This window comes from Quercus lobata, chromosome 9, assembly GCF_001633185.2.
Source record: "Quercus lobata isolate SW786 chromosome 9, ValleyOak3.0 Primary Assembly, whole genome shotgun sequence".
Lineage (NCBI taxonomy): Eukaryota > Viridiplantae > Streptophyta > Magnoliopsida > Fagales > Fagaceae > Quercus > Quercus lobata.
The window spans coordinates 39,228,511-39,300,599 of NC_044912.1; the positions used below are offsets into that span (position 1 = coordinate 39,228,511).

The 72,089-nt window shown below is 36.6% G+C and overlaps 3 protein-coding genes across 8 annotated transcripts; 2 read left to right on the plus strand and 1 right to left on the minus strand.

Moving 5' to 3' along the window:
* Nucleotides 1-24,809: 24,809 nt before the first annotated feature.
* On the plus strand, nt 24,810-46,722 carry LOC115959776 (putative E3 ubiquitin-protein ligase XBAT35). 3 transcript variants are annotated; one of them, XM_031078342.1, is made up of 9 exons: nt 24,810-25,214; nt 26,604-26,718; nt 27,016-27,096; nt 27,220-27,308; nt 27,414-27,505; nt 27,744-27,825; nt 29,363-29,465; nt 30,525-30,610; nt 32,678-33,451. In XM_031078342.1, the coding sequence occupies exons 1-9, from the start codon at nt 25,092-25,094 to the stop codon at nt 33,065-33,067; spliced, it is 1,161 nt and encodes a 386-aa protein (XP_030934202.1). In that variant the 5' UTR covers nt 24,810-25,091; the 3' UTR covers nt 33,068-33,451. The 3 variants fall into 3 exon arrangements, with proteins under 3 accessions (XP_030934202.1, XP_030934201.1, XP_030934200.1); XM_031078341.1 differs by lacking the exons at nt 27,016-27,096; nt 27,220-27,308; nt 27,414-27,505; ... (2 more) ...; nt 30,525-30,610; nt 32,678-33,451 and adding exons at nt 39,125-39,205; nt 39,305-39,393; nt 39,496-39,581; ... (2 more) ...; nt 43,410-43,495; nt 45,830-46,722 and having other exon boundaries at nt 24,843-25,214; XM_031078340.1 differs by lacking the exons at nt 24,810-25,214; nt 26,604-26,718; nt 27,016-27,096; ... (4 more) ...; nt 30,525-30,610; nt 32,678-33,451 and adding exons at nt 37,018-37,356; nt 38,710-38,824; nt 39,125-39,205; ... (4 more) ...; nt 43,410-43,495; nt 45,830-46,722.
* A 6,649-nt stretch (nt 46,723-53,371) lies between these two features.
* On the plus strand, nt 53,372-59,720 carry LOC115959783 (U-box domain-containing protein 3). Of its 4 annotated transcripts, none has more exons than XM_031078358.1 (6): nt 53,372-53,682; nt 55,178-55,398; nt 55,911-56,196; nt 56,718-56,834; nt 56,997-58,901; nt 59,225-59,720. In XM_031078358.1, the coding sequence occupies exons 3-6, from the start codon at nt 55,921-55,923 to the stop codon at nt 59,288-59,290; spliced, it is 2,364 nt and encodes a 787-aa protein (XP_030934218.1). In that variant the 5' UTR covers nt 53,372-53,682; nt 55,178-55,398; nt 55,911-55,920; the 3' UTR covers nt 59,291-59,720. The 4 variants fall into 4 exon arrangements, with proteins under 4 accessions (XP_030934218.1, XP_030934217.1, XP_030934215.1 ...); XM_031078356.1 differs by having other exon boundaries at nt 53,373-53,682; nt 55,916-56,196; XM_031078357.1 differs by lacking the exon at nt 55,178-55,398.
* Nucleotides 59,721-63,544: 3,824 nt separating this feature from the next.
* LOC115961717 lies at nt 63,545-64,099 on the minus strand. The gene has a single exon (XM_031080645.1). It carries the CDS (start codon nt 64,097-64,099, stop codon nt 63,545-63,547), a length of 555 nt encoding a protein of 184 aa, XP_030936505.1.
* Nucleotides 64,100-72,089: the final 7,990 nt, after the last annotated feature.

A 72,089-nucleotide genomic window follows, 5' to 3' on the forward strand; every position in this document is an offset into this window, starting at 1 on the left:
AGGTCTTTTACCCCAAATGGTTGGCAAACACGGTGGTGGTAAGGAAGAAAACAGGGAAGTGGAGAGTCTGTGTGGACTTCACGGACCTAAACAAGGCGTGCCCGAAGGACCCATTTCCCTTACCTCGAATTGACCGATTGGTGGATGCAACCGTGGGCCACCCTCGAATGAGTTTCCTGGACGCCTTCCAGGACTATCATCAGATACCCCTCGCGTTAGAAGATCAGGAGAAGACGGCTTTCATGACACCCATTTGAAATTATCACTATAAGGTGATGTCGTTCGGACTAAAGAACGCAGGGTCAACCTACCAAAGGATGATGACCAGGATGTTCGAGCCACAGCTGGGCAAAATCATTGAGGTTTACATAGACGATATGGTTGTAAAAAGTAAAATGGTGTCCGAGCACGTGAAAGACCTTGAGATCATCTTTACTATCTTAAGGGAGCACAAGTTGCGACTTAATGCTTCCAAATGTTCATTCGGGGTCGAGTCCGGGAAATTCTTAGGGTATATGGTAACCCACAGGGGAATAGAAGTAAGTCCCGACCAAATCAAAGCAATTAACAGCCTACAGGCTCCTCGGAATCCGAAAGAAGTGCAGAAACTCACTAGCATGATCACAGCATTAAACAGGTTCATATCACGATCAGTGGATCGATGTCGACCTTTCTACCTCTTGATAAATAAGTGGAAAGGGTTTGAATGGTCGGAGGATTGTGTTCGGGCCTTCCAGCAACTTAAAGAATACCTGTCACGACCACCCATCATGTCCAGCCCCGAGGCAGATGAGGTGTTGTTTGCCTACATTGTTATAGCTCCCCATGTTGTAAGCCTGGTACTGATACGGGATGATAATGGGGTGCAGCGACCGGTTTATTATGTGAGCAAATCATTACATGAGGCCGAGGTGCAATACCTACCTTTGGAAAAAGCAATTCTGGCGATAGTACACGCCACACGGAAGCTCCTTCACTACTTTCAGGCGCATACGGTCATTGTTCTAACCCAGCTTCCTCTTCGAGCGGTGCTTCGAAGCGCCGACTACACAAGAAGGATCGCCATGTGGAGTGCGCTTTTGGGGGCCTTTGATATTAAATATATGCCCAGATCCTCCATCAAAGGTCAGGTCCTCGCAGACCTGGTCGCAGAGTTTGCTAAGCCCTCTGTAGGAACAATAACCGAGAAGAAAGACATGGATGGAAAATCGGTTGGTACAATTTCAGCAGGGGAGACCTTGCATTCGAAGGTCTACGTGGATGGCACGGCCAATCAGAGAGGATCTGGAGTTGGGATAATTTTAATATTGCCGGACGGTGCTGCCATTGAAAAATCACTGAGACTCGGGTTCTCGGCTACGAACAACGAGGCCGAGTACGAAACCTTACTTCAAGGGATGACGATGGTTCAAAGATTGGGCGGAAGGGTAATAGAAGCATTCTCGGACTCTAAATTGGTCATCGGCCAAGTGATGGGTGAGCTGGAAGCTAGAGATGCTAGGATGTAAGAGTATCTAGGACAAGTCAAATGCCTACAGTCGAGTTTTGAATCCTTCAATCTGACACACGTTTCTAGAAGCATGAACACCCATGCAGACTCGCTGGCCACTCTCGCCACGTCCTCGATGCATAATCTGCCGCGAATGATCCTTGTCGAAGATCTAGTCCAAGCGAGTCCCATTAAAAGAGACCCGGCCCAAGTCCATCGATCAGAAAGAATCCCAGCTGGATGGATCCCATAAAAAACTTCCTCCAAAACGACATCCTACCGGAGGGAAAATTGGAGGCCGAGAAGATATGAAGGAATGCTCCTAGGTTCTGGCTATCGGAGGACCACAAACTGTACCGGTGCTCCTACTCTGGGCCATACCTACTCTGCATACATCCAGAAGAATCCGAGTCTTTACTTGAAGAGTTACACGAGGGGATTTGTGGAAGTCACACTGGAGGAAGGTCGCTGGCACACAGGGCACTCACCCAAGGATACTGGTGGCCGAACATGCAAAGAGAGGCCCAACAATACGCCAAAAAATGTGATCAGTGCCAGAGATTCGCCCCAAATATCCACCAGCCCAGAGGGGTCCTCAATACCCTCTCCAGCCCCTGGCCATTCGCACAATGGGGTCTTGATATTGTCGGTCCTTTCCCCAAAACTGCGGGGAACAAGAGATACATAATAGTTGGAACCGATTACTTCACCAAATGGGTGGAGGCTGAACCTTTGGCCAACATTAGAGATGTGGATGCCCAGAAATTCATCTGGAAGAACATCATTACCCGCTTTGGAACTCCACACACACTCATTTCGGACAACGGTCTCCAATTCGACAGTAAGAACTTTAGGGAGTATTGCCGCGAGTTTGGGATCATGAACCGATACTCCACTCCCGCCTACCCCCAAGGAAATGGGCAGGTCGAGGCCGTGAACAAGGTCATAGTGAATGGACTGAAGAAAAGACTGGATGAGGCAAAGGGGAGATGGGTAGAAGAGCTCTCACACGTCTTATGGACCTATCGGACAACGCTGCGATGGTCAACCGGTGAAACCCCCTTTTCGATGACTTATGGGGCTGAGGCCGTGTTCCTAATCGAGAAAACTTTCCCACACTAAGGTCTAACTCATTTACCCCAAAAAGTAACGACGAGTTATTGGGAAGAAGTTTAGACTTAGCCGAGGAAAGAAGGGAAAAAGCAACGATCCATATGGCCTATTATCATCAGAAGCTGAGACAAGGATATGATGCCAATGTTAAACTGCGACCTTTAGGTTCGGGTGATTTTGTGATGAGAAAGATTCTCGGCAGCGCAAAAAACCCCTCTTGGACAAGCTGGGGCCCAATTGGGAAGGACCGTATCGCATCACATCTGTGGCCGGGATAGGCGCTTATTATCTAGAAGATTTGGATGAAAAAACTGTATCTCGATCATGGAATGTAAATAACCTAAGAAGATACTGTTATTAATGAAAATGGCTTTGCCCATGTTTTGTTCCGTGATTATCCTGTGCCCACTGGTCTATTTCCAACTGTTCAAAATTTTAAACAGAACCTAAGTCCTACATGGTTCCTCGGACCACAGACTTAGGGGAAATTATCACTTATGACAACTGTTCAAAGTTTTAAACAGAACCTAAGTTCTGCATGGCTCCTCGGGCCACAGTCTTAGGGGAAATTATTACTTATGTAATTTATTCAAGTTTTAAACAGAACCTAAGTTCTGCATGGCTCCTCGGACCACAGACTTATGGGAAATTATCACTTATGGCAACTGTTCAAAGTTTTAAATAGAACCTAAGTTCTGCATGACTCCTAGAACCACAGACTTAGGGGAAATTATTACTTATGCAATTTATTCAAGTTTTAAACAGAACCTAAGTCCTGCATGGCTCCTCGGACCACAGACTTAGGGGAAATTATCACTTATGACAACCGTTCAAAGTTTTAAACAGAACCTAAGTTCTACATGGCTCCTCGGACCACAGACTTAGGGGAAATTATTACTTATGCAATTTATTCAAGTTTTAAACAGAACCTAAGTCCTGCATGACTTCTCGGACCACAGACTTAGGGGAAATTATCACTTATGGCAACCGTTCAAAGTTTTAAACAGAAACTAAGTTCTGCATGACTCCTCGGACCACAGACTTAGGGGAAATTATTACTTATGCAATTTATTCAAGTTTTAAACAGAACCTAAGTCCTGCATGGCTCCTCGAACCACAGACTTAGGGGAAATTATCACTTATGGCAACTGTTCAAAGTTTTGAACAGAACCTAAATCCTGCATGGCTCCCCGGACCACAGACTTAGGGGAAATTATCACTTAAGGGGAATCATTTCAAGGTGCGCGTGCAGTCTAGCATCATTGCAACCCTTATTCAAATTCACTGCACGGCATCCTTTTTTTTTCTCGACCGTTTATATTTATTTATATCATTGCAAACGTTAAATAAAGGGATGGTACCAGCATACATCTATAGAAAACAAAGAGAACACTCTATATTAATATTCCGAGGTCAATACAAAGAGAGGTCCTTACAAAAGAACACAAAAAACAGGACGACTCTCATTCAAAAAAAAAAAAAGGGGGAAGTACAAAAATTAAAAGCCTAAAAGCTAAGCCTTAGCAGGAGGATCCTTCTTCTGCTCTGACTGAGGAGGAGGAGCCTCGAAGATAGAGTCCATGGCAGGATCCTTCGCTTTGTCAAGCACAAGGATGGCATCAGGCACTGCCAAGTCCTGCTCAGAAGCTGCTTGGGCGCCCTCAGGATTCTCTCGGATCTCCTGAGGATAGAAGACGTTCTCAGGCAGTCTTAGCGCCGAATCCGCAGGAATTCCTGCAGCATCAAAGGCGTGAGCCCATGAGATGCTGCAGTAATCCCTGCACACCTCGGGGATTTCCTCGTATAGCCTGGCCTCCGTTTCTTGGATCCCAAGCTGATGAGAAGCTTTCTTTTCAGCCTCTGTAGCCTCCCAGATCAGCTGGGCCTCTTCTTTAACCCGCCGTATCTCATCCTCAGCTTTCTGCAGAGCGGCCTTAAGTTCCAGTACATTCTATTTCTCAGTAGCAAGACTGGTTTCAGTTACGTACAATTTCTGGCGCTGATCCTCTGCTTGGGTTTCAGCACTCTTTAGGCCAGCCTCCGCGCTCTTGCGCTGTTTCTCCGACTTTTTGAACTTCTCCGTCAGTTCAAAGATTTCTTACTTGAGGGATCCCACGGTCTTCTCCACCTCAGTCCGAGATTGAACCTCAGCTTCAGCCAAGCTGCGGTTGCTGCGGCAAAACTCCTCAGCCACAAACACCTGCTAGGTGATCTGCCAATAAAAGAAAACCGAAGTTAAAATAGAATGCAACAATGTTGATGGCTTAATAAAAGGGTGCAAGAATGGCTTACCATCGCAAGGTCCCTCTTAAGGGACAAAAAAAGCTCAGGCCGGGAGAACCGCCTGTAGGCCTCCATATCCCGAGGAAGGAACACTAGCTGCTCTAGGGCCTCAGCTATGTAGCCTACTCTGCCCCTGTTGTACTCTCGAACCGAGGTAGTATAGGGGATAGCAACCCCGTCTAGCTCCATCTTCGGACTCCATGCGCGGGGATTAACGCGCACCTCAGCCCGATTCTCCTCATCCCGGCTCTCCATGGAGTTAGCCCTTTTACTCCTCTGTCCCCGAGTGGCTTTTTGCTGCTTGGCCGGGCCCCCGGCCACTTCACCTTCCTCAGGAACGTCAACCTAGCCTTTTCTTTTTTAGGTCAGGGTTAACCTTGAGGCCAGGGTCGGAAGGAACCTGAGGGGCGGTTGGGGGAGGGTTCTGGGCTTGTGACTTAGCCGGCGCCTTCGAAGACTGACCCTTTCCTCGGCTGGACATTAGTTCTCGTAAAGATTTTCCCTTGCCAGCCATATTACCTACTCCCTCGTCTGAAGAGTCGTCCGAGCAAGTTATAATGATTGGAGCGCCAACCACGGAGTTTCGATCCTGCTCTCCTTTAGGGTCCGAGAGCTCAACTACTGAGGCTTTGTCAACCTCCTCTTCAAAATAAAACTCGTCTATTTCCTCCTCAAGGGAAAGACGAGATGATTCAGCCTCTTCCTCAGCTGGCACGGCGGCTTCAAGGTCATCTGGAGGCAGTTGCACGACCGGTGGAGGATCCCAAACACCAGGTAGCACGACTGGCTTAAGATCTACTCGGGCCAGAAACTTAGGCTTGGACACGTCAATCCTAGCCAACCGGGGGCTACCAGCTCTAATGGCATGGCCAATGGCTTGGAAAGCACGGGTTAGTGGTTGATAGCTCAGAACCAAATGACACGCACGCAGCTGCCCGTCCTTGTGGACGTAGATCTCTGACCTTAAAAGATAGTTTAGGGCCGGAACGTTCATGTGGCTCAGCTTGGGAGCAACCAAAGCTCTATCTGCAATACAGCTGAGAAGGAAATTAGAATTAAACTACAAAATTTATGACAAGCAAAAAAGAGAGTAAATCCGAGAAGCTAAGCCCCTTCCCTAAAAGGATTGGGCCTAAAGGCGCCGCACCTGGAATTCCTGCCCGAGTTGGACAATGAAAACCATCGCTCCATTCTCCTGAGGCAATGAGGAAGTCATCCTTCATAGTCTTATTGGATATAGGGAGACAGGAGATTAGCCTAACCACCTCGGATCGAGATTTAAGGTAATATCCTCCGTTCTCGACATAGTGGCACTCGTACATGTGTACCACATCATGCCAGGTCAGACCCAGACCTATTCGCTCGTTCAAGACATCTATGCAGCCTAATACCCTGAACATGTTTGGAGCGCACTGGTGTGGTGTCAACCTATGGTGGAACAAGTAGTCCTGGGTAATCCTACGCATGGGAAGTGTCATTCCCCCTTGTATAAAAGCAACCATGGAAATGACCAATTCACCCACGTCTCTATCTAACAGTACTCCTTCTAGGGGACGGTACCGCAGAACCACCCCCTGCGAGATATGGTATTTTGCCCTAAAAGCCTCCATGGCGGCCGGAGTGTCTACTAGGTTTTTGAATCTTCCCATCTAAGCTGAACTGGAGGAATGGAAATAAAGACCGAGGAGAAAAGTAAAATCCGAGGAGAAAATCGAAGCGACAAAGCGAACGGAACTTACGGATATCTTCACAAATGACCGGTAAAGTGATCAAAAATCTCCTCTAGGAAGGGCGCTTCGCAGAAACTATTAAAGAGATTTGAAGAACGGAGGTGCTCAAGGATTTCTGGGCACTGGAGTTCTCTAGAGCTCTCTGTTCTGATGTGCGGATAAAAAAGAAAAAAAGGAGCCTCTCAGGTGCCTTATATAGCAGGAGGGAGAGAGAAAAAATCCCTCCCGCTCACAAATTCAAGGAGCAATGCTAGCCGTTAGATCCACATCTCGCCGCTAGATGAAGGAGACATAAAGCTGTCTGGAGTAAATGGTCGCGCCTCGTAAATTGTGGCACGTCAAAAGTAACCGCCCACGCACGCGGACCAAGATTTCATCCGTTCCATCCTTTATGAATGTCAAAACCCTGCTTTTCTCCTCGGAGGGAGATCAAAACCGGAGTTTTGAGGGGCTATTGTGGGGACCGGCCCAGAATAACAAGTTGGCTGGGCCTTGGGCCCGTCCGAGGACCATTATGTTCGAGGAGACGTCACGGCCCATAATCCTTACCCAATCCAACTGGGGCGAAGAAAACACGTCCGAGGAGTAATTCCTCGTCGGACATTCCAAAATCCAGGTCAATGATGTCTCCCAGTTACTGTAGCCCTCACTCCAAACACGTAAGAAGAAAGAATGCTCAAAATATCCCAGCAAAGACTGTCACCACCACATTAAATGCACCACAACTACTCTCCTGGCCGCATTAATGGAGAGAAGACCCCTGAACAGTGTTACCTTGGTCATTGCAACTCACAAAGAACTAGTAAGGGCGTTTAATGGAACAAGTGCTCAAGTGGGGGTGTGAATGATCAACAAGTGTAGGGCCCAGATGATAAAAAGGGGCCTATATAATATGTAAGAGTCCTTCAGAAGGGGGGGATGAAAAAAGGGGGGAGAGAGAAGAGAAAAGCAAGGATTCATTGTATGAATGCATAGCCATGAATAAAACTTCCACTTTCACATCCGTTTTCTTGATTCACGTTTCTACATCTACCAAGAACATGCAACGAACCGTCTAAGCCAACTGGAACCGAGTTCTTCAACCCATACTCTACAAAATTCATTGTGTGGGACTTTTTGGGCCAGGGCCTGACCGTTCAGGATCGGGTAATCGGGTTAACTAAAATCGTGTCCCTACAATTATTATTTTTTATTTTTTATGAAAAAGTAATGTTGTTTTATTTATTAGTTTTTGTTGTATGTATGGGTATATATAATATAGGTTGTAATATATATGCCAAAAAGTGCATATTGGGCGAAAATGTGTATATTGAATGAAAAATGTGTCTATTGATCGGAAAAGTGTCTATTGGGCAGAAAAGTGCCTACTAAAAGGTGTCTATTGGACGGAAAAGTGCCTACTAAAAGGTGTCTATTGAAAGGTCATAACCCTTCATATTGGATATACAAAAAGGTGTCTATTGATCGAAAAGATGCCTATTGGCCAAAAATGTGTCTACCAAAAGGTGTCTATTGAAAGGTCATAACCTTTCATATTGGATATACAAAAAGGTGTCTATTGATCGAAAATATGCCTATTAGCCAAAAATGTATCTACCAAAAGGTGTCTATTGAAATGTCATAACTTTTCATATTAGATATACAAAAAGGTGCCTATTGATCGAAAAGATGCCTATCGGCTAAAAATGTGCCCACTAAAAGGTGTCTATTGAATGATCATAACCTTTCATATTGGATATACCAAAATGTGCCTATTGACCAACAAAGGTGCCTATTAAAAAATAAAAAGTTACAAATGTTCGATATTTTAAAATATATATGTGGGATTAATTTATGTAACCACAATAAGGAGCAATCATCAATCGTTTCAATCTTATATTATCTATATTTATATCATATATATATAGATATATATATATATAAATAGATAGATGTACATTTTTTTTTTCATTTTAAAAATATTTAGTACTTTCATGGTCGTCATTTTCATTTATATTTCAAATAATTTATCTCTTCAATATTGAAGTTGATGGTGTTATGAAATAGACCAACTCCTGAAACTCGTCCATATGGCTCGTCCTAAGGAAGAGTTGACTAGCTTAGATCATGTTCGTCCAAGGATAAGCTTGTCCGTCCGTGAAGTAGGTTGGACGAGCACCTTGCGTCCTAAACGTAATCCTTGTATACATACTCAAGACGACCTCTATTTTCCTGTCAAGCTACAAAACCGTTTCCTCAATAAGCGGTTATGGAAAACAGAGGCCAAATAAGATAACTTCCTTGACAATTATGGAAGTTACCTCCAAGTCTTCCAAACTCCACAACGGTAGAAGAAGTAACTGCCTCAGACAAGCATTATATAAGGGCTCTTCTACAGGAAGGTAAGGCATTCAGACATTTCCATACAAATTGGAATTCCAAAAATACTAACTTTACCATCGGAGGATTCTTGGCTGGTCTTCCCCAGTCTCCTCTAATTTTGTGTTCATCTTTTCAGGATATTCCAAGTAACATAGAGATCATCAACGCCCAAGACATTCAGCCTTACTGATTTCCTTGTGTTCATCAGTTGGCGTCGTCTGTGGGAAAGTTTTGTTAGATTTTATCTGAGTTCTACAATTCCTTTCTCTGACAAAAATGCTGCAATGGTTCGGACTAGATCAAGGGCTACTAGCCCAGGCCATCAAGAAAGTAGGGATGCTTCTAGTCATCCCCATCGCGATCGTTAATCTGCACCTGCCATGTAACCATCCTCTGTTTAACATGTGCAATCCATGGCAGCCGCTATGGTAGAGTTAACTCGTCAGAACCAAGCACTGACAAGGGAGATTAATCTTATGAGGCAACGGCATGAGGCATATGGGGAAGAACAAGACCAGAGCTAGGGAGATGGAAGAAATGCTGTGCTTGAAAGTCAATCAAGGGGCACCACATCAAGAAGGGTGCCACACTTGGAGAGAGAGATCGACCAGATGAGGAAGGTTATGGACGAAATGAGGGAGAACATGAGAAGAAAAAATCCTGTAGAGGACCTAGCTCATCGCACAGATTCCCCTTTCATGGCTTCCATTAATGGTCACCCCTTGCTTCCAAAATTCAAGATGCCTTCCTTGGATTCGTATGATGAAGCACGTAACCCACCATTTGATCACATTGCTACTTTTAAGACTACAATGCACCTTTAGGGGGTCCCAGATGAAATTATGTGTAGAGCCTTCCCTACCACCCTCAAAGGTCCAGCACGAGTGTGGTTTAGTAAAATACCCCTGAATTCAGTAAGTTCTTTTGAAGAATTGAGTAAGTTGTTCGTTAATAACTTCATTGGGGGATAGAGACACAAGCGTTATTTGTCCAGCCTGTTGACCATAGGACAAGGGGAGAATGAAAGTCTGCTGTCCTTTATCACTCGTTTCAAAAGGGAAGCCTTGATGGTGAAAGAGGTGGATGATAAGCTACTATTGGCAACCTTTCACAACGGGAATAATTCTGATTTATTTATCCACAAGCTTTATAAGAAGGAGCCTCAATCCATGGCTGAACTCGTCCATTCAGCCCAAAACTTTATGAATGCAGAAGATGCGATCATAGCCAAGAAGAGGAAGAGAGCTGAAAGAATGGAAGCAAACCCCATGCGCCACTCCAAGCAAGGCCCTCGTCCTAAAAAGGGATAGATGGAAGATAAAAAAGACTAGGATGGTAAGAGGGCTGGTCCTTCAGCACAGAGTCAACAATACACGCCACTGAACATACCGCTCGAACAAGTCCTTATGCAAATCAATGACGATCCTTCCTTGAAATGGTCGGAGAAAATAAAGGGAGATCCCAATAAATGTAATAGAAACAAGTATTGCCACTTCCATAGAGACCATGGGCACGACACAGGCAAATGTTACGATCTAAAACACCAGATTGAAAATCTTATAAGAGAAGGAAAGTTGAGAAATTTCCTTGGACGAGAGCATAAGGATGAGAAGTTGAAAGGGAAGGTAGAAGAGTCGTCGTGTCCCCCGCTTGGAGAGATAAGAGTTATTATAGGAGGAAGCTCAGCCGGTCAGTCGTCCATGTCCAGGAAGATGTATCTGAAAGTAGTGCAGAATGTTCAACTCTCTAGACGATCTCCAAGGATGATGACCACGGACGAGCAAGCAATCACATTCACGGATGCGAACGCTAAAAGAGTTCACCACCCCCATGATGATGCCATCGTTATTACTTTGCTTATTGCTGATTATACAACTAGAAAGGTGTTGGTGGACAATGGAAGTTCAGCAGATATTTTATATTACCCTCCCTTTCAGCAAATGAGGCTCAAACGAGACCAACTTTGTCCAGTAAACTCGCCCTTGGTAGGATTCGGTGGAATGAAAGTGCAGCTTGTAGGCACTGTCACTTTACCTATCGTGGTGGGGGCATACCCACAACAGGTAGCCAGGGACGTGAATTTCTTAGTGGTAGATTATTCATCCTCCTACAATGCCATAATTGGAAGACCAACTTTAAATAGTTGGAAAGTAGTTACGCCTACTTACCACCTGTCAGTCAAATTTCCAATGAAGTATAGGATAGGACAAGTGCAGGGAAATCAGCTGGCAACAAAAGAATGCTACCTGGCCATGTTGGCCATGGACGAGCAAGTTCAAACGATGAGTATTGAAGAAAAGAGAATGATGGCTAAACCCATTGAAGTATTGGAAGATATTTCTTTAGACGAGAAAAACCCTGAGAGGTACACCAGGGTTAGAGCAAATTTAGAAGAGAAGATTAAGAAAGATCTCGTCCATTTCCTAAGGAAAAGTATTGATGTGTTTGTTTGGAGTCATGAGTACATGCCGGGTATAGACCCTAGTATCATTACCCACTGTCTAAATGTGTATCCTTCCTCTAACCCTATACGACAGAAGAAAATGGTGTTTGCTCCTAAGAGAGACAATGCTATTAAAGAAGAGGTGCAGAAGTTGACTGTAGCAAAGTTCATTTGAGAAGTTTATTATCCAGACTAGTTGGTCAATGTAGTAATGGTTAAGAAGGCAAACAATAAGTAAAGAATATGTGTAGACTTTACCGATCTGAATAAGGCTTTCCCCAAGGACAGCTATCCATTGCCACGCATTGACCAATTGGTAGATTCCACTGCGGGTCACAAGCTGCTTAGCTTTATGGATGCTTTCTCCGGATACAATCAGATAAGGATGGATGACGCAGATCAAGAAAAGACATCCTTTGTTACAAGTCAAGGCTTATTCTGTTATAAGGTGATGCCCTTCGGTTTTAAGAATGCTGGGGCAACATATCAGAGGTTGGTTAACCACATGTTTCATCTGCAAATTGGGCGGAATGTAGAAGTCTACGTAGATGACATGCTGGTGAAAAGTCAGGACGAGGGACAGCATTTGGACGACCTGTAGGAAACGTTTAACACACTTAGGCAGTATAACATGAGGTTAAACCCTAGCAAATGTGTTTTCAGAGTGTCATCCAGGAAATTCCTGGGGTTTATGGTTTCACATAAGGGGATTGAAGCAAATCTAGACAAGATCCAGGCGATACTGAACATGAAACCTCCATGAAATATCAAAGAAGTCCAGTCTCTTACCGGACGAGTTGCTGCCCTCAACAGGTTTGTCTCTAAAGCTACTGATAAATGTTTGCCATTTTTTAACGTACTTAAAAAAGCATTTGAATGCACGGACGAGTGTCAAAAAGCCTTTCAAGACTTGAAAATCTACCTCACTACGGCTCCTTTACTAAGTCCATTTGTGCTGGGAGAGGAGTTGTATTTGTACTTAGCAGTTACCCTACATGTCGTTAGTTCAGCATTGATAAGGGAGGAAGGAAAAGTGTAAAAGCCCGTATACTATACAAGCAGAGCACTAAGGGGAGCGGAAGGACGATATCCGCTAATAGAGAAGCTGGCTTTTGCATTGATAACGGCTTTCAGGAAGCTAAGGCATTACTTCCAAGTTCATGTCATCAATGTCATGACCGATCATCCGCTCAAGAAAGCAATGAACAAGCTAGAAGCTACAGGACGACTGATCCAATGGGCTGTCAAGCTTAGTGAATTTGACATCAGATATCAACCAAGGCATGCAATAAAAGCTCAAACCCTCACAGATTTCATTGCAGAGTTCACTCCGAGTTATGAAGACTTAAGCGAGGTGGAGAATAGAAAGAAATGGATCATCCATGTGGATGGATCATCTACACAGCATGCAGGAGGAATAGGAGTTGTTTTACTATCCCCGGAGGGAGATAAATTGAAGTACAAGGTTCGTCTGCAGTATCAAACAACCAACAATGAAGCTGAGTATGAAGCCCTTCTTAAAAAGTTGGAGTTGGTTAAATCTGTGGAAGCAGAATCGATACTCGTCCTAGGAGACTCTCAGCTAGTCATAGGCCAAGTAAATGGGACATGTGAAGCCAAAGAAGAACGAATGAAGAAGTACCTTAATAAGGTGGTACGCCTTGTAAAGAAGTTTAAGGAAGCTCATTTCATTCAGATCTTGAGAGAAGAAAATATGGAAGCAGATACTTTAGCAAAAGAATCCTCAGCGAGCGAAGTAATGGACGAGTTTGATGAAATTCAATACCTACCCAGCATAGACTTTCCAGAGGTGCAGCAGATAGAGGGTGAAGAAAATTGGATGACTCCAATACTATCATACTTGAAGGACGAAAAGCTTCCAAAAGGAAAAGACGAGGCTAGGAAGCTCAGAGACAGATCAACCAGATACGTCCTCATGAACAAGGTACTATACAAAAGGGGTTTTTCACAACCTTATTTGAGGTGTTTAGCTCCGGATGAGGCCAACTATGTATTGAGGGAGGTTTATGAAGGAGCATGTGGCAACCATTCAAGAGCTAGATCACTTGTCCACAAAGTCGTCCGCGTAGGCTACTACTAGCCTAATATGCAAGCCGATGCCAAGGCATATGTCAAGATCTGCGATCTTTAGTAACATCCCCAGACAACCATCAGAATATCTCACACCGATGATGGCCCCATGGCCTTTCGCACAATGGGGGTTAGACATCTTGGGTCCCTTTCCACTTGGGATGAGGTAGATGAAATTTCTGGTGGTGGGTATTGATTATTTCACCAAATGGGTAGAAGCAGAAACCTTAGCAAGTATCACGCAACAAAATGTCAAGAGCTTCGTCTGGAAGAACATTGTGTGCAAGTTTGGGGTGCCCAGAGTATTAGTGTCTGACAACGAACGACAATTTGACAATGCACTTTTCAGGGACTTCTGTGAACACTTCGAAATTCAAAATCATTATTCCTTGCCCGCCCATCCCCAAGCAAACGGTCAGGCCGAAGTTACAAACTGATCCTTGTTGAAAATCATCAAGACTCGGCTTAAGAGGGCAAAGGGAGTATGGCCAGATGAGCTACCAGGTGTTCTATAGGCGTACAGGACGACGATGAGAACCCCTATAGGGGAAAATCCTTTCAATCTAACCTATGGAAGCAAAGCAGTCATAGTTGCAGAAGTGCACATGGCCAATCATAGGGTGACGATGTATCAGGATAAGGATAACGAGGAGCAACTCCGTTTAAATCTCGATCTAATAAACGAGGTAAGGACGAACGCAAAACATAGGACAGCAAGGTACAAAAACCTAATGGCTAAGCCATATGATGCAATGGTGAAGCCAAGGTGATTCAACATAAGAGACCTCGTCCTGAAAAAGGTTTCTTTGGCAACCAAGAACCCGACTCATGGGAAACTGGGACCTAATTGGGAAGGACCTTACAAAGTTATCAATTGCAAAAAGCAAGGATCCTACTACTTGGAAACTTTGGACGGGAGGAAGTTGGAACACCCTTGGCATGTTGAACACCTAAGAAGGTATTACCAATAAAGTCCCAGCCTAGACGAGCATTACCTAGGACGAGCAGCTAAAAGTTTGTTTCAAAGTCTGTTTAAATATAAACTGTGCATGTGTTAATTTCCTAAAATTATACTAGTCTTTAAAGTTGTGTGTCGTGAGCTATGGACAAGATTATGGAGTTGTATTTATTAATTCCCTAAAGGCATTAGCTTCTAAGCACATGCCTTACCTATAAACAATGTTTATGCTATATACATAATGTTGTGTGAATTTTTAGTATTTCTATTGTTTTTATTCAAAATAATCAACAAGAAGGCTAAAAGCCCAAGACAAGTAAAGTCTTTGGACGCGGAGATGTAACGTCTATAAGCTTCCCTAAAGGTAAAGCAAGGAAAAACAAGGTGTATTCGTCCAGATAATGGACGAAGTAAAGCCTTTAATAAATCAGTCCTACCCATGGACGAGGAAATGCATACATGAATATTTCATGTCAAGCAGGACGCCAACTATAACAATCCAATTATTTGGACGAGAAAAAAGTTAGACTTATGGATGGAATGTAAAACTAGCTACCAAGTCTAAAGGAAGAATAAAGCTGAGGAAAAAAGTATTGTCATCCCTAAAAGACGAGCTATACTTATAAAATAACTCGCAAAATTCAGAAGGATGAATAAATACAACTTCTATCATGGACGAGTCAAGAGTGAAACCAATTGTTAAAAAAAAAAAAAAAAAAAAAAAAAGTCCACACAATGATAGAAAGGAAACAAACATTCATAGTCCAAAAAAACCCTAGTTAGAATAAAAAACCCAAAAGGTAGTTGTTTAGAAGCCCGTCCTAAAAGCATGGACGAGATAAAATGTACTTGGGTTACAATAAAAAGATCCAAAACAATGGATCAAACCAAAAGAAAAAGAAATGCCAAGTATAATCTAAATACAGAGGTCTCGTCTTATGAAGAAGGGGCATTGGAATTTGGGTTGTCCTAAAGTGGCTGGGTAGTAGCGTCATCTTCCACATTGACGTCCTCAGAGCTAGTTTGAAGGAGAGAACTGGTAGCAGCAACCAGGTTGAGTTTAATAGAACTAAAGTCCACTTCAGGGAAGTTTTCCATAGCATCCATTCTAAAATCCTCAAACCCCGCTGTATAATTGGCGTCCAGAAGATCAGTGTATTGCTTGGACGCCTTGATCTCAGTCACTGCATCTTCTTTAGCCTTTGAAAGAAGAGTACTCAGCTCATTGTTCTTTTTCTGTAGATGATCAAGACGAGTATCTTTTTCCACTACATTAGTTTTTAACTCCTCAATTAAGTTTTGTAGCTCCGTTGTCTTCTCCTTAGCCTTGGCAGCTACCCCAGCCCACTTCTTAGATTCTTCTTTCACCTCCTGAATCCTCGTCTCTAACAAGATCCTCGTCTTGTCCAATCCTGTGGCCTGCCTGGATGCTGCAATAAATTTTGACATAGCCTAGAGAGAGAGAGAGAGAGAGAGAGAGAGAGAGAGAGAGAGAGAGAGAGAGAGAGAGAGATGAAAAATGGATGAATGAAAATGAAAGAGATGAAAATATATATAATTATATCTTTTAGCAAAGACGAGGAAAAAATGTGATTGCTTACCTTAAAAAGATCATGAACACCAGAATGTTCAAAATCCTTTAAGGACATGTCATAGCAAGTATTTATGTCCTCGTCTAAAACAGCTTTCTGAAAACGCTCCCAAGCTAGGTCTTCATTTTCAATAATATTTGAAGGGACCCGTTGAGAAGGCTGGGATGTGGCAGGCACAGTCGTCTTGGGCGGAGGAGACTTGGACGAAGTGGTCTTAATTAGAGTGGACGAGTCCACGTCATATATTTTGACGGGCAGTTGAGACGAGGGAAGGTTGGGCTTGACTGTTTGGGATGACCCATGCTTGGCCTTTTTGCCTCGTTGGCTGGGGAGATTTCCCAAATCCAGATTTTTAGACAAAGATCTCTTTTTGTCCCCAGCCAAAGGACAAGCTTGAGACTAAGTCTCAGGACGATTCTCTTCACCTACAACTTCTTTCTCCTTGTTTTCTTTCATTGTTGACATTCCTAAAGCAAAAAACAATAACAATAACTGATGAATTATAAATAGATCAAGAAGTATGACAGGATGTTCAAAATGACCACTGGATAGAAACTTACTTCTTCGCACTGTGACCTCGTGGGCAATAGCCTCGTCTGACGGTTCAGGACCTAGTCCCCACTTGGCAAGACGTCGTAGGGTAACCAAAGAATGAAAATCCCTATCAATGTAAAAACGAGCCCAACTGACGCGATCACAGTGAAATTTACTTAAGGGAGGTCGTTTAACACCTGTAAAGCAGATAATAAACAAAGGTTAAAAACAAATAAAAAATAAGATAAAAGAAAGAGAAAGGTGAAAAAGGGAAGGGACGTACCTTCAGGACGAAGGTTCCCTAAGTCCCCAAAATATGGGGCAAAAGGGTCCCTGCCAATGACCGCAGGGTTCCCTGCCCAAAAACCAGAGACAAAGATAAACTCTGTCTTCCAATTCCTGTCAGACGAGGCCAGAGACTTGATTAATCTACAATCTTTACCCCTAGCTGTGAATTAGTAAAAGCCAAGGAATTGATTTATCTCTGAAGGTTTATAACAAAAGAGGAACTCGTCCACAGTAAGACGACGGTCCCCTCCAAATACTTCCCTCCACAAAATTTGCATAGAGATAACTAATCTCCATACATTAGGGTTGAATTGAAATATACCTAAACCTAACCTAACCAATAACTCTCTAGCAAATGCGTTCAATGGTAACCTAAAACCCCCCAAGAAATAAGCCTCATAGACACCTACCCTAAAACGGGGATTGCAGCACCATTCTCCATGGATGGGCAACCTAGGGTTAAGCTCATCCGGGATCTGGTACCATGCCTTAAGATTGTTAAGCCTTTGCTCACTCGTTTTGGAATGAATACCTATTGCACAACTATAAACAGTCTCCTCTTTGTCCAAAGGACTAGACGGAGGGACACTGGACTAGATGCTAGCTTGGGAACCAGAGACTTTCCTAATTTGTTCTTGGATAACTTCTAAAGGAAGCCCAGGGACACCAGAGGTATACCCCTCGCCCGTAGAACTCTCCTCATTACTATGGCTATTGTTACTAGAACCATTATCACTGGTTGTATCATAATACTCGTCTATAGCTTTTTCTGTACTATTGTTAGACGAAGAAATAACAGTTTCAGACATTTTTTGGAAACCAAAAACCTAAAGATGAGAAGGAAAATTTTAGAAATGTAAAGGGCAGAGGAGGAATTCCACTATTTATAGACATCTAACCTGGGTATTCGAAACGACACAACCAACCAAGATATGACACGTGGCTTACCCCTTGAAAAAATAAATCGATGAAACAAGTCACCAATAAAATAACGACACGTGGCACATCTAACTGTAGACTTTAAATATGTACGTCCAGGGAAATGATGCCAAGCTACACATTCCCTTAGACGATCCATATAGGCGAAGAGGCAACTGATGGTGTTATGAAATAGACCAACTCCTGAAACTCGTCCATATGGCTTGTCCTAAGGAAGAGTTGACTAGCCTAGATCATGTTCGTCCAAGGATAAGCTCATCCGTCCGTGAAGTAGGTTGGACGAGCACCTTGCGTCCTGAATGTAATCCTTGAATACATACTCAAGACGACCTCTATTTTCTTGTCAAGCTACAAAACCGTTTCCCCAGTAAACGGTTGTGGAAAACAGAGGCCAAATAAGGTAACTTCCTTGACAGTTATAGAAGTTACCTCCGAGTCTTCCGAACTCCACAACGGTAGGAGAAGTAACTGCCTCAGACAAGCACTATATAAGGGCTCTTCTACAGGAAGGTAAGGCATTCAGACGTTTCCATACAAATTGGAATTCCGAAAATACTAACTTTACCATCAAAGGATTCTTGGCCGGTCTTCCTCGGTCTCCTCTAATTTTGTGTTCATCTTTTCAGGATATTCCAAGTAACACAGAGATCAGCAACGCCCGAGACATTTAGCCTTACTGATTTCCTTGTGTTCATCAGAAGTCATCTCATTAAAATTAAGGGTAAATTACAAATCTAATTCCTATCCTTTACACCATATCTCAATTTGGTCTCTAACCTTTTAATTGTGTCAATTTGATCCTTAACCTTTTAATGTCGTGTCAATTTAGTCCCTGCCGTTATCTTTTGGATGGAAATTACTAATGTGGCAAACGACACAAATAAAAAATTATTTTTTTTTGCCACATCAACAGACACTTGTATCTCCATGTCATTTAAAAAAAAAAATCAAATTAAATCTAAAACACGTGACAACCAAAATCCCTAACTCATCATTATCTCTTCTCCCTCTCTCTCTCGTTAGTTAGACTCACCACCCATCTCCATCTCTTCTCCCTCATCCTTAAGATCTGAAGTTACAAACAGCAATGAGGACGACGATGCTTCTATCTTCTGGTGGCACCAAGTCTCTCAATTTTGGCAAAAGCACAAACCTATAGACAACCACAACCTCAAGGCACAACAAGAATATGCATTGACTGGTGCTCCCTCTTAACACTAACTTTAGCCGTAGCATTGGATTTGGTTATTAGGGCCTTTAAAAGCAGATTGTTTAAAGCTGAAACAGCCCAAGCCTTTCTCAAGGTATTGCTGATGGTATTCCTTTGCTCAGTAGAGTTTCTTGGTAGGTAGTATCTCAATTACAATCTTCCTGTTCAAGAGCTTTTGTTGTCGTTCCAAAGACTCTTGCTGCATTTTCTTGCTTAGGTGTATAGAAGTATATACCATATCTATACTGTGTCCCCACATCATTTCCCGACACACCAAGGAGTTTATTGTTAGCATCTGTAAAGTGATAAGGCCGTGAAACAAATGTGTGTGCAACAAGGTCAAATCAACAAAGCATCTGTTTTGAATATGGAAGTAGTGTGACTTTTTAGACTTATCATATGGGCATGAAAAATTGAGAGACCATAAAAGTAATAATCTTAGAGATTTTGGATGGTGAGTCTGGTGACTAAGAAGAGAGAGGGGGAGAAGAGACAGAGATGAGTTAGAGATTTTGGATTTTAGGGATTTTGATTGTCAAGTGTTTCAATATTTCAGATTTAACTTGGTCTATTTTTTTCATGATGTGGCGGTACAGGTGTCTATTGATGTGACAAAAAAAATAATTTTTTATTTGGGTCGTTTACCACATCAGCAATTTCCATTTAAGATTAACTGTAGGGACTAAATTAACACGGTATTGAAAGGTTAGGGACCAAATTGACACAATTGAAAATTTAGGGATCAAATTGAGATATGGTATAAAAGGTAGGGACTAACTTTGTAATTTACCCTAAAATTAATAAAACATTTGACTTATTTGGGACCCAAATTTTTTTTTTTTTTTTTTTTTTTACAAGATAGAATTCTACTCTAGCCTAATCTAAGTGTATATGTGTGTGAAACTCCTTCCTGGAGACTTGAACCCCGGCCTTTGCTCTCCACACCCCACAAACAATTATATTTGTGGAGTGACCATTACACCAACAGTGTACGGTGGTATTTGGGACCCAACTTATCTCACTCTCACTCCACAGGGTTTTTTCTAACCCGAAAATGAGATGGGGCGAGTACTTATGACATGATCCGCCCCGTTGCCATCTGTTGTAAAATTGTGAATATGTAATCACAAATATCCACTTTGATTAAAAAAAAAAAAAGGAGTTTGATGAATATTGGGAAGTTTCCTGTCAAAAACATCCGAAACAGAGTCAGACAGAACATTCCTTTTCTGCTAAGTTTCCGAGACACAAGCCAAAACCCTCTTATTTGAATTCAGAGAATTACAATTTTGCACTGTATTTTCACTCTTTTCCTCTCTTTGGCTTCAGAATATCTCTATCATTTCTTGTTATTATGGGCCAAATTCTTGAACCCAACGACCCCGAGCCGAGTTGCTCCATGAACTGGTCAGAACTGGAAATGTGGAAGCCATTAAAGCTCTTTGCAGAGAAGGTGCTAGCCTTGAGGTAAACCTCACAATGCTCCTCGACCCCCCCTTTTTTTTTTTGGTTTAATTGTTTATGTTTCCAAAAACATCAACTTTACATCTTATTCTTGATTTTTGATATTTTTGGGACATCCTGGCGTAATGGATTTTCGTTATTTATTGCTTATTGGGATTTATGTGTATAAAAAAGGTTTATAACCAACCATTTGTGTGCAAGAATAAATCGGTTATCATAAAAATTATCAACTCATGACAAGCTTTCATATTGATATTGGGTCTATTCTGTGTAGTTATTAATATGAGAAATGCTCACAACATTTTTATAACAAATCTTAAGTGGCAGGTTGTTATTTACTAATATTGATAGCTAAAAAAGTCATTTGAGTGGTTGGTTCAAATTAGAACCAATAATTACTTATTACTTAAGATTTGTTATGTAAATGTTGTTTACATAGCACTTCTCAATTAATATTGATACAGTAAAAGCTTAATTGTGTGTTTGGGTTCCACGTTTGCTGCGTTGCGTTTTTGTTCTCTTTTTTCTTTTTCTTTTTTTTCTTTTTTTTTTTTCACGCGTTTTGAAGTAATGCAGTTACTGTTCATTGAACAGTAACCGCAAATGTTGACTTTCACAGTGAACAGTGTATACATGCACGGTTCATTGAACAGTAACCGCAAATGTTGACTTTCACAGTGAACAGTGTATACGTGCACTGTTCATGAACCCACAAATTACACTTTTCAGCAACTTTTTCATTAAAAATGGGTCCCACGGTACTATTTACATATTTAAAAATTATTTTGCTACGGTGTTTTCAGTTTTCAGTTTCAGCAAAATAAATTCTATCCAAACAGACCCTAAGTCTAGTTATTGTCAAGAGCCCCCCAGATCAGTGGCATTGCATGGTCTCCTTTCATGACAATTAAATTATAAAATAAATAGATAAAGAAAAGCTTAAGCCTAGTTATTGGAAATGGACTGGAATATGATGAATATCAATCACATAACCTTGATACCAAATTGCACTATAATTTGTAGTAAACTTCTTCTATGGAAAATATGGTCTTTTAAGGACTCATATTCACCCGCGTCCAACACGTAGTAATAAAATAAGAAATGTGATGAGAGAATGAAATATGTACTTAGGGAGAACCATTTTCTCCCTCTCACATATCGATCAAAATATGATTCCAATGGTCCACTTCACGACTGTCATGCCTTGACTACTGTTGTCACATTCCATGACTGAAGCAATGATAGCACCACATGACCATTCTGGATCTTGGGATCTCTTTGTTGAGATAGTTTGAGAGATTGAAAAGGTGCTTAATGAAAAGGCCACTCCTGTTGATTTGAATCATTTGATAGACTACATTTTATTTTTTGGATAAATTGATAGGCTACTCACCTATCAAAAATTAAAAGACCTATCAAAAATAAATTGATAGGCTACTTTGCTTTCAGCTTCCCATTATTTAGACCTCTTCCTCCATTCTTAAGAACATAAGTTGAGACGATATCAAGTGCGTTTCCTCTATGTCAATCACGAAGAAGTGATGTCTTAATTTTGTCTTCTCAAACTGAATACTTCTTATGTCAAATCTAATGCTTGATAATTTGGTGCAAGGCTGTATACAATTGCTCTCCTGTGTGTTTTCATTGAGACAGTTCTTTTTTGTTACAGTGGATTGACAGAGAAGGAAAGACCCCCCTCATCGTGGCGTGCATGAATCATGAATTGTTTGATATTGCCAAAACTCTAATTGAATTGGGTGCCAATGTCAATGCTTATCGTCCCGGTATGCTTGTGAAAGTACTTACATTGTCCAATGGGTTATTGGTTATTATGTTACAAATGATAGTTGCTATTTGGCTATGGGTCATATTTTGTAAGTCAGTTATCTTATTGCATAACACATACAAGGCTGATTATGTTTAATTTGATTAAACTTTGATACATAAATCAATAATGATTTATTTATAATAATACTACTAATAACTGAAAAAGGTAATAATACCCCTAGGTTTTTTTGTAATTGAAAAATGTAGTAATCCCAATTATAATAGATGCAAATTATTAACCTTTACCAAAAAAAAAAAAAAAAAATAGAAGAGCTTTTGAGCACGCACTCACGCTAAGAGGCTAGTATTAATAATTTACTAAATTTAAGGATATGGATGGGAAGTTATAGTAATAGTTTTTTAATAAGAGTGTTTTTTTTTTCCCCTTTAAATTCAAAATAAATAAGAAGATATTTGGTAAAAAAAAAAAAAAAAAGAAGCAAACAAACGTGAGATCTTGAAGCAAGGAAAGCAAATTCTATTAAAAAAAAATTGAAAACATTTAACCAAGAGAGTGGTCTTATTTATCACCCAAAAAAATGTGGTCCTATTTTATTAGCAATGTTTTATTAGGAGTTAAAATGAGTAGTTTTATCAAATTATCCTTTAGTTTTGTCTCGACTTAAATATAGGAAAATAGGGGTATTTTAGGAAAAAAAATTCAGTTCAAACAAAGGAAACCTATTAAATAGTAGTATAGATAACAAAGTAGAAGACACTTGGCATTACATGGAAGGTATGGTAGTCAATTGGATTGCTAGAAATAACCCATCGCTCCTTAGCTTTGTGAGGTAGTTATGGGCCAGAAATTAATTACAATCCATACCTTCAAATTTGGTATTCATCTCCTACGTGACAACACAATTGATTTTTATACATTTTAATATTCTGATTGGGCTTGTTATCCTCTTACTTGTCGCTCCATGATGGGTTATGGAGTTTTCTTTCTCGCCCAAGTATAGAGGCAGAGTATCGAGCTATGGTTACTGCCACTCTTGAAGTCACTTGGATCTCCTTTAAAATACGTGACCTTGGTATCCCTTTACGTACTCTGGCTACTCTCTTTTGTGACAACATCAGTGCCTTATACAAGTCGGTTAGTCTGGTTTTTCATGCACATACTAAGTTTACTCAAGGTGATCGTGTCACTAAGTTTGTTTGTACCTCTCATCAGCTTGATGATGTTTACTAAGCCACTTCCTTGTGATCGATTTCAAACTCCTGTCCAAGTTGGGACTTTTGTCTCCCTAATAAGTCAGCAATACACAAAAACAAAAGGGTAACAGAACAATAAATATGAAAATCACACAAAATCCTCCTACCGCTGCTCATAATTAGCTCCAAATTTGGCTCTTCTACGGATACTCATGGAAAATTATTGAATACTCTAAGAGTATAATAAATGTGTATTCTTCTCTCTCTTACATAAATTGTGTGTCTCACCATGAATTTAATGAATAGGACTTATAATTATGTGAGAGGGAAGAATATGCATTTATAGTATTTCGAGAATATTTAATAATTGCCCGTTACTCAATATCAACTACTGATTTGGCTCCAAGAGAAAATCACTCGGCTCATAATTACATATTTTGAATTATTTTGAAAATTCTCTTATATACATACACTAAACAAATATATATATATATATATATATATATATATATAAAAAAGAGGCATATGGGTACAAGTATATCTGTAATGCAATATAAGAACTAAGTGGACCTAGACTCCAATGGACCATACATGTTAACATAAGTATATCTTTCTTAGTTATAAGTTGTAATTTACATTATTCACTTCGTTACAAAAGAGAGAGGCTAAATTACAAATGGAACATTTTAACTTTGCCTAAAATTCAATTTAGTCATTTAACTCACTTTCATACAATTTAGTTATTTAACTTTCAACTTTGTTCAATTCATATCCCATTAGTCTCCATCAAATTTGAACAGTTAAAAACCTTTAAAACAATATAGTCTTGTATTGAACAAAGTTGAGAGTTAATGGTGCAATTTTGACGAAGAGTAATCGAGTAACTAAATTGAATAAAATTGAAAATTAAACAAAATTGGATTTTAAGCAAAGTTAAAAAGTGTAATTTGTGATATATACGCAACTTTCCATTTGAAAAAAAATATATATATATTTTTTTTTTGGTTTCCCACAGTGTATCCTCAAAGCTTTCAACCAGAGATTAATCACTGTTCGTGCCGGGTCGGCCCACGAAGGGGTAAAGCACTGGCCCAGGGATTCTTTTCAAAGTGCAGGTAGCATGACTCGAACTAGGGAGCACACCTAGTCGAACCAAGTACAAGCACTCTGAGACCAAGCGCCAAACCGCTTGGCCAACTCCACTTGGTTAAAAAAAAATATAATATTAAGAATATTGAAAACTTCCTTTGGAAAAAGGAATATGTTAAGGAGTTATAAACTTTTTTACAATTTGCATTACAATGTGGTGAGTGCGGAGTAGTTATTGGTAAGAACCATAAAGCATTGATCAAAAAGCAAAGTCACTGAACATTCCTTCAATACGAAGTTACTGAAACACAGCTTTTTTTTTTTTTTTTTGGATGTAGAACTGAAACACAGCTTAGTGCCGAGTGAGAGAGTGTGTGATTCAAAAGCAAAACCCTTTTATTAAAGAATCCATAGACTCTGTCTTTGGTCTTTTTTTTTTCTTCTGTCTTGAGAATCTTTGTGGGTTTGTTGACTCATAAATTCAAGACTCTGTCATTTTCCTTCTGTTTTTCTTAGTCTTGAATTATGGGCCAAAATCTTGAAGCCATGAACAAACCACGCCCTAGAGCAGAGTTGCTTTATGAACTGGTCAGCACTGGAAACATCGTAGCCATTAAAGCTCTTTGCGAAGAAGGTGTTAGCCTTGAGGTAAACCTCACAATGCTCCTCATCGTCTCCACTTAAAAAAAAAAAAAAAAAAAAAAAAAAAAAAAAAAAAAACAAAAAACTATTTAGACCTTCAAATTTACATACTATTCTTGATATTTTATATGTTTGGGACATCCTAGCAAAGGTAATGGGTTTTCACATTGTAATTGGGAATTAAGTGTACAAAAATAAAGGTCATTATAATTAACCAACATTTTGTGTTACAATAAATCAAGAATAAAAAAATTTATCAACTCAGGACAAGCTTTCATCTGGGTCTTTTTTTTCTTTTTTTTTTGGGTGGTAGTTATCAATATTGTTACACTAAAAGCTAAAGTATAGGTATTGTCAAGAGCCTTGTAGCTCAGTGGCATTGTATGGTCTCTTTTTACGAGGTGAACCAAGGTTCAAATCCTTCTCTATCCCAATTATTATATCAATTGAATTATAAAACGAAGAAGTAGCTAAATCCTAGTTATTAGAAATGGACTGGATATAATATAATGAATATCGATCACATAACTTCGATGCCAAATGCCAACGGTGGCTTGGTTGAGTGGGTAAGTTTCGTTCACTTCGTGCACCACACCTAGGTTCGAATCCCGCTGCCAAATCCCGCTGCCTGCAGGAGTCCGTTGGTGGGCATCCTTAGTGGGATAACTACACACACAGTGGTACAGGTGGGCTCCCGAGATCGGGCTACCTTGTCCGAGGCCATCTGGCACCCTGCCTGGGGGTGTAATATACCCATAAAGGCCCCCATTTTTCCATGCTCAAAAAAAAAAAAAAAAAAAAAAAAAAAAAAAAAAAAAAAACTTCGATGCCAAATTGTGCTATACTCCGTAGGAAGCTTCTTCTATTTTTTTTTTTTGAAAGGAGGAAGCTTCTTCTATTGAAAATATGGTCTTTCAAAGACTCATATTCACCCATGTCCAGCATTTATTTCTTAGGGAGTGCATTATCTACCCATAATGAAATAAGAAATGTGGTGAGAGAATTATTTATCAGCTTGGGGGTTACCATTTTTTTTCTTTCGCTTATCGACCAAATTATGATCCAGATGGTCCACTTCATGACTGAAGCAATGATAGCTCTGCGTGACAAATCTGGAACTCAGGATTTCTGTGTTGTGATAATCTGAGAGATTGAAAAGGTGCTTAATGAAAAGGTCACTCCTGTCAATTTGATAGGCAACGTTGCTTTGACCTTTTCATTATTTAGTTATCTTCCTCCATTCATAAGACACTAAGTTGAGACCGTATGCAGTGTATTTCCTCTATGTCAATTACAAAGAAGTGACATCATTCTCTTTGGTGTGAAGCTGTATACGATTGCTCTATGTGTGTGTGTTTACATGGAGACTTGAGTTTTTTTTTTTTTTGGTTACAGTGGGCTGATAGAGAAGGAAAGACCCCCCTCATTGTGGCGTGCATGAATCTCGAATTGTTTGATGTTGCCAAAACTCTGATTGAATTGGGTGCCAATATCAATGCTTACAGTCCTGGTATGCTTATGAAAGTACTTACATTATCCAATGGGTCATTGGTTATTATTTTATAAATGGTAGTTGCTATTTGGCTATGTCATTTTTAAAAGTCAGTTATCTCGTTGCATAACATATACAAGGCTATTCATGTTTAATTTGATTCATATTTGAATTATAAACCAGTAATGATTAATTTATATTAATGCTACCAATAACAGAGAAAGGTAATAAGTTAAGCTTGTATGGAAGTTTAGCCAATAATACTACTATGAACTTGTAAGTTGATTTCAATCTTCTTCATTATTTTTGTAATAGGGCGTCATGCGGGTACTCCATTACATCATGCAGCAAAAAGAGGCTTGGCACAGTCTGTTAAGTTACTTCTTTCCCATGGAGGTTTGTCATAAACTAGTAATATGGGTTATGTCTTTGTTGCTGTAATAAACCTATAAATTATCTACTAGTGTAACAATTATTTGTCGCAAATTGAAAGACCTAGTCTATTGATTCATGTTTTAGCAAATGCTCTGGTGAGGGACGATGATTCTCAAACTCCACTTGATGTTGCTAGAATAAACGGGCATGCCAGTGTTGTTCGTGAGATTGAGGTATGCTTGACAGATGTAGAAGTAAAAAATTACTCAAAATTTTTCTATCTCTATCTGTATGGTTTCATAAGGTTAAAGTTTTACTTTTTATTTGTTGCATTTTAGAAAAGTATTTGCTATTTCTCTGGCTGGCTGCGGGAATTTTATGGTCCAGGCTTTCTTGAAGCATTAGCGCCTCAACTGTTATCAAGAGAAATGTTTGTATAGCGTTCATTTTTTATTTATTGTTAATTCATTTCATGTTATGCTCTTTGCACAGAATCATTTTTCTTGTAAAAACAATGTTATGTCATTAATATTCCAGCACCACTGGAACTTTGCCAATGCAAATTATAGATTCAAAATCTACTCTTAATTTCAAAGGGAAATTTGAAGTGTTCTGTTATTATAAACAATGCATATACATATGCACTGATTAGAGTTCATTACTTGCAGTTGGGTTGTTGTTATACCTTGGGGTTCCAGTAATTCTACAACGCCTCGCAAAATGGAGCTCTTCATTTATCCTGATTTGCAGGTACAGCAGAACATAATTGGGGAGCTTTTAGGTAGTATTATGACCTAAATTTCATTGTTTGTTGAAATATATTGTCTTTTTTGTTGCCAAAACCTGTTATGAAATTGTATGATGATGAGAGAGACTACCACAATGTGGCTAGCATGATCCCAAGTATGGCTTAAAAAGTAGAAGTGTAGTATGATCCCAAGTATTGATAATTCTGACATTCCCTCCTCAAATTGGAGCATAGATGTCCCTTTTGCCTTTCTTGCATTCAAAGATAACTGTGAGCATGTGTCTTAGCCTTTCTTTCTAGGTATTCACTTGGTTACTTAGTTGCTCACCTGTTTGTACTTAAAAGGCATGAATTAAATTGTAAATGTTCTATGATAGAAGAAACTAAGAAAGGCTTCCTATCTTTTTGCCTTATTAGTCCCTTTTCTTTTTTAATCTCTTTATTCTATTTTTGTGTCATTTAGTGAGATTTTTGATGGAAAATATTTTTTTATTGGTAAGTAACACACACACACCTTGTGGGTCTTGAACGCATGATTTTACCCTCCTTATTATTGAGGGAGGAGGAAATGTCATTTGAGCTAGAGCTCACTGGCAAGTTTTGATGGAAAATCTTGTCTACCATACACATCTCCCTCATCCCTTTATTTATATTTATATTTTAAATAAGCAATATTCCTTAATTTCCTTTAAATTTAAATTAACTTTTTGGGTAAAGGAAAGGTGGGCTTTGATGGATGGTTTACTCAATTCAGCCTTTGTTCAGTTGCCCAGTCCTCCTCCTCAAGATAGATACCAATAACCATGACGGCGTCATGTATTCGTACTTATTGTCATTGAAAATGTTGCTATCTATCAGTTATGAGAGAAAAGTCCTGATTGAAGGAGCCAATACAACATGCTTATAGGTTCGTCTCATCTGTAAAAATTCATGTCCCAAAATGGTCCCTTTCCACTTCTTAATAGTTCCCTTTAAGTAGATAATGACGGTGTTATTTGAACTAGCATTATCCACCATCGTAGTGAAAACGCCATCAATATTCCTATAGCAGAGAAGGATGAAGCACAATGATAAGTACCCATTCTCATGCCATGTGGCAGTGCCAAAGAACCACATAAATAAGTGAGAAATTTATTGCTGCAGCAACAATAATCAATCAGCCACCAGCCATCAACAGGACTGCTGAGTGTGGCTATAGCAACTCAAACACTACAATTTGGATCCAAGTAAGATTTTTAGAAACCAAATGATGCATTTAAGAAGTAGTTTAAGATCCTTATAGAGGGGGAAATCCTCACTGGGAAAACCATGATGAGCTAGCAAAGCCCCTCTCTGGTGGAAAATCTCGAAAATTTGTTGAGCCATCATTACAACAACCTCAAATACTGGTTGACTAGAAGCTGAACTTGTAGATTATTTCCTTCTAAGAGTTGTGTAATATGTCTTTTGGTTTGTTCTTCAAATTATAGGAACTGTCTTACACTTTCATATGCTACTGTCATTTATTTGTTTCAAACTGTAATTTTGATCAATGAACAGAAAGCACGGCCTCGTACGGTTATTGCTCTTTGGAAGGCCAAAATTGAGGAACCCAAGTTTCAGCAAAAGGATCCAGCACTCATTATATTTGACCAGCCTACTAGTAATTTCTTGCCAATGAAACTATTATCTCTGGATCATTTATAATGGAAATATTTTTTACATAAATAATTAATTTATGTGGACCCTGAAGAATCTCTATTTGTCATGATTTTCTTGTGATATAAATGCTATTATCATGATGTCTTAGTCTGAAACTTTTTTGCTTTCTTTTATGGAGTGGGGGATACCTATCTTTTTAGTAGATATTTTGTAAACATAGAACTGAAGCAAATGGTGTTGTAGCCTCCTGACCTGGTTTGCTCTTATCATGCCTACCTGTACGGAGAAATGGAACTATTGAGTACTGATTTGGCTGTTTTTATCTTTGAAGTGATAATAATCATGTAAGTAGCATGTCACCTCTATAGTGCAGGTAGCAATATCTTAAACCTGGCATACCTTTAAAAGTGAATGTGTCTGACCATTTAGGGGCTGTTTGGTAGGATGTTTTGAACAATAGTTTTCAGTGTTTAAACAACATTACACGTATTTTCATATACTTTTTCACCGATACATATTTCCAAAAAATACAAATAACATTACTAGAACAACATTACAAAACGGCCCCTTATTTTGGCATTCTAATTGTCTCACTTTCATTTTTATTTTTTTACTTTAAATTATTATCATTAAAAATAAATAAGTTGTACTCGGTATCTGCACATGGACACATTTTTGTGCCTCAGAAAAGTGAGAAGCCGTATGGTTCCAAAGTTTTAATAAACAATTTTCATACATGTTTACACAAATGTTTAATGTTCTTTTAGACTCTTGCTTTTATAGCCTCCTTTTGTCATTAATTTAATTTAATGAGAAAGGGATATCATGATGGGCTTATTTAGCGACTCTAAATTGATAGAACTGCTCCAGTTAAATTTTTACTTTTTGAGTTTGTCCCTAAATGATCAATAGTTGAGACTGTGACAACTAAAATATGAACAGTCAGAGAGCATGTGCTACTGAGCACAGTTTATGCGTCTAGTTTTGAAACAGCATATACTTAATGTCTGTTCTCCTTTCTGAGCTTTTCTTGTCTATTGATCATATGTTTCTTTATCAGGAACTCGGAATACGCTTACATCTCCCCTTGAGGGTGATAAACAGCAACTTCAACAACTTTATAATGCATGCATGGGAATTCCTCAGGTAAATCATCATTAACTGTTCACAGATTGTAGTTCCACTAACTAGTACATGCATGTTGCCTGTATTTTCACATGTTGCACATGATAGTTACATAGGCTTTTGAATTCTGTTGGTATGGATGACTGCTTACAGAAATTGAAACCATGTGCCTCAGTCCTCACTCTCGATAAAATGTATTCATATTTTCATCAGCAACATGGTGCCTTATGAAGGATAATTTGACCTGTATACTACATGGAATATGGTTATTTCTTTTAAGGATTTTTTTTTTTTTTTTACCAAGACAAGCAAATATTTCATGATCATGTGGATTTTTAATTAACAAATAGGAATACATGATGGAGTAAGTTTAAACATCCTCTTCTAAAACATATTAATGACAGATTAATTTGAATGCAAATTGCTCTCAGTTTTAATTATGAGACAATCTACTTGCACATTAACAGTAGCTAGTTTTAGGTAAGGATATTGAATTGATCATAGATCAATCAATTGGGTGGGATGGAGGCTTGCCTAAGCTCATCCCAAATAAGCGTCTGCTCATCAAGCTCATCCCAGTCCAAGTTCAATTCTAAAGTTTACAGCTTCTGAGCTCAGCCCATTTTGTTTGGGCAAGCTTCTGGCTGAGTTTCGGCTGGCCTGTGATTAACACCACTAAAACTTAAGATAGATTTAATTCATGAAGTAATTTTAGCAAGGTATTTTGACCCCCATGACATATGGGTTTGTATTATGTGTCTTGACAAGGAAAAATCTTTTTTGTGATTAATTTATTTAAGGACCATTTATTGCATGTGTCCTAGAAGTCTTCCATAGACTCCAGTGTTAGACTCCATTATTTGAAAAAAGACTTCCGAAAAAAACTATAGTTCCATCTACTGTCAGCCTTGTATTATTGATCACATTGTTGTAAACATGTCCAATTTGACAGGGCCCAGTGATGGGGAACCATGTTTCAGTAATACTGGCGCTCCTCAATGAGCATTGTGGAACACATAAATGGTTGCCTTTGAATAGATACCATCATGAAATAAAAAAGGAAAAAAAGAAAAAAGAAGATAAAGACATTTAAGCACTCTTCTCATACTTTGACAAAGTAAGGACCTTCACTTGCATAGTAGAAATCAAGGAATGCTGTTAGCTTAAAGCATTACAATCAATATCGAGCACCTTGTCAAAATTTGGCAAAGAGAGAGTGGGATCTTTAATCACCTTTTTCTTGATGATTTCAAAGTTCTTGTCAACTTTATTTGCCTACTTGAATTCCTTTCAAGTATTTGGTGATAGAGGTAATGATGGTGCTGAATCCTTTGATGAACCACTGATAGGACGATACAAGACCATGAAAACTTTGAATGTCATAAAATGATTTTGGCGTAGGCCAGCTTGTGATTGATTCGGTTTTTGCTTGGTTCTATTTTTATCCCCTTGTTGGAAACGAAATGGTCCAAAAATACAAGGCCACGGTAGACAAGTGGCACTACTTCAAGTTGCTGAACAACTTTTGTTCCTTTAAAAGTTTGAATACTTATTGAAGTGGCACTAATTGTAGATGTTCCTTTAAAGAACATAGCAGTTACCAATACCATAGTGTGGCATTTGAGTCCTTTTGTTTGTATCTATAGAATCTATTATGCACAACTAGGATCATATTGAAGTTTGCATCTCAATTATCTTCCTGTAAGTAGAAATCTTGAATGCATTGTTTTACTTTCAATTATCAAATTCTCCCTTGGTTTAGAAGTTCTAAAAACTTCAGTATTTTCTTGATTTAGAACTGTGGAAGAGGTCCATGAGGGGAAATTAGGGTTTGGAAGAGCCTGAAAAGCTAGTCATCCTTGCAAATGCATGAAATAATGGATTAAATTTGAAAAGTTAGCTGGTATCTTGTGCTTTCTTAATGTATATTTCCAAAAGAGTTGTGAGGGATATTAAAGGAAAGCAGGCTTCAATTGGATCTTGGAAAGGATGGAGAAAAATAAAAGGAAATCAATGAATTGCTGAGTTTCGCTAAACATTTCATGAGATTACCACTTGTGTGTTATTACTAAACTCTTAATTTTTCAGGTTACGCCTCCCCCAGTGCCTACCCAAACCTCAACTCTAGAAGCTGCACCTCAAACTGATGAGAGTGGCACTTATAATGGGTGGGGTGTACCTGATTCTGGGCCAGTTGGCAATCCAACTCAGCATGCCCAAACCAGTGATAACGTGTCCCCATCTGCTCCACCTATTCCTGAGGATTTGGATGGAACTTCTGTAACAAATGATGTGAAAGGTGAGGGCAGTTCTTCCTCATGTGCGATATGTTTTGATGCTCCAATAGAGGGAGCTTGCCTCCCCTGTGGCCACATGGCGGGTTGCATGGCTTGTTTGAATGAGATCAAAGCCAAGAAAGGGGATTGCCCTGTATGCCGAGGCAAGATAAATTGTGTTGTCAGGCTTTATGCCGTCTGATAGGTGAATAGCTTATGATTGGAGCTGGCCTGCAGGTGGGATTGATTCAAGATTTTCACATATTCATCTTAATATATGTGGATTTATCATGAGCTTGTAGCATAAATTTAATGAGGCTATGTATATAAATATGTACGGGGCAACAGGGCCATTGTTGGGCAGTCTGCTTGGTTACAAAACAAGGCAGAGTTTTTTTTTTGGTGAGCTTGTAACATGCATTTAATGGGGCACTCTGGATATAAGTGTAAGCCACAAGACCCATGTTGCGAATGTACTGTATAGCTAGGGAGGAACTTCCCATACTACAAGAAGTGAACGTAGGCCGAAATTTTATTGCGCTAAAGTTAATTTATTAAATAAAGTTTTTCTACCTTAAAGAGGTCAGGGTGTGGACTGGTTCTACTTGCCCGGCCCTGCCACGCTTTGAAAATAGTCTATTTGGTACGTGTGTTTAAATAATAGTTTTCAATTTTTTTGAAAGTACGTGTGGGTAAAAAATTATATTGAAATACGTATAATGTTGTTTAAATATTGAAAACATGTGTTTAAACTTGCGTACCAAACGGGGCCATATGTTCATATTTTAGTTATAGCTAGTCGCAATGTGTGAAAATATATAACTATTATGTAATAGGCTATAATATATAAAAAGTAACAATTGCTACAAGTATTATCTATTTTTTTTAAATATTTCTATGAGTATTTTTAATTCTTTTATCTCTACAAATTATAAATATATCATATTATTATTTTTTGTATGTTTGATTAATATTTTTTTTTAAGGAGAACTATATTTTTCTAACTTCTGTTGTAGTGTATTATATTTGATATAAAACTAAATTTTATAAATTTCAAATTTATTATTCGAATTTCTCATCTCTTAAGGAATAAGGAAATTATCATAATAATATAAATTCATCAAAAAATTACAATGTTATCTTAACCAAAATTAAGATGAAATAAAAGGAATAAAAGATAGACTTTATAATAATTTATCACTCAAAAAATTGGTAGACATTTTCAAATTCACAGTCATGTAAATTATGTTTTGATATAAACTCAAATTCCTATTTAGGGGTGTGCATGGGTTGGGTTGGGATGGGTTAAGGGGATTTTTTAACCCCACCCATCATGGTGGGTCAAAAAAAATTCAACCCAACCCAACCCATCACATAAGTCCAACCTAACCCATATGGGTTGGGTTGGGTCAGGTTGAACCCATGGGTTGGAAAAATTTTATTATTATTATTTTTATTATTAAATTGAGCAGAAAAAAATATATCGCACTTGCCACGTGAGTTGATAAACAAAATATATATTAATAAATAAACTAATATTCCAACTTAGTTGTAAACAAAATATGTATAAGTATTCAATCGAATTGATAAACAAAATATAAATGAATTAGTATCCTAATTCACTTATAAACAAAATATACATGAGTTCCTTACTCAGTTATAAACAAAACATATCTAATTTTTTTTTAATTAATTATATAATATATTTAAATATATATTAAAAGAACTAATAGAATTTTATATTATATATGATAGTAGGAATCGAGGAAGTGCTATACAGCTAGTTTTTAAAAAAAAATTTATTAAATATATAATATATTTTAAACATATATTAAAATATGGGTGGGTCAAGTCGGATTTGGCGGATTTGTAATTTTATGATCCAAATCCAACCCGGCCCGCTATAAAAAAAAAAAAATAAAAAAATAAAAAAAAAAAAATTTGTAACCCAACCTGACCCACCAAGCCCTAAAAACCGACCCAACCCGTCAGGTCGGGTCGGGTTTGGCAGGTTGGCGGGTTGGCTGCACACCCTTATTCCTATTTTCCTAAAAATTAAGTATAAGCTTTATGCCAGCGAACTCTTTTCAATTAGTTTAGGTGCTAGGGTTTTTCAAATTGTTCTTCTATCATTGAGTTTTTTTCTTCTACTCTTTAAATTGTCCCTTGAGTTATTTTTTCTTTGATGTTGTTTGTTGTTTTTTCTTATGTTCACCATCATTAACACAATGTATTTTCTTTCTCTTTTTTTTTCATCACGATTAATGTTACTCTTATTACCTATAAAAAAGAAAAAAAAAAAAAAAAACTAAGTATTAACCCAAATCAAAATTCAAGCAAAGCTATATAAAAAGGGAGAGTGAAGACTTTGTATTGGGAAATTAAAAAAACACAATACCAAAACACATTTAAAAAAAAAAAAACCATAAAAAAACCATCAATCTTAAATAGAATTATAAGAAAGAAAAAAAAAATCTACAAGAGAGAGAGAGAGAGAGAGAGAGAGAGAACTTAAGATTTTTTGTGGGGAAAATATGAATTGAATGGAAGAAATGATATTGAAATTATACAAAATAAAATAGGAAGAAGAATAGTCAAAATATAAGAAAGAGAAAATGATGAAGAAAGTGTAACAATAAAGTGAGAGTAGTGGGAAGATAAAGAGGTAAAATAGAAAGTAATGAGAAAACAAAAAGGTAAGGAGGGAGGGGAAAGGTTGAAGGAAGTGTAATAGTAAATATGGACTAATAGGGAGAAGAGTTTTTTTTTTAGAATAGAGAGAATAAATGTTTAGAAAGAGAAAATAAGGTAGACAATAAACGGATCATGTGGACGCTGATGTGACTCAATAAGAGTGTAGCAACAATAAATGCTATACTTCAATTTTTAGATATACTAGTCATTAACCCATGCGATGCACAAGAATAGCTACTGAATGAGTTTCAAGAAAAAAAAAAAAAAAAACCATTATTTTTGAGTTGGAGCAGTAAGCAAAAATGTATGAAATTAAAAAAAAAAAATGATATTGAAAGAAATAACATAATTTTCTTTTTGAATCCCAAAATTTTATTAGTTAGGCAGAAGAAAGTAATGTTATTATTATTATTTATATTTTTTTGAAAAAGTAATGTTGTTTTATTTATTAGTTTGTGTTGTATGTATAGGTATATATAATATAGGTTGTAATATATATGCCAAAAAGTGCTTATTGGGCAAAAATGCGTATATTGAATGAAAAATTTGTCTGTTGATCGGAAAGGTGTCTATTGAGTGGAAAAGTGCTTACTAAAAGGTGTCTATTAAAATGTCATAACCCTTCATATTGGATATACAAAAAAGTGTTTATTGATCGAAAAGATGCCTATTGGCCAAAAATGTGCCTACTAAAAGGTGTCTATTGAAAAGTCATAACCATTTATATTGGATATACAAAAATGTGTCTATTGATCGAAAAGATGCCTATTAGCCAAAAATGTGTCTACCAAAAGGCGTCTATTGAAATGTCATAACTTTTCATATTAGATATACAAAAAAGTGGTTATTGATAAAAAAGATGCCTATTGGCTAAAAATGTGCCCACTAAAAGGTGTCTATTGAATGATTATAACCTTTCATATTGGATATATCAAAATGTGCCTATTGACTGAAAATGTGTCTATTGAATAAAAATGTGTCTATTGATCGAAAAAGGTGCCTATTAAAAAAATGAAAAGTTACAAATGTTCGATATTTTATAATATATATATATATATATATGGGATTAATTTATGTAACCACAATAAAGAGCAATCATCATTCATTTCAATCTTATATTATCTATATTTATATTATATTATATATATATATATATATATAGATAGATGTACATTTTTTATTATCATTTTAAAAATATTTAGTACTTTCATGGCCGTCATTTTCATTTATATTTCAAATAATTTATCTCTTCAATATTGAAGTCACCTCATTAAAATTAATAAAACATTTTCGACTTATTTGGGACCCAACTTATCTCACTCTCGCTCCACAGGGTTTTTTCTAACCCGAAAATGAGATGGGGCGAGTACTTATGACATGATCCGCCCCGTTGCCATCTGTTGTAAAATTGTGAATATGTTATCACAAATATCCACTTTGATTAAAAAAGCAAAAAAAGAAAAAAAGAAAAAAAGGAAGGAGTTTGATGAATATTGGAAGTTTCCTGTCAAAAACATCCGAAACAGAGTCAGACAAAACATTCCTTCCCTGCTAAGTTTCCGAGACACAAGCCATTACCCTTTTATTTGAATTCAGAGAATTACAATTTTGCACTCTGTTTCCACTCTTTTCCTTTTTCTTAGCTTCAGAATATCTCTATCATTTCTTGTTATTATGGGCCAAATTCTTGAACCCATGAGCCAACAACGACCCCAAGCCGAGTTGCTCCATGAACTGGTCAGAACTGGAGATGTGGAAGCCATTAAAGCTCTTTGCAGAGAAGGTGCTAGCCTTGAGGTAAACCTCACAATGCTCCTCGACCCCCCCCCCCCTTTTGTTTTTGGTTTAATTGTTTATGTTTCCAAAAACATCAACTTTACATCTTATTCTTGTTTTTTGATATTTTTGGGACATCCTAGCGTAATGGGTTTTCGTTGTTTATTGCTTATTGGGATTTATGTGTATAAAAAAGGTTTATAACCAACCATTTCTGTGCAAGAATAAATCGGTTATCATAAAAATTATCAACTCAGGGCAAGCTTTCATATTGATATTGGGTCTATTTTGTGTAGTTATTAACAAGAGAAATGCTATGTAAACAACATTTTCACAACACTTTCATATCATAACAAATTTGAAGTGACAGGTTGTTCCTTGCCGTTATTAGTGGCTAAAAAAGTCATTTGAGTGGTTGGTTCAAATTAGAACCAAAAACAACAACTTACTACTTAGGATTTGTTGTGAAAGTATTGTGAAAATGTTGTTTACATAGCACTTCTCAATCAATTTTGATACAGTAAAAGCTTAAGCCTAGTTATTGTCAAGAGCCCTGTAGCTCATAGGCATTGCCTGGTCTCCTTTTATGACAATTAAATTACAAAATAAATAGATAAAAAAAAGCTTAAGCCTAGTTATTGGAAATGGACTGGAATATGATGAATATCAATCACATAACCTTGATACCAAATTGCACTATAATTTGTAGTAAACTTCTTCTTTTGAAAATATGGTCTTTTAAAGACTCATATTCACTCACCTCCAACACGTATTTTGTAGGGAGTGCGTCATCTACCCGTAATAAAATAAGAAATGTGATGAGAGAATGATTTATGTACTTGGGGATAACCATTTTCTCTCTCTCACATATCGATCAAAATATGATTCCAATGGTCCACTTCACGACCGTCATGCCTTGACTACTGTTGTCACATTCCATGACCGAAGCAATGATAGCACCACATGACCATTCTGGATCTTGGGATCTCTTTGTTGAGATAGTCTGAGAGATTGAAAAGGTGCTTAATGAAAAGGCCACTCCTGTTGATTTGATAGACTACATTTTATTTTTTGGATAAATTGATAGGCTGCTCACCTATCAAAAATTAAAAGACCTATAAAAAATAAATTGATAGGCTACTTTGCTTTCAGCTTCCCATTATTTAGACCTCTTCCTCCATTCTTAAGAACATAAGTTGAGACGATATCAAGTGCATTTCCTCTGTCAATCACGAAGAAGTGATGTCTTAATTTTGTCTTCTCAAACTGAATACTTCTTATGTCAAATCTAATGCTTGATAATTTGGTGCAAGGCTGTATACAATTGCTTTCCCGTGTGTGTTTTCATCGAGACTGAGTTCTTTTTTGTTACAGTGGATTGACAGTGAAGGAAAGACCCCCCTCATCGTGGCGTGCATGAATCATGACTTATTTGATATTGCCAAAACTCTAATTGAATTGGGTGCCAATGTCAATGCTTATCGTCCTGGTATGCTTGTGAAAGTACTTACATTGTCCAATGGGTTATTGGTTATTATGTTACAAATGTTAGTTGCTATTTGGCTATGGGTTATGTTTTGTTAGTCAGTCATCTTGTTGCATAACACATACAAAGCTATTCATGTTTAATTTGATTAAACTTTGAGACATAAATCAGTAACGATTTATTTATAATAATACTACTAATAACTGAAAAGGGTAATAAGTTAAGCTTGTATTGCAGTTTAACCAGTAATACTACTATGAACATGCAAGTTGAATTCAATCTTCTTCATTATTTTTGTAATAGGGCGTCATGCGGGTACTCCTTTACATCATGCAGCGAAAAGAGGCTTGGAACAGTCTGTTAAGTTGCTTCTTTCCCATGGAGGTTTGTCATAAACTATTAATTTGGGTTATGTCTTTGTTGCTGTAATAAGAATTATTTTGTCACAAGTTGAAAGACCTAGTCTATTGATTTATGTTTCAGCAAATGCTCTGGTGAGGAATGATGATTGTCAAACTCCACTTGATGTAGCTAGAGTAAAGGGGCATACTAATGTTGTTCGTGCAATTGAGGTATGCTTGACAAATGTAGAAGTCAAAAATTACTCAAAAAGTTTCTATCTTATCTGTATTGTTTAATATGGATAATCATTTACTTTATTTTTTGCATTTTAGAATCATATTTGCTATTTCTCTGGCTGGCTGCGGGAATTTTATGGTCCTGGCATTCTTGAAGCATTAGTTCCTCTGACAAGAAAAATGTTCGTATAATGTTCAATTTCTTTATTGTTAATTAATTTCGTGTTATGCTCTTTGGATAGAATCATTTTTCTCGTAAAAAGAATGATCTGTCATTAACATTTCTGTACCATTGGGACAATTCGAATGCAAGATATAGATCCAAACTCTACTATTACTGTTCAAGGGAAATTTGAAGTGTTCTATTATTGGAAACAATGATATACAAATGTGCTGATTTGAGTTCATTACTTACAGTTGGGTTGTCGTTATACCTTGTGGTTCCAGTAATTCTACAATGCCTCGCAAAATGGAGCTTGTCATTTATCCTACTTTGCAGGTATAACAGTACATAATTGTTGAGCTTTTGTTAGTGTTAATTATGACCTGAATTTCTTTGGTTGTTGAAATATATTTGTCTTTTTGGTTGCCATAACCTGTTATGAAATTGTATGATGAGAAAAATGGAATGAGAGACTACCACAGAGTGTGGCTGACACCTCTATATACGTTACAGCTTAAAAAGTAGAAGTGCAGTGTGACTTTGCGTAATTGATGATTCTGTTGACATTCCCACTCACACTGGAGCATAGATGTTCTTTTTGCCTTGCTTGTTTTAAATTTTGAAAACTAATTCTTGATTAACACCTTAGCATGCAAATATAACCTTGGGTCAAAGAGTGTGTGAGAGTGTGCATGCTTGTACACGTTGTGTGCATGTGTATTAGCCTTTCTTTCTTGGCATTCACATGGTCACTTAAATTGTGTTTGTACTTAAAAAAGCATGAATTAAATAGAAAATGTTCTATAATAGAAGAATCTAAGAAGGCTTCTTATCGTTTTTCCTTTTTAGTCCCTTTTTTATTTATTTATAGATAATCAAAGTTTATTAATGAAGAGAAAGGAGGCAGTGTGTTCACGATGGGTTGTGTTCATAATGGTGAACCCACTGCACTTGTAACAAATACAAACAAATCAAAGAGAAAAACTAACAGACATAAGGAAATCAGAAATGGAAATACATTGTGTGAACCCCCAAATATGAGACCATTTAAGCAAAGTCCCAACTAGCATAGACCTCAAGAGATCAACAGGTCTCTCAATATCTTCAAAAATACGGGTGTTGCATTCTTGCCAAATTAATCACATAAGGCAGGCTTTGTTTTTGTGTCATTTAGGAAGAGTTTTGATGGAAGATAATTTTTTTATCGGTACACACACACCCTGTGGGTCTTGAACATACAACTTTACCAGTTTACCCTCCATCCCATTATTAAAAGAGGAGGAAGTGCCATTTTAGTTAGAGTTCATTGGCAAGTTTTGATGGTAAATCTTGTCTACCACAATCATCTCCCTCATCCTTTAGTTTTCTTTTCTTTTCTTTTTCTTTTTTTTTTTTTTTTTTTTTTTTTTTTTTTTTTTTTTTTTTTCAATTTTTAACATTTCTAAATTTTCTTTAAATTAAAGACATATTTCTTACAACACTTTTTGGGTAAAGGAATGGCAGGGCTTTGAGGGATGGTTATACAATTTAGTCTTTGTTCAGCTGCTTGGTACCTCTCTCCTCCTTAGGATGGATACCGATAGCAGGAGTTTTGAAGAAACTGAAAGTTCTATGCCTGATTTTAAGTTCTTTTTTAGAACTTTATTAGATTGGCTGTCAGCCATGAGGAACCTCTCTTTATTTTCTATTATTGACTTGTTAGATTTATGCAATTTTTGTAACTGATTGTTTATCCCAGTATATGCCCTGTATACTTGGGTGACTCATTTTTTGTATTAATATAATCTTATTACTTATCTTTTATTCATACATATTGTCATTGCAAATGTCAGTATCTATCAGTAATGAGAGAAAAGTGCTGATTTAAGGATCCAGATGGCAAGTGGGTTTGATACGGCAGGCTTGTAGGTTCATGTACTTTTACTGCATTTACCATGTGAATCCACATGTAGTGCTTTGGTTGAATGTATCTTAATTGCAGGGATTAAATCTAGACTTCTTAAGCTTTGTAGAGGTAGTGTAAGTGACAACACAAGTGGATTAATGTGACTGAATGATTGAGTACTACACACGCACAACAAAACATAAAAATATGAATAATAAGAAAAATTACTTAAGAGAAAATTAATTTTTTGTAAAGCTTATGAGCCTTCGCTCTTCAGATTCTGTGTCTGGATACTAGTGTAACATGTCTGTCCATAATTTGGTAATTCAAATTCACTATAAACTTAGTTGGATATGGTTTTCCCATTGAGGATATCCTCTCTATAAGAATTTTAAACCACTTCTTAAATTTACCATTTGGTTTCTACAAGTTTTAGTTGGATCCAAATTGTAGTGTTTGAGTTGTTACTGCCACACACAGCGGTCCTGTTGTTGGCTGGTGGCTGATTGATTATCGTTGCTGCAGCAATAACTTTCTCAGTTATACATGTGGTTCTTTGGCACCTCTGCGTTGACCACATGGCATGAGAAGTAGGATTGGGTACTTATCACTGTGCTTCATTCTTCTCTGCTATATGTTAGCAAACCCCCTTTCTAGTGTAAAATCTGCCAAAATTTGTTGAGCCACCAGTACAGCAACCTCAAATACAGGTTGCCCAGAAGCTGAACTTGTAGAGTATTTCCTTCTAAGAGTTGTGTAATATGACTCATAGTTTGTATGTATATAGAAACTGTCTTTCACTTTCATATGCTACTCCCATTTATTTGTTTTAAACTGTAATTTTGATCACTGAACAGGATGCACAGCCTCGTACAGTTATTGCTCTTTGGAAGGCCAAAATTGAGGAACCCAAATTTCAGCAAAAGGATCCAGCACTCACTATATTTGACGAGCCTACTAGTAATTTCTTGCCAATGAAACTATTATCTACAGATTATTTTTAATGGCAATATGTGTTAAATAAATAATTAAATTTGTGTGGACCCCAAAGAATCTCTATTTGTCATGAGTTTTCTCGGGATGTCAAGACCATTGTCACGATGTCTTAGTCTGAAACTTTGGTGGTGGGAGAGGGGGGGAAGGGAGATTATAACTTACATGATACCTAAAATCCCTGTTTCTTTTTGGTAGATATTTTGTATTGATTTTATAAGGATAATTTATTGTTTTGGCGTGTATTTTTCAAACAAGGTACCAACAAAATGAGCTAAAAGGTGGTCCCTTGTGCTCTCCAAATCCTCAAACATACTCCTTGTGTGTTTTTTAAGCCATTCCTATTACTTTATTACATATATGAATTATGCACAACTGCCATTATATTTGAGGATAGCTTAACATTTAGAACTGAAGCAAATCAGTGTTTTAGCTTTGTGACCTGGTTTGCTCTTAGCAAGCCTACCTCACCAAGAAATGGAACTTTTAAATATTGAATTGGCAGTTTTCTCCTTAAAGCAATAATAATCATGCAAGTAGCGTGTCACCTCTCTAGTGCAGTTATCAGTATCTTAAACCTGGCTTACCTTTCTAGGTGAATGTATCTAACCACTGATTTTGGCATTCTGATGGTCTCACTTTCTCTTTTGATTTTTTATTTTCAATTAATATCATTATAAATAAATAAGCTCTACTTGGTATGGGTACATAGACACATTTGTGCTCCTCAGAAAGTGAGAAGCGATAAGGATCCAAAGTTCATTTAGCAACTCTAAATCTATAGAATATCTCCAGTTGAATTTTTCCCTAAATGATCATTAGTTGAGACTGCAACAACTAAAATATGATTAGTCAAATAGCATGTTCTTCTGAACACAGTTTACTACTCTTGTTTTGTAACTGCATATACTTAATGTCTGTTCTCCTTTTTGAGATTTTCTTGTCTATTGTTCATATCTTTCTTATCAGGAACTCGTTATAAGCTTGCATCTGCCCTTGATTGTGATAAACAGCAACTTCAACGGCTTTATGGTGCATGCTTAGGAATTCCTCCGGTAAATTATCATAAACTGTTCACAGATTTTAGTTCCGCTCTCTGGTACATGAACATTACCTTTATTCACACTTTGAGCGTGATAGGTACATAAGTTTTTGAACTCTGTTGGTATGGGTACTGCCTACAGAAATTGAAACCATGTGACTCATCACTTGATAAAATGTATGCTTTTTTGTTCATCAGCAACATGGTGACTTGTGAAGTATAATTTGTCCTTTATACTACAAGAAATATGGTTATTTCTTTTGGGGCATTTTCTTTAAACCAAGACAAGCATATATTTCATGATCATGTGGATTTTGAATTAACAAAATAGGAATACATAATGGAATAGTTTTAACATCCCCTTCTACGACATATTAGTGACATTAATTTGAATGCTGGAAATTGCTACCAGTTTTAATTATGAGGCAATCTGCTTGTACATTAACAGTAGCTAGTTTTAGGTAAGGATGTTGAATTGATTATAGATCAGTCAATTCGGTGGTATGTAGGCTTTCTAAGCTCTTCCTAAATAAATGTTTGCTCATCAGGCTCATCCCTGCCCAAATTAAATTCTATAGTGTACAGCCTGAGCTCCATTTTGTTTGGGCAAGCTTGAGGCTGAGTTTGGGCTGGCCAGTAATTAATACCACTAAAATTTAAGATAGATTTAATTCATAAAGTAATTTTAGTGCAGTCTTTTGACCCCCAAGCCATGTGGGTTTGTATTATGTGTCTTCACAAGAAAAAATCCTCTTTGTGCTTTCCTCATTTAAGGGCCAATTTATTGCATGTGTCAGACTCCGTTGGTTGAAAAAAGACTTGTCCTCAAGTCCTACATCTTTTTATTCGAACAAAACTATAGTTCAATCAAACTTTCAGCCTTGTATTGATCACATTGTTCAACTGTCCAATTTGAAAGGACCCATTGATGGGGAGCCAAGTTTCAATAATATTGGCGGTCTCAACGAGCATTGTGGACCACATAAATGGTTGCCATTAAAAAGATACTATCTTGCAATATTGGAAAAAAAAAATGAGGTCCTTTGAGCACTCTTCCCATACCTTGGCAAAGTAAGGACCTTCTTGGTACAACTTCTACAAAATTTCGAAGCCCAAAACCTTCACTTGTATAGTAGAAAGCAAAGAATGCTGTTGGCTTAAAGCATCACAATCTATCTCAAACACCTTGTCAAAATTTGGCAAAGGGAGAATAGGAGCTTTAATCACCTTTTTCATGATGATTGCAAAGCTGTCTTCAACTTCATTTGTCCACTTGAAAATTCCTCCCTTCAAGTATTTCGTGATAGAAGTAATAATTGTGCTGAATCATCTGATGAGCCATTGATAGGACAATGCAAGACACCATCACGCACCTTTGGTGTAATGGTCACTCCACAATTACAAGTTCTTGTAGGGAGGGTTGTGGGGGGGGGGGGGGGGGGGGGCAAGGATTGGGGGTTCAATTCTCCAAGAGGGAGTTTTACACACCTATTCACTTTGATTAAGTTACAGTAGAATCTATTTTAGATTTAAAAAAAAAAAAAAAAAAAAGATAGGATGATGCAAGACCATGAGAACTTTGAATGTCATGAAATGACTTTGGTGTAGGCCAGCTTATGATTGCTTGGATCTATTTTTGACCCCTTGTTAGAAAATAGTCCAAAATTAGAAGGCTACAGTAAAGAAGTGGCACTACTTCAAGTTGCTGAGCAACCCTTTTTTTTAAATTTATTTTATTTTATTTATTAAATTTAAGTTTTGAATACTTCTTGAAGTAGCACTACTTATTGAGGATTATTCTTTAAAGACCATTGAAGTTACCATACTGTGGCATTTGAGTCCCTTTGTTTGTATCTATCAAAGCTGTTATGCACAGCTAAGATTATATTGAAGTTTGCATCTCAGATTCTCAATCATCTTCCTGTAAATACTAAGTAGAAATCTCAAACGCATTGTTTTACTTTCGTTTATCAAATTCACTTTTGGTTTAGGGGTTCTAAAACTTCAGGATTTTCTTGATTTAGAACTGTGGAAGAGATTCTCATTTTGGGGAAATTATGCTTTGGAAGAGCCAGAAAAGCTAGTCACCCTTGCAAATGTGTTAAATAATTTATTAAATTTGAAAATTTGTCTTGTATCTTGTGCTTTCTTAATGTTTATTTTGAAAAGAGTCGTCATTGATATAACATAGGAATGTAAATGGAAGCATAAAGATATTTGAGAAAGGAACCTAAGCTGTTCAATGATTTCATCTTCTTTTTCTTCATCCTTTCCAAGATCTAATTGAAGGCCAAACATTTCTTGAGATTACCACTTGTGTCTTATTATTAAGCTCTTCAATTTTCAGGTTATTCCTCCCCCGGTTAATACCCTAAACTCAACTCCAGAAGCTGCCTCTCAAACTGCTGCAGAAGCTGTTGAATTGGCTATGGCGATAAACGCCTCCATTCTGTCCGCTTCATTGGATAGACCCTCACTTCCTCCAAATACTCACCAGAGCTCTGAATCAATCAACACAAATGGTTGGGGAAATTCTGCTGAGAGTGGCAGTTATAATGGGTGGGGCCCTGCTGTAGGAACCACAAATTCAGGTGCAAGCAGCAGTCAAGGGATGGACACAAATCCAAAAGAAGACTACAATGGCTGGGGTGTACCTGATTCTAGGCCAGTTAGTGATCCAACTCAGCATGCTCAAGCCATTGGTAACACTTCTCCCATTGTTTCCAGTAACAATGGAATTGCTGCATCAGTTCCATCTGCTCCACCTATTCCTGAGGTTTTGGATGAAGGGCCAATCCATTATCCATCCATTGATTTCAGTCCAGTGGACTGGTCTGCTCCAGCCAGAGAGGATGGAACTTCTGTAACAAATGATGTGAAAGATGAGGACACTTCTTCCTCATGTGTGATATGTTTTGAAGCTCCAATAGAGGGAGCCTGCATCCCCTGTGGCCATATGGCTGGTTGCATGTCTTGTTTGAATGAGATCAAAGCCAAGAAAGGGGCTTGCCCTGTATGCCGAGCCAAGATAAATCAGGTCGTTAGGCTTTATGCCGTATGATAATAAGTGAATGGATCATGATGGAGCTGGCCAATTTTCATATTTTATCATAATATGTTGTTGATTTATGAGCTTGTAACATAAATTTAATCAGGCTATGGATATAATTGTACAGGGCAACAAGGCCATTGTTGGCATATTTTATTTATTATTTATTTTTTATTAATTAATTAAAATTTATTTTTAAGATAGTTAGATATGTAGCTCGAACCTCCTCTCTCCTTTGTCCCCAAGCAATTTGTGCATGGGAGGATTACCAGTGGTGAAACTGTCCCAGCAAAAAAAAAAAAAAAAAGTGGTGAAAACTGAAACCCATCCTTTCTTTTTGTTTTTTTTCTTTGTTTGGTAGGGGTTACTGCAATTAGAGAGTCCGTAGGAGCCATGTGACAGTAAAATGTGTTGCCTTTCTGAACTGGCATAAGTGGTGTCGGTGGCAATGTAATCTCTCACTTTGGACCTCTAGAATCAAGGGAAGTTCACCCCTATATCTGCTCAGACATGAGACAACTCTCTCTCTTTACGCGCACGCACAAAACTGTTTATAAAAACTACAAAAAACTGTATCTGTTTTCTTGTTTTCCAACCTCGGAAATATTACTGTGCTACAATTGCGAGAAATGGTATGCAGCTATCCAATGTTAGAATTATTCTTTGGCCACAAAATAGGAAATGAGGGTTACAATGTCCTTGCAAATGATTATTTGAAAATTGAACGTTGGTTGAAGATATAGAATTCCATTCCTCGAGAAAGTGAGTTTGACACAAGACAGATGAAGCAACTAGACATTTTCATATGGTGTCTGATTTTTGACTTCAAAATGAGGTAAGGGACCATCCTAAAGGCCAAATGTGTACTGGATTTTTGATGATGTGTGAGTGTGATCATAGCAAAAGAGCCCACAATTATAACATCAATGACCCTACGTTCCATTTACATGAAACCAGATGGTGAAACCACCACATGGCGTGCTTCAGAGAATCTCACTTTAATCTTCAAGTTGTCTTAACCTTGCTACTATACTTTGCATGAGTATAGTTTCTGTATCATGTCATATATAGTATTTTACTACTGTTCGTGACTTTTCTCAGCCTAAAAAGTCTAACTGAGCTTGGAGAGTGGGTTCCTGATTAGATTTCCAAGACTTTTTTAGCATTAACCTTGTCTCCAAAGTTTCATCCCCATGTGGGGAACAAATCCTAAATGAATCTGTCCTTTGAATGAGCAACATAGCGTACAAGGCAAATTTTGTTGTGAAATATGAAATTTATAAGATCAAGAAGAAAGGGGTATTGTTTACGTTGTAGGATAGGGTATTACTTGTTGACCTACGTCATAAAAGATTTGAGCTGTTTAAGGTTAAAGTTGCAAGCATGTGTTTATGAGAGTAATTTTTTTTTTTTTTTTTACTAACTATTTGACATTTTTTTGTTGTGGTTTGAGTAATATTACTTTCATTAAGATCTACTATTGACATCACAGTTATTATACATCAATCATAACATGCTATGTTAACAATTATAAAAAAAGTTGTGTCACTATATTTATTGTGACCGGAAATGCAATGAGAAGCAAACTAGTTAAAGGGTCACAGTTTTTTTTTTTTTTTTTTTTTTTTTTCACTGATATTTCGATTGCTAGGTCAATTGTGTCTAGATCTCAATCTTACCGACCTACACAATTGTGTCTATTACTCAGCCAAAAGAAAAAAAAAAAAAAAAAAAAAGGAAAAAGAAAACTTATGTCTAGATCTACTGCTCAATCTTATCCTTTGCTTTATTTTGCCGAAAAAGTTTGGAGCCTCATACCCCAGAAAAGAAAGCCCCTCTCCTCCCTCCCCTCCCAAAAAAAGTACAGCACTTTAATGATTCAGCTGCTTTACATAAATGAAAATTGTAGGTGTGCCTACATAGTGTGATATGGGTATCATGATGCAACTGGCCAGTGGGGACTAGCAAGATTTAAGCTGGCAATGGATCAGCATTACTAAAATTAGTAGAAAGAGTTGGTGGTAATTAAGTTGACGTAAGACAAGGAAATAATTTTGTGCTCAAATATTGTGTAGAGATTGTCATAAATAAAACTTCTATGACTTCATCTTTGCCAATTCTTAATACCCTCTCAAGTGTAGCTATCCAATGTGAAACATAAGCTCTATAAAAGGTGTAAAGTTTTGGGTGGTTCACTGGTTATATTAGAGAGAATATTGGACCAAGTACTATGCCTTTATTAGAGTTGGATCAATTATGTCATTATGGGGAAGACTATCCAAATTATCATAGTGATTTGGACTTTTGAGCTGAATGATTGGGACCTCAGTTTGCCACCTCAGCTAAATTATGGAGTTGACATAACATTTTTAGTTTCTCCCTACCAGCAAACACAAATTGTCTAGATTTTTGTCGAAGCTGTTTAACTGAACTGAAAGACTCAGCAAGGTCTGGTTCCTCCACCTTGGCTGAAATTGTTTTCAGAAGCATTTATTATCTGTTTATTTCGATGGTAAATGTTTCGAAGTTGTTAAGTAGGGCCTGAGAATCTTGATTATGTCAATGATTACTTGTGTAGTGAATACTCGTTGTTATCCTTGCAGCTTGCAATTTGTCAGAATCCATAATAATTCGGTCCACCAATATAGCGTGGTTTGGAAGCTGGACCCGTATAAGTCAACTAGTTAAAGATATTCGAAGAGATGTGGGAAGGGTTACCCATGCCATAGTATTTCATTAAGGAACATTACTACTGATCAAGTGATGAAAACTGTAAGAATTAGGATGGTCTGTAATTTTGACAATCAAGGGTCATAATGTGATAGTCCAGGCTCTAATGCAAACATATATGGTTTGGTTTTCTTATATGAGTAACCATAGTATACTACACATTTTATGTATAAATCTTATAAATCTTACAAACTAATGTATGACCAATCATTAAAAAAATTATTTAACATTTATTTATTGTACTATTAGAATTTAGATTCTACCAACCACATTTATTGTCATGACAAATTAAAAATCTTTTGTATTAATTAATAATAATTTAGTGTTTTTGTTCTTATATTGATAAACCAAGGGTGCAATTCAAATTTCAATGGTCTTGGGTTGTACTCAAAAGATACTGTAATTGGAAAAGCTTGAAATATTGCTCCTTTGGTAACTCATTTAGACAATTTTTTTGGACAAATTACACTGATACCCCTAGGTATAGCAAAACTAGACTTGCAATAACCGATTTTCCAAAATTGCACTACACCTCGTCAAAGGAACCTTGAGGGTGTTAGTGTAAAAAAACCTCCTTGAAAATTGACAAATAGCGAACTTTATTGGAGAAAAATTGTGGTTTCAAACTCTCAAACACTCTTTTTGGGATCACAAGATTAGTGGGTAGAAAACTAGAGTTTATCTATGAAGCACTAGAAGAAAAAGTACAAGGTTTTCTCTTTGAATAGCATAGTCTATGGCAATTTATTCTCATCATTAACATAATTTAAAGATGAGTGTTAATAAGTGCACAATTAGGTTTTAAAGAAGCAACACAAATTAGGTCATAACAAAAAGCAGGAAACAAACTTTGTTATTATCCCTCGAGCAAGGGACAAGCAAAGTCTTGAGTTCTTTTATTGTTTCATTTTTGCAAAACTCACTTTTGTTTGAGTGAGACTCCAATTCACTTGAGTAAAATTCATTTCTCTTGAGTGAAATTCTTCATAAATCAATTATTCGTTGATGGTATTCAAGGCAGCTCTAAAACAAAATTTTATGATAAAAAAAAAAAAAAAATCAAATCATGGTATTTAATTACACTCAATATCATGGAATGCAACACTAAAATTTTAACACATTTATTTTTTCTTTTTTGGTGAAAAGAAATAACTTGAACCATATCTCTCTCTCTCTCTCTCCATAAAAAAGAAAAACAAAAAAAGAAAAAGGAAAAATGAAAAGAAAAAGAAAAGAATTATATAGCACCTTCCATGCTAATTCTTATATTTCCTCAACAATTGCACAAGTTAATCAATTTCTTAAGATGAGCCTATCTGTTTGTTGGGCTGAGTAATGGTAAGTTGATAACTCATTGCTTTTCAAGTAATTGAAATAATAGCATGGCAATATGGATCCTTGTGAAAAGAAGATGCTATATATGAACGAATAGGAATTGAGAGTTGTTGGATAAATCTTGTTTGACCTCTCTTGATTATTATCAAGGTGGCACCCAACCAATACATGCGGTTAATTAGAGTTCATTGAGTGAAAGTTAAGTAGAAGAGTGACAAATATTATCATATTACTGTGACCATTGGTAATTGACCCTATGCACTGAATTGACCAAATCATCATGTGGTGGAATATTTTTCACTTGACTAGTAAACCAACAGTCCTTGGTAAAGACCAAGACTTTAGTTGCAACTTGCCCTGAAAAGGCTGAAATGCAAGTGATTTTCCTTCCAGGATGGCCTTGGAAACTTAGAATATACCCCCAAAGAAAACACTATTTTTGGCTTGTTTGCCTTATCTTTTTTCGAACATTGTTAAAAATGATGTTGGGGTGTTTGTCTTTTTCTTCTGAATTTGTTGAGAGTTAATGTTTTTGTAATCATAAGTGTCCAAAAAGTGGTTAGTTCTTGTCTTAGGGTGACTAACCTGTGGTCGAAATTAAATTTATTTTTTGTGATTAGAGTATATCCTATTATCTTTTGACTGATCATTTTTCCTTCTTTGCTTTAACATTGTTTAGGAGGGGTCAGCTGACTTTTTAAAGTTGGATCATTTTCTAGTTTGTTTTGCTATTCTTTAAACACTATCATCATATCTTCTTAAAATAACGCATGAATTGCAGTTTCTTTTAATTAATTGACTCATAGTTTTTTTTTTATTTTTTTTTTTTTGAGGATAATTAACTCATAGTTAAACCCGAAAACTTATGGAAGTGTATACCTTTCTTTTTTATTTTTTTATTTAGGGAGGCCCCGGAAAGTGTGGCAAAGCAATTTGTAGAAGATGAAATTTTAGAGAATGACCTGTTTATATACAATTGTTAATTAATCATTTGATTACTATTGGGTTTAGCTAATATCTAACAATCATTATGCAACATGAATTGGAATCTTTAGCAGAACTTAATGGATTATTAAAAGAGTGATGGGGTTATATCATATGGACCTGATTGTAGGTTGCAAAATTTTGCATATGGAGTAAATGTGAGATGGAATTCAGATATGTCAGGTTAGTCTCCAATAAAATTGAATCTAAAAAAATAAAAGGTTATATATATATATATATATATATATATAAAATTCAATCCATCTTTGCTTATGTTAATGACTCAATTGGTCCAGTACATGGGTATATATAAAATTCAATCCATCTTTGCTTATGTTAATGACTCAATTGGTCCAGTACATGGGTTAGGTACTATATCCTTTCATATTGGCTGAAGACTAAGTGACACCTATTCTCTATAGAGTCTAGACTAGACCCCAACCAGGTGAAAGAGATTGTTGCGTGTTATATATCAATATATCGTATGTATCTTTTCGTGGTAAGGAAAAATAATAACTTTTTTTTTTTTTAAGATAAAGAAATAGACCATTTATACAAATCCTAGGAAGGATGGATGGCAAGAGGGCATGTAGAATAATATAAATTATAAATTGGATATCTATGGAAAGGATATATATATATATATATATATATATATATATACATTCAAGGTGAGATGAGATGGGTTGGATCGAGTTAGCAAAACTTATCCACATCTCATCATCTTTTTCAGGCAAAGAAAACCAAATTGAAAGAATGGATCAAATAGGGTGAAGATTTTTTACCATCCCTGTAACAAGGGACAGAAGAGAGGCATCTCTGACAAAGGAAAAAAGAAAAAGAATAATAAAAGAAAAATCTCTTATTTATTTATTTATTATTTATGAGAAAAGAGAAATCTCTTAAAAAAGAAGAAGAAGAAGCATGAAATGCTAATTTAGGGAAAAAGTGAAAGGGTATTTTAGTTAGAGAGTAACAAATGGTATTTCCTTGTAATATTTTGAGAGTAAAATTTTCTCGGAAATTGAAAAATCTGTCAATACTTTTTCACTTCCTGAGAAATTTTTTTTTCAAAAATAGTTAATTATTGTGTGCCCTGCACACTTTAGCAAAATCCATATATATATATGAGAAATAGAAAGGATTTTGTTAACAGGTGCCGGCCAACACTTGTTAATGAATTAACTATGGTTCATTTATGATCTATCACAAATTCCACTGCATAGAAAATTGGCAAAATTTTTTACTTTTCAGTTGTGATTTATCACAAAATAATTTGACTTTCTCCATTTAAACTGATACACATTTAATACATATTCAGTTTTTTCCACATCCTTAAAAAAAAAAACTTGAATAATTTATTTTAAATTTTATTACATTAACGGGTGCCGTACAACACCCGTTAACAACACCCATAAAGAAATGTTAAAGAATGTCCCAAGTCCATTGGATTATGAATTATTTTTAGAAATATTTTATAAGAAAATAATAAAACAATTAATTTTGTTGACAATTTTTTATATTTTTCATAAAAATGATGTTAAAATTTTTCTAATACTGTATAGTTTAATAAGTTTATTAACAATTCATTCCCATAAAAATAATGTTAAAATTTTCATAATATAGTTTATTAATAATTGCACTAAAAACACTTGTTAACATGACCTATTAAAAAAAAAAAAAAACCGGACTTCTTATTACACATTTGCCTCGAATGTAATCAGAGGATCCCTAAATACCAAATCCCATTTTATGGTCTCCCCTTTCTCTTATGACAATTCCCACTATTCATTTTTAATGTATAATGTTCTTAATTAAATCTTCTCCCACAAAACCCAACAAATCTGTAACTACATTGGCCCCACCAAATACCTTTTTTTAAATTTTCCCCTAATTTTTTAATTTCAGTTCCCTTCTCTCTCTCTCTCTCTCTCATGCAGCTTTGTAAAGAAAGCTGGGCATGAGGGCTTGTACTTGTTATCAAAGATTCATCTTTTATCAGTCACAAAAATTAAAAGGTTTCTATGTTCAAGTTTCAAGCTCTGGGGTTCATCAAGATCTGTTTTTGCTTGAACCTGCAAGCTTAACCCACATGCACCAAGGTATGCTTCAATTCAAACCTTCCTGGTTTTTGTTTATAAAATGTTGGGTTTTATTTATTTATTTATTTATTTTTTGTCATAAATTTGTGAATGGTTTGTGAAATATTTTAATGGGTTGGAGATAAAATGAGCTGGGGTTTCCATTTTTATATTGGGTTTAAGCTTTGGAGTTCTTCCTGGTCTTTGTGTGAAATACTGAAATTTTGGGGGGTGTGATTAGAGAAAGTGGGTCTGATAATATTGACACTCGGAGAAATGTTTGTTTCTTTGAGGTTGGTTTTTATTTACAATGTTGTTTTAACTGTTTGGAGCAATAATTGTTTTGGTTTAGCAAATTTGCATATCCTTTGGTTTGTTTCTGAAAGAACTAGGAAGTAGAATATTTTTAATATTTGGAATCTATTATTCATATGAATGGGGGATTCTGTTCAACCTATCTAAATAGATGTATTAGGCTTAGTTGAGTTGTGGTTCTTGTGTTCACAGGTAACATGAATAGTCTCAAGATATATAGAATTCTCTTCCCCACCGAAGCTTTTCTCACCTACTAAAGAGAGTGTGAAAAAAAGATTTCAGTAAAAGCTTTAAAGGGCTTTTCTTGAGGGAGCAAGCGGTGTGGAATTTGTAATCCTCAGGAAATGGTTCTTTTCTTATTTTCTGAATTTGTAAAAACAGTTGGAGACTTTTTTTTGCAAACAAGAATAAACTATAAAGATAGTAATGGTCATTTTGAGTTTCCTCATTTTGTGTGCAAAAAGATCAACATGGAAAATAGCAGAAAATGACCCAATAAGTTTGTTCTTCTAATTAGAGATGGAAAATTTTCATATAAGATGTTCTTAGTCTCATGTCCCTGGGGTGCTGTACTTCAGCCCTGTTGGTTAAAAGGCATTCTGTCATGCTCACAAGTCAAGAAGCTGAACTTCTAGGAATTTTCTGTTTCTGCGCAAAAAACTTTATGTTGCTGTATGTCTTTCTGAGTGTATTCAAGCAAGATGAGTATTGATTATAATGCTACATGCTTGCTTCCATGGTTCTACCGTTAAAAAGGGAGGCATGTGAATTGGCAGTTACATCTAGTTTTGTACAAGTTTGCAATGCCTTTTCTTGAATATCGGTAATCAGTTCAAAAGCAGCCTACAATGATCAATAGCATGTGGTTACTGGTCAGGATGCCTCCAAATGCAGCATAATGCCTAGCACTAGATATTACCTTAGTTGGCATCAGGGTTGGGGGAGCTCTGGAAAAGCTTTCTTAAGTAAATAATTGTACAACTTCAGCTCGTGTGATGACTTGAATGTCTGGACATGGTAGCTGGATTTGGAGCCCATTGCAGAGACAATTGCCACATGAACATATAAGAGTTGCACATGTTATTGTAGCCTCTTTAAAAGGAAAGAGTTTTGATTTGTTTTAGGCTTTTAGATGCAAGTTCCACTTGAGGTATTCTGTTAGATGCATGGCTTACCGGCTTTTTTGACTCTGTGCCTGCAGGCTGTTTACTACATTGCCCAGTTCTGTAGGCTCTCCCCTATGTCCCAAATTGGCTACAGGGTTATTGTCCTTGGGGACCAGCTTTTCTTCATCATTCTCCAGATCCTTGTGGGGACTATATACTGGCTATTCCACCAAGATAGGAATCTCCTATTACTTTCAGTTCCCCTTCAGGCTGCTTTTGTTAGAGAGACTCTTTATCCCATTTCCCGTTGTGTATGGTAGGCTTCTGTCAACTATTGCACCAAATCTCACGTTTAGAAATACTTACATAGTGAAAGTAGATAGTGATTCTTTGATTACTTTTTCTTATTTCATATTACAGTTATTTGAACTGCCAGGAAATTAGCTGCTTCAAGTTCTGTTTTTCTTTTTCCTTAATGGTTCTGCACCTCTATAAAATATTCTTTAGCTCCTGTTCCATGTATAAGGGTAATTACTTGTCGTTTAGGGTTTCATTTTTATCTTTTCAAAGGGAGAATGATATAGCATGACATGTTGGTTACTAGTCTAAGAAATTCTTCAAGCTCTAGAGTCTAGAATAGGTAACAAGTGGATATTTATCCTAAAGAATCAGCAAACCCCTTGTTATAAGTTATAACAATGAAAACCTAGTTATTGTTAAAGGGAACTCTTATGATTGTAAACTACTTTCATCAAGATATTCTAACAATAATTTATCTTCATAAACTTTTCTGTTTTCATTTTTTAATTTTGTTATATGTTTTATCAGAACAGGTCAGATGGACACATCATCGGTAAAATGTCTTATCAACAGCATTTCTCGATTCATTCTTCTAGTATCATGCCAGACAATGAAAGCAATGCCTATTCAGAAGGATTACAGAGATCTAGTTGGTGCATTAAAGCTTTTGAAAGCAGTGCTTGATGAAGTTGTTGATTACAAAATTCCTTCAGATGAAATTCTCTGTAAAGAGTGTGAAGAATTGGATACGGCTGTCAATGAGACTAGGGAGTTCATGGAAAATTGGTCTCCAAAAATGAGCAAACTATGCAGTGTAAGTAACATCTTATTAACTTATTTTCCCAGTGGATCAATTTTTATCATCCCCTGCCTCCCTAAAAACAAATTCTGTGAACGGAATTACTTTTGTGCACCTTATTTATTATTATTATTATTTTTTTTTTTGGTGAGATTCATTTGGTGTTGTTCAACAGCAATAGTATTATTAATATATCTAGTTCTTATTTATGAAACTTTATTTCTGGCACATGTTTAATGAATGTCATCTAGTAATTTCCTGAAATTACATGATCATTTCTTTGAATTAGGAGAAATCATAGGGAACAGAAGAAAACTTGAATCTTACAACGGCAGTTGCATTAGACTGCAAAATGCAAACTTATTTCTTTCCTTTTGCTTCTGGAAATCAAGTGGAGAACATAAAGTATTTTGTCTTTTGGGAGTTCTGTGTGGGTTTTTAGGGGCAAAAAAGGGTTTTGGGGGGGGGGGGGGGGTGGGGTGGCAACTTTCTATATGTACTTGTTTTAATTATTATTTGTTGTGTTATATCTCCAGGTTCTGTGGAGTGAGCCATTGCTGATGAAAATTCGGAGCTCATCAATCGATATTTGTCACATATTGTGTAGATTATTACAGTCATCTTCGTCTACTATAAGTTTAAGTAATGTGCAGGTATAATATCCGCTGCATATATTGTTTTCTATGTGAATTCAGTTTTACTGGTGACAAACTTTCTCTTCTGTATTCAGTTTTACTGGCTTTAGATAGCTATCACTCTACTAGTTGTCTGGTCATTTAAGGCAATTGTCAGACTGATTCCTGGTACTCTTTCAGAATTGTATGCAGGAGCTTCAATGTTTGAAGCAGGAAAGAGTAACGGAATATATAGAAGAGGCTATTATAAGTCAAAGAGATAATATTGTTCCCTGCACCAAACATCTCCTGAAGATTATTGAATTTCTTAATTTGACACCAAACCAGGAACTACTGAAAGAAAGTATTTGTGTGGAAAAAGAGAGAATAAATGCCCAAGTCAATAAAGCGAAAGGGGAACTAGATCAAATCTACCAAATTGTGAATCTTGTCTCCCACATTCGTAATTGCATGGTGAAAATTCAGCGCTTTGAAGCAAGAAGTGGTGTCCCAATCCCTTCATACTTCCGCTGCCCTCTATCGTCAGAACTTATGTTGGATCCTGTGATCGTGGCTTCTGGTCAAACCTATGAGAGGTCTTCCATCCAAAAGTGGCTTGATCATGGACTGACTATTTGCCCAAAGACTCGTCAAACACTCACACACACAAATCTTATTCCCAATTATACTGTAAAAGCCATGATATCAAATTGGTGTGAAGAAAACAATATAAAAACTTACAACTCTGAGCGCACTGAGTTTGTTTCAGTGCCATCCCTATCAGATCATGCATCTCCTCAAGATTTAATCCGCACAGATAGTTCCCCTTTTTCTTTACACAACAGCAATTCGATGTCAAGATCATCTCATGAAGTTGGAAATGGATTTGAAAAGCAAAAGAATGATGCCTCTTCTAGATTAAATGGGAAAAATTCCAATGGATTCCAAAGCCGGGAGACAGAAAAGTTTTACCATCCATCCCCTGAACAATCATACATCCATAGCAGGAGTGAATCAGCATCAAGTGCCATTTCCAGTGTTGATTATATGCCACCAGTGTCAGATGAGGTGCCAAGAATATCGAGCAAGCGTGAAAACGTGAATGAGCTGTCTGGTGAAATCACAACTGAATGTCTTGATACTTCTCCTCAATGTAAAGAACCAGGATTTCCCTCTTGGTTACCTGGAAAGAAATTTGACAACTTGAAAATAGAAGTTGAAGTAGCAGGTAACATAAACCATAATTACTTAAGAGCAAACTCACTCCCATTTTCAGACTCAGGATCTGATGAGGTGACCTCTGCTTCCCATGTCAAGAAATTGATTGAAGACCTTAAGAGTCAGTCCAATGAAGTGCAAACTACAGCTGCAGAAGAATTGCGGCTTCTTGCAAAACACAACATGGAGAATCGTGTCATTATAGGCCAGTGTGGGGCTATTGCACCTTTGGTCTCACTTCTTTCTTCAGAAATGAAGCGAACACAAGAGCATGCTGTGACAGCCCTTTTAAATTTATCAATTAATGAAAACAATAAGGCCATGATTGCAGAAGCGGGTGCTATAGAACCACTTATCCATGTTCTGAAAACAGGAAATGATGGAGCCAAAGAGAATTCTGCAGCAACTCTATTCAGTCTCTCTGTACTAGAAGAATACAAGGTGAAAATAGGTCGTTCTGGTGCAGTTAAAGCATTGGTGGATCTTCTACACTTGGGAACTCTTCGAGGGAAGAAAGATGCTGCTACAGCTTTGTTTAACCTATCAATTCTTCATGAAAATAAGGCTCGTATAGTTCAAGCAGGTGCTGTAAAGTATCTTGTTAAGTTGATGGACCCTGCTACAGGGATGGTTGACAAAGCTGTTGCTCTTCTAGCAAACCTGTCGACAATTGGGGAGGGACGTTTGGCAATTGGGCGGGAAGAGGGTATTCCATTACTAGTTGAGATTGTTGAATCGGGATCTCAGAGAGGAAAGGAAAATGCTGCTTCTGTACTGTTGCAACTGTGTCTCAACAGTTCCAAGTATTGTACCCTGGTTCTGCAAGAAGGAGCTGTCCCTCCCTTGGTTGCCTTATCACAGTCTGGCACACCAAGGGCAAAGGAAAAGGTAAACAGCTTATTCTAACACTGGCTACCCATCTTTTTCTTTTCAGTCTGGTCAGCTGCTTTCCAGTCAGTGTGCCATTATACCATGCAGTTGGTGTCCTTCAACCAGTAAAAGGAAATAAAAAGCATTACAAGTTAATTCTGAGAAGGTTCATTTTTGTTTGAGTGAAAAGCCTTCCCATCCCCACCCAAATATTTTCAGTTCCTGTCCTCCTAGTGACTATGTCTTTGATACAAGATGTGTGCCCAAGCTTCATGAGTGTGTGAGATTGACCTAAATGTGTGGAAAAAAGATAATAATATATTTTGTTTTCTATTATGCAGGCACAACAGCTTCTTAGTCACTTCCGGAATCAGCGAGAAGGGGCCACAGGCAAGGGAAAATCATGAAGAGAAATTTTCTTGGTTTCTTGCTGCTTTTTACTTTTGGCTCTTATCTCCTCCTTGTCAATTGCTCTTCTTCGACATATTCCTTTAGGGCTCTTTCTTCATACATTCTTTAGCTCTCAATTATATCCATTTGCAGCATAGTTTTGAAATTTTCTTTTCCTCCGTTATGGTGGGTAGTGATGGATTTCTTATTAAGTGCAAAATGGGATTGGATTGTAAACTTAGGACTGTAGTTTCCCTGAGAACATAGCTTGGCCAAGTATAAAATCTTGTCACTACAGTGTTTATCCTGTTTTTTGGTCCTCATTAGTGTTTTGTACATAAATTGTATATATCCTACAGTATTTATGCTCTATATAGGTCCTTGTAATCTGCAGTAGAATCATAGTATTGATTTTTGCTATTGGTTGCACCAAAGTTCTAGTAATAATGTACCTTTTCTCCTCTTTTACTCAAGCAAGCACTTGGCCGGAAGACAATACTCCCAACATAAGGGCAGGCATTTATGAGCACGAGATCAATATTGGGTAGTGTTGCTCGGAAATTTTTCTTCATTTATTGTGGTAGTGTACATCAATTTCGTGCTTCATTGTATGTTGTTTATCCTGAATAGGTAGAACTTAACAAAATTTTGTGATAAACTAGTACACGGTTGTAGAATGTGATTTTGGTCTAGTAAATGTTTGTGATGCTCTAGGCTCTAGTGGAGTCATGATGCTGTGATGAAGATTCTGAAAAGTGTGAAGATAAGTGGCATCCTGTTAAGGCTTCCAGAAGTGGCTTTGATATCTCACACCTTTTCTTTGTTGACGATTTAGTGATATTTCCTAAGGCAGATAAGAAGAATTGCCATTATGTGAAGGAAGTTGATTAATTTTGTTAGTTTTTGGCCAAAAGGTTAACTAAAGAAAATGTGGAGTCTTCTTCTTGCCAAATGTGAATCAATCCCTTAGAGAGCACCTGTGTAATATTTTTGGGTTTTATTCAACCCCAAATCTGGGAAGTACTTGGTTCCCTAGCAAATTTGTAACATCCTCAATCCAAGATCTGAGCTTCATTATGGATCCAGTATAGGGTAGGTTTGCATGGTGGAAAGCCCATCTACTTTCCTTTGCTAGTAGGATGGTACTCAACTACTCATTAATGCTACCCCAACAGCTATTCCGACTTATGTGATGTAGTGGGCTGGTTTGAAAACCAGGCTCTTCGACAATCTGGACAGCGTCAGTAGGAGCTTCCTGCGGGTTAAGAGTATGATTATCAAAATCGCGATCTAGATCGTAAGATCGCACGATTTTACGATTTCATCTCACTAAAATGTTTAGAATCGCACTAGGATCGTAAAAATTGTAAGATCGTAGGGGATCCTACCAAAAACAAAAATTTTTGGTTTTTTTATTTTTATTTTTTATTTTTTATTTTTATATATATGGGATAAATTTTTTGCTTTGATGAAGTTTTAAGGGTTTTTATATTTTCATGTTGTGATGGTATAACTTTTATTTTATTTTTATAAAATTATGTTAACCTAAACAAATGTTTTCTAATTTCTAGTTCACTTGTAATCTAAATGAATGAATGATTCATCATTTCTAAAGGAAGAATTTGATGTTGGTTTTACTGCCTTTTAAGTTATAATGTTATTAAATTTGTTTGATCAATATACTAATTTGTGTTCTAATATTACTAAAATATTTTTTTTATATATATAATTTTACCAATTATGTTTGTATTTGTATATTGATTGATTGATTTTTTTGAGCATGCATTTTAATTGTTCCTGAGTGGTATAACTTAAATAATTGAGTGTGAAATTATATCTTAATGTCTTTTGTAACTCTAGTATACAAATATATAATGTCTAAATAGATGATGAAATGGATGATGATGATTAGGAATTTAGGATGGTGGTTATAAAAATCTTAGAATGAGAATAATTAAATGTTCACTTCACTTTAATATTTATCTTGCTTTTGGATTTCATATTGTAGTTAGCTAGTTTCCATTTGCTAACTTATTTTGGATATCAAACTTGGAACTTAGAACTTGGAAAATATTTTTCATATGTTTTGATAAATATTTTGGTATTTGGTTGCTAATTAAACATTTATTGAACTTTATAAATACATTGGGTCAAAACTTAAATATACTTGTTTTGTTAATATAGACTTAGCGATGTATGACATGCAAATTACATCATATAATGCAAATCTTAGTTTTTTTATGGATGAATTTAAAATTTACGTGATTATTCAACATACAAAGTCATTATCAATGTGTTTTTTTGCTTTAAATCTGAAAATATATAGGATTTTACGATTCACGATTCGATTTTACGACTTACGATCTCACCTACCTTCAATGATCATACGTAAGATCTCGATTTTGACAACCTTGGTTGGGAGGATGGTCTCGGCTTACACTCGGTTATGTGGGTTCAAGAGCTGACTAGTGTATACTTGATTCCTAGGGGCGGAGGTAAGTACAAGGGTGGGGGGCCATGCCCCCCCCCCCCCCCCCCCCCTCCAAATTTTAATTATTATTATTATATATGTATATAATTATTTTAATGTTTTTAAAATTTAGTCTACAAAAATAAGAATTGACCCCCTCAAATATTTGAATTAGTCCAATGATACTCTTAAAAAAAATAATTGGTTTAATAGTTATAAGGATATAACTTTATTTTTCGCAATTTTATTTTTTGTTGTAAAATGCGCTCTTATATCTGTTAAATATTTGATAAAATTTAGTATCAAACATGTTTGAATCTATCTTTTTCAACCCGTTATGTGGCGATTAACAAGTCATTGACTCATTAAAAAAATCTTGTCACTAAAACTACACATGAAATGTGTCTTTAGTTGCCACATAATAAGTTAAACCAAGATAGTTTTAAATATGTTTTTGATCATTTATGTTTTTGAGAATTTCATTAGTTGAATTGAAAGATTTTTTACTTACTTTAATATAAAATTTGATAATTTGTATTTAAAATGAAACTTTTTAACAATGAAAATGGAAAAATTGAATTTTATTTTATGAAAAATCGCCATCAAACATAATTTTGATTGAAAATACTAAACTCTTTTTTTTTTTTTTTGGTGTGTATATATATAACTTATCAAATAAAAAAGTGTATGTATATATAATAAAAAAGTATGCATGTATATATATATGTGTGTGTGGGACTTGTCTTGATAGATATTTTAGTGTCGCAACTTGGCCCTCCAACAAAAATTCTTGGCTCCACCCTGTTGATTCCTAATAGATTAGCTTCTGCACAGGGCAGTAGGTTACCTTGCTCCCAAACTTGGAGTGCAATGAAGAAAGGTATTGACATTTTCTCAAAGGAATCCAATGGTTTATTGGAAGCCAAAGTAATCTCAAGTTTTGGAATTATAAATGGCTCACTCTGAGGTTCCTTAAGGGACCCAATTCAGGGGCCCTTGAGTAGAGAGGATGAGGTTTGCTAGTGAAGGAAAGTGATATCCATTGAAGGGTGGATTTGGAGATAGATTTCTTTTGACATTCCCGCATAGCTTGCTACTGGAAATTAAGCAAACCCTTTTCACATTTTTAAGATAGACTGTCATGGGCGTTATCTAGTAGTGGAAATTTTGTTTTCAAGAGGACCTATAAGCTTGCTAAATGTCAGAATGTCAACAAGATTTAAATCCTCCTTCTGGATGTGCTATCAAGAATTGCTAGAGAAGATTAGGACTCTCTGTGCAGTGTAGCTCCTTGATTTTTATTTTATCTCATGGTGATATATCAAATCTCTCTCACAAGGGAGTGAGCGGATAGCAAATACTTCCTCCTTGCTCCGCTGCTAACGTGGAATATGGCTCATTGTAGGGCAACCTTAGATTAGTAAGTAGTGGCGGCTCGGGTTTGAGGCTATTAGAGGAACATTGGTGTTGCAACTAATGAAGCAGCAAAGCTTTGCATTTGAGGTATGAACTATTAATCCACAAAAGCCTAAACTTAGAAACAGTGAACATTGAAATTGAAGCCAAAGTTGTAGTAGATGTGTTTTCTTTATCTGATGAAATTAATTTGTGCCTCTCTTGTTGATGAGTGCAGGCAGTTGATAAATCAAAATTGGCAAGTATGGTTGAACACTACTACACAGAAGCGAATAGTTGTGGGGATGTGTTAGCAAGAAGTGGCTCAAATCAAGCATAGGATTTAGAGTTGTTTTTTTTTTTTTTTTTTTTTAGGAACAACCCAACTCAGGCTGAAAATATATAACTAAACCAAGTCTTTTACAACATAATTCAAAATGTTTAGAAGAACAACCTCACCCCAAACTCTTAACGGAAAAGAGAACCTAGCATCCCTAACTAATGCATGAGCAACATAATTACCCTGCCGCCTCACATGGATGATAGAGTAGGATTGGAAATAACCCCCTATAGACGCAAAGTCTTTTACCAAGTGTCTAGCCAGCGCATTTGAAGCCTTCCCTGCCTGTAAACTCTTCACCACGAGGTCTGCATCTCCTTCAAAGCACACCTTGTGAAAGCCGAGTTCCCGGGCAAAGAGAGCAGCTCTACGGGCCGCAAACATTTCCAAGATCTCCACAGATGTTGGCATGAGAACTTTCTCGGACAGAGCAGCTAGCACCTGCCCCTCATTGCTGCGAATAACCACCCCAATGCAGCCCTCCTTCTCCTCCCCAAACACCGCCCCGACGAAATTCGCTTTCATTGATCCCACAGGTGGAGGCTGCCATTGTATCGATCCAACCCTTGACTGAGGTTCTTTCTGTTGCTTCCCCTGTTGAAACTCATCTAACAGAGCCATGGCTGATTGGGCAAGCTTCGAGAGTGGCTGGGCTGGTTCATTGAGTCTTTGTTTATTTCTTCTGACCCAGATCAGCCACACAGTCATGGCAAACTCCTCCAAGATTTTTCCTTCCTCTTTTATGATGCTAACCAGATCGCACAGTGATATGACGCACGGGAATTTTCTCCTAACCTCTACAAAAGATTGCTCTCACCCTTCTCGGAGATTTTCACAGCTCCATATGGCATGTAGCACGTCTTCTTCCCTGCACTTGCACTGTTCACACAGAGGGTTATCCAGCACTTTCCGCCTCTGTAAGTTCACCTTAGTTGGGAACGCATTTGAGCAAGCTCGCCAAAGGAACACCCTGACCTTGTTTGGGACTTTCAGTTGCCAAATGCTCTTCCAAAACCGCTTCACCTCATCAGCATTGGAGCTTGATGGTACGGCCTTCATTTCAGACTCACACAACAATTGATAACCCGTTTTTACTAAGTAAGCGCCTGACTTGCACCTTGGCCAAGTAACACTATCCTCCTAGTCTGTGACAGGTACTGGAATGCTCTTGATTCTTTGTGCTTCAAATGGCAAAAAAAGGGCTTCCACTAGTTGGTCATTCCAACCCTCACCCCTAGCTGCCAACAATTTTGCTACTTCCCAATTTGAGGCAACCCTATTCTTTGGGGAAAGAATACAAGTCGAGTCTCCTCCAGGCAGCCACCTATCTCCGTAGATGTTAATCTTCCTTCCGTTTCCCACACTCCAAAGCAAACCGGTTTGGACAAGATTTCTAGCTTTTGCAATGCTTTGCCAAGCATAAGATCCGGAGGCAACCTTTGTGTCAAAAATTGACCTGCTTGGAAAGTATTTCGCACTAAAAACCCGATAAAAGAGAGAAGATCGATCCACAAGTAGTCTCCACACTTGCTTTGCTAGCATAGCCTCATTAAAATTTTCCAAATCTTTAAAGCCCATACCCCCTAAGGCCTTTGGTTTGCACAAAGTTTCCTAATTCTGCCAATGGATCCTTCGTTGATCTCCCCTTTGCCCCCACCAAAATTTCCTAATCGTCATCTCAATATCATTTAATAATCCGGATGGGAGTTTGAAACAACTCATCGCAAAAGTGGGATTAGCTTGAACTACTGCTTTTAAGAGCACCTCCCTACCCGCTTGCAAAAGGAGCTTTTCCTTCCATCCTTGCAACTTACTTCACACTCTCTCCTTAATGAAATTGAGACTCACCTTTTTATTTCTCCCAACCACCGCTGGAAGCCCAAGGTACTTTTCGTATTCTCACACTTCACTTACTCCCAAGATATTAAGAATTTATAATTTCCTCTCCTCCGGGGTGGACTTGCTAAAAAACACAAAAGTTTTTTCTCTATTCAACTTTTGCCCCGAGGCTTGCTCATATAAACTCAAAATACATTGGATAGCATCCAAGTCACTCATTGTAGCACGGCAAAAAAGTAGAGTGTCGTCTGCAAGGAAAAGGTGGGTGATTTTTGGGCCATTTTTGTAAAGAGAGAAGCCCCTAATAGCTTCGGACCCAGCTGCTTGTTGCAATTGACAATTTAGAGTTTCAAAACAAATTAGGAATAGGTACCTATTTAGAGTTGTTCTTAAATCCTCCTACAGAGATAAATATCCGTTTTAATTCGGATCATGCTAGCTTGCATGTTAAGTATTAACAAGCTTTATCTTGTTTATAAAAAAAATAAAAAATAAAAAAATAAAATAGCTTTATCTTGATACTGCTAACTATTTAATACCTATGAAGTTCCTTAATTACCAAGAAAAAAAAAAAAAAAAAAAAAAAAAAAAAAAAAAAAAAAGAGAAAGAAAGAAAGAGTTTTGATCATTTTTTTCGTATAGAAAATTTCCTTTGCTAAATAAGAGGGCTAAAATGATTGGTTTTATTGTCAATAACTTGGCTTCTTCTATGATCTACTAGACTTTAGTAGGTATAAATAATAAATCTGAATTCAATATGAGCTCCTATTGGAGAAATAGGGAAAATATATACGAGCTTGTATCACTCGAAGGAAAAATTATTAGGTACTCCTGGAGTACCATAAATACATATGTGGATGATATTTTTCAGAATTTACTGTAGATTTTAAGTGGGGGCCTAGAATTAAGTCAAGGCAATAATTTTTGCAGTATAAATCTGATATATTCGTTACTGTATTTCTGATTTTATGAGTATTTAAGCTGCTTTGGAAAGTATTGGAGTGGACTTGGACTTTCACCTATAAATTTTTCATCTAATCCTCTCTTTCATAATTACTAAAAAAATACCTAATATATTTCAATTTCTTTTTTGTTTTTGGTTTTGTTATATTTTGTCATATTTTTTTTCAATTATTTTATTAATATTTTGTCCATATAAATGATCGATTTATTGGCTAATATATTTCTAAATGTTACCTTAACATATATCACTATCATTTCTTAGCATTGATATATCACAAATTTATAACTTCCATAATAAGGCTTTGACGATTTTAAAACCTATTGTGGCGGTTTATAACCACAGGTCCTGAAATTGTTTATTTTTTAATTTTTTATAGCAAGTCTAGTATTTGGTGTACCTATTGCAGCAGTTCTAAACCACTGCAATAGGATAGAATTTGTGATACTTACATTGAAAAACCGCCGCTATAGACCTCGAAACCGCCGAGATTAACCATACTTGTTGTGGCACTTACAAAAGCGCTGTTAAAGGCCTGGGTGTATAGTGACAGTTTCTAAAAGTGCCATAATAGATGAGCTATAGAAGCGGTTTTAGAAACTCCCGAGAAATAAATCCTTCTATAAACCTTATTTTTTATGGTGTCTTGACAATATCTCAAACTATGGATACATATAGAATTGTAGTATATTCTCATATTTATATCGTAACAAAAAAAAAAAAAAAAAAAACCATTTGAAATTATTTCCATGGGGAGAGTTTCTATTATTTATTTCTTCCAAATTGTGATCATAAGAAGAATGAGATTTCCTTTTGGTTAGGAAATAGTTGGAATTTATAAACCTTCTTTTTTTTTTTTTTTTTTTTCCCCCTTCTCTTTTTGGGGTGGGTCACTGGAATAATTTGGAATATTATATCTATTTTTTTAAGACGCAAATTGGGTGGGATTATCAGAATAATTTGGAATAATATTTATCTTTTCAACACACAAACTTAGTCCACAACATTGTTGACAGGGCCCAATCCTAGAACCTTTTCCCCCTTACTGTGTGAAAGCCCAAAAAGCACAACAAATTCAATTTTGGTATGATTACAAAATGTGTTATCAGAGTTCTGCTGTTTTGAAACTACAGAGACAACAATCTTCAAGTGGTCCTGAAATAATCGAGAGGTCGGTTTGGCAGTGGGTGTCTCAATTTGTAGCTTTGAACCATTGTGAAGATGGAGGTTGGACGAGCAATTGTAGCAATAGCTTGGAGCTTAGATGCAAGGCAAATTACATGGCTTGGAGGACTTATTACACTATGACAAACATGGCCTATGGTGACACAAATTAGTTCGGTTGTAACACAACTTCTTTATAGTGGATTTGACAAACTGGGCTAGGCCATACAATGTTTTTCCCTATTGGATTTTCACTTTGTAAACAATTTCTCACCTTCTGAGTGTGATTGTTCTTATTGTGATTGGTTTTACTGTTTTATTCCTGTTGCAATTGAACTTGTCTAAGTAATTACTTGGACTTGATATTAATAAATTGTTAAAATTGGTGCAAAGTATATATACAGGTCTAAACGTGGATTTTTGCAAAAGAAGCGTAATTTTGATTTACTTTAGATCGAAAGAACTTCAACTATATTTTTTTTTATGAACAAAAAACTTCAACTATATGTACCATGTAATTGATGAAAGTGTTATGTTCAATCTCCGTTTATTTTGTTACCCCTTTTGATTTTGTTGATCTTTTATTTTTGATTATCACCTTTTGATGGTTGTTATACCATTTGATACAGTGCTCCGTACAATAGTTAGTCAATAAAAGACATCGGGGTACAGGGAAGCCCCTTGGGTTGCTGTTGCTTTACAAAATGTGTTATCCGAGTACAATTTTTATTATTGCATTTGATACAGTGCTCCGTACAATAGTTATTCATGCACCCACAAAAGATAATGGACCTTTCAGTTTTTTTTTTTTTTTTTTTAATTAATTTTAGCTTTACCTAATCCTATGTGCCCTCACTGACATAAGTTAATACAAAATGGATATGGTTTGTGTTCAGTGGAAGTTTTTACTGGACATGTTAGATGATGAACACGTGTCCATCATCCTACGTATCCAATGGAAACTTTCATTGGACACAAGCCACACTCATACAAAATAACATAAGAAGTCATTTTTGCATATTTAACCCAAACAATCATTCATATCATTTTAGTTAAATTTGTGTAAAATAACATCAGAGCTACAATAATTTGTAAATATACATTGTTATTGTTATTGTTGTCGTGTAAATTGATATAAAGAAATAATAATAAAAAAAAAAAAGAGAGAGAGACATGATTTGGCTAGAGAATAATAAAAAATTGATAAAAAAATCAATATTTATATATATGAAATATAGTTTAAAATAAATAATTTAATGCCTAATGTTTTAAAAAGTCGTTGCGTAAAATTGATAAGAATTTATTCACGTGCAATGCTCTAAGGAGACAATATAGTACCTGCTTTTGTGAAACAGGCAGAGATTTTAATTGGAGCTTGAAGGCTCAATGTTAATATTAATTTTGCGCCTTTCTCAATGTTTGTGTTTGTGGTTTCTAATCCTATTGGTGGGAACAAAAATTCAAGCAAGGGGACAAGGGCGGTGACTAATACAGTAATGAAGGTGATTCCTAGCTAATTATAGGAATTTTATAGAGTTTGGAACTGTCTGCTTTAGGAAGCGTTGGATTTAAGAATACAAAAGCAAAAAATAAAATAATTTACCTCGTACAGTTAAGCTAATCAAGTTTAGTACTCCATTTGGATATTTTGTGGGTGGAAAGAGAGCTTTGCCAACATCTGCAGAGTTTAGTAGTATAAAAAATAGAGTTCTTTTTCTCGAGAAACCGTGTGAGCGAGCCTCGTTTTACTTGTCCTGAACAGTTCAACCAGTGAAGTTTCACATTCATTTAAAATCCTAGTTGTATATAAACTCTCTTTGTTTCCTAGTTTTATACGTCAATCCCTTTTTGTGACTATTCTAGCTCCCTGCTATAACTGTATAGCATGCACTCTATTTTGGTACCACTAGGTTGAGTCTTACTGCTTTGTTCAAGCTCTACTTCCAAATCCAAATTTGTCTCTTTACCAATGTAAAGATCCAAAGAAATCACATTTGTGTTATGCTCAAAAAGATTAATCTAGTCACAATTAACCCTACTTTTTCTTGTTAGCAAAACTCATATCAACCTAGTATATGTTTGATGTAGAACTCATTACATACCCACACAACCACGTTCAAACAATATCCAGTCAAATTTAGGCGTTCATCACAACCAATAAGGTTGTCCCAGCATGCTGATGTGCATTTCCACTGCTTTTGCCAACAGCCTTTATTCACTCACCTCTGGATAAAACCAGGTTCTGTTAGATGGTATTTCCCCTCCTCCTCTGTCTGAATTAATAATCTAGACTTCTTTTTCTTTAGAATTGAATTTACATGGTCCACTAGCTATATGTTAGACGTGACTCTTATTACTAATTGATAGTGATTTTCTTTGATCGTAATTAATTCTACTTTGATTTTGGTTTTATTATTTCACGAGCAGAATTTTGTAGGTGATTCTATAAAGGCTTTTACTTGGTATTGAGTGTATTAATACTTCAGGGAAAGAAAAAATATTTTGGAAATTAAAAAAAAAAAAAAAAAAAAAGCTTTCACATTGTGGTTAGGATTAACATTCTTCTTGGATTCCAGGTTTAATTTTTACTTAAAGGTAATGCACTTATCGAAACTTGGTTTAAACTTTTCAAAGCTCACCCTTGCGTTTGAAAGCTTCAAACCAAGCCATTCTATAAATCTTGTGGGTTGGTAATCTGTGCCCAATCAGAAGTACGTACCAGTTTTCATGATTCATTTATTAAATCCTTTGACTGGGGGTTTTGAGTTAATTAGCTGAAGTTGAAAGATACTGCGCACCCTGAAGAAAAAAGAAATCGAATATCCGCTTTAGTATGGGTTTGGCATTGGTTTAAAAAAATTTATTTTTTATTAATTAATTTATTTTTACTATTATTTATAAGTTTTATTATTTTTTTTTCTATTTATAGGTTCCACTATACTATTTCAACAACTTTTTAATTTTATCTACTGTACTTTCAGCAAAAAAAAGTTTAGTTCCAATTAAATAGACCCTTATTGTGAATAAGAGAACCATGATTATTGTAGCATCCACACTTTTTACAAGCATGTGTAAAATGTGAACGTGTGTCTATATATATATATATGTGTGTGTGTGTGTGTGTGTGTGACGTGTTTTTATGAAGGTGTGTTAATTAAGTTACAATACTTTTAACCTGTATTAATCTTGCAATAATAATTTCATTTTGTATCGGAAAAATAATAATAATAAATTTCCTTTAAAATAAAGGCTCCAAAGCTATTTTGTCGCCCAAGTTGGCATTGTTTAAATTATCTGACTAGTTTTCTCTCTTAATTGGAATGTTTATTTTGTAACTGTAACTGTTGTTTTACCATGAAGGGAATAAAAGAATCTGTACTTTTATTGAAGAAGTAATTAATATCTGTAGGGGCAGTTCTTTCAATATATCTACTTTTTTCTTTTTTCCCTGCTGAATATGTTTAACTTTACACTTGTGAAGCGTTTATCACTTAACTTCATTTGTTTTCCTCCTATTGGCACTTGGTAGCCTGTAACCTCTGATTGAAGAAACCTTGGAAAGGTCAATTTAGTATATAATAGTTTAATTAAGAAAGTTGACAATCAAACTTTTAAAACTAGTAACAAACTTCTCTCTAAAAAAAAAAAAAAAAACTAGTAACAAACTAGCTTCTCTAATCAATCCCCTGCATAAGCATGAGCGCATTATGTATGAATACACTTAGACACATTAAACATTCATAATTAAGTTTAATACTACTAGTTTTTTGTTTTAAAATTTTTTTAAGCTCTTGAAAAAAGCTTGTACAGATATTATTTGTTAAAGTATGTAAACGGTTTATTCTAAATTGATCCATTTTACTTTTTTTTTTTCTTGAAAAAAAATTTATTAACCTATTTATATACATAATATTTCTTAATTTCTTAATTGCTTAATTTTTTTTAAATAATAAAGTTGAGTGATTTTGAAAAGAGTCTGCCAGTTTTTTAGAATATGACAAAAATTTTCATTGAAATTTATACTTGAATTAATAAGAAATTTTGGATAAGAAAATATGGATTATTAGTATCAACTAGATTTGTGGTAGTTTTAAATAAATTTGAAGTAATTTTAAAATTGAAAGAACACTTGGTACAAAATTAGGAACATATAAGATCTAATTAGAAAGGCAATTAGCATAAAATTATAATGCAAATAGAACCTAATTTGGATTTTTTTTATTGAGCTTCCATTAAATATATTATGTGGGGCCCAATAGTTTATGGCCCTGGTCCATTTATTCATTGGGGCCTAAGGGCCCGAGCCGAGAAGGGTTATAGTCCAGGATCGATAATACAAGTGCAAAATAGCCTTGGGACACAGCCGAGGACGATTCAGTCCTTGGCATGTCCGAGGTCTCATAGGAAGGAAGGGCAAAAACGATATAGAAACAGCTTGGAAAAAAATCTAAAATATCTGTGTCAACAAAAAAGGGTACGCTGGAAAGTATAACGACCAGGAAAAGCTACCCTTACTGCCATTCAATACTCTGCACCTGACAGAGCCATACTCTCCAGCTTTTACAACCACCCCCAATCACTCTGGGTATGGGCTGATGGGACAAGTATCAGTCTTGGAATACCAATCCTACACGTGGACGAAGGATA

Coding starts and splice junctions, on each gene's coding strand:
- LOC115959776 (XM_031078341.1), top strand. CDS start 25,092: ATGGGCCAAAATCTTGAAGCCATGAACAAACCACGCCCTAGAGCAGAG. Junction 39,582..39,816: donor GTTCCTCTGACAAGAAAAAT/GTTCGTATAATG, acceptor CATTACTTACAG/TTGGGTTGTCGTTATACCTT. Junction 42,408..43,409: donor TATATTTGACGAGCCTACTA/GTAATTTCTTGC, acceptor CTTTCTTATCAG/GAACTCGTTATAAGCTTGCA.
- LOC115959783 (XM_031078355.1), top strand. CDS start 53,541: ATGAGGGCTTGTACTTGTTATCAAAGATTCATCTTTTATCAGTCACAA. Junction 53,683..55,915: donor CTTAACCCACATGCACCAAG/GTATGCTTCAAT, acceptor TTATCAGAACAG/GTCAGATGGACACATCATCG. Junction 58,902..59,224: donor CACCAAGGGCAAAGGAAAAG/GTAAACAGCTTA, acceptor TCTATTATGCAG/GCACAACAGCTTCTTAGTCA.
- LOC115961717 (XM_031080645.1), bottom strand. CDS start 64,099: ATGGCTCTGTTAGATGAGTTTCAACAGGGGAAGCAACAGAAAGAACCT.